At 39.9% G+C, this 72,089-nt stretch overlaps 5 protein-coding genes and 1 pseudogene across 5 annotated transcripts in view; 5 read left to right on the top strand and 1 right to left on the bottom strand.

Annotated features, from left to right (window-relative positions):
* The window catches only part of LOC133261574 (olfactory receptor 5B12-like), a 954-nt gene extending 87 nt beyond the window's left edge, over nt 1-867 (top strand). The window contains exon 1 of the mRNA XM_061440027.1: nt 1-867. This exon is cut by the window's left edge and continues 87 nt beyond it. Coding sequence (XP_061296011.1) covers nt 1-867 — 867 coding nt within the window.
* A 19,166-nt stretch (nt 868-20,033) lies between these two features.
* Nucleotides 20,034-20,987, top strand: LOC133261523 (olfactory receptor 5B12-like). The gene has a single exon (XM_061439991.1). The coding sequence runs from the start codon at nt 20,034-20,036 to the stop codon at nt 20,985-20,987; it is 954 nt and encodes a 317-aa protein (XP_061295975.1).
* Nucleotides 20,988-35,188: 14,201 nt separating this feature from the next.
* LOC133261521 (olfactory receptor 5B12-like) lies at nt 35,189-36,147 on the top strand. Its single transcript, XM_061439990.1, has one exon. It carries the CDS (start codon nt 35,212-35,214, stop codon nt 36,145-36,147), a length of 936 nt encoding a protein of 311 aa, XP_061295974.1. The 5' UTR covers nt 35,189-35,211.
* An 8,780-nt stretch (nt 36,148-44,927) lies between these two features.
* LOC133227117 (olfactory receptor 5B12) lies at nt 44,928-46,154 on the top strand. Its single transcript, XM_061381551.1, has one exon. The coding sequence runs from the start codon at nt 44,931-44,933 to the stop codon at nt 45,873-45,875; it is 945 nt and encodes a 314-aa protein (XP_061237535.1). The 5' UTR covers nt 44,928-44,930; the 3' UTR covers nt 45,876-46,154.
* Nucleotides 46,155-61,196: 15,042 nt separating this feature from the next.
* LOC133261520 (olfactory receptor 5B2-like) lies at nt 61,197-62,310 on the top strand (annotated as a pseudogene).
* A 4,291-nt stretch (nt 62,311-66,601) lies between these two features.
* LOC133261519 (olfactory receptor 5B3-like) lies at nt 66,602-67,546 on the bottom strand. Its single transcript, XM_061439989.1, has one exon. The coding sequence runs from the start codon at nt 67,544-67,546 to the stop codon at nt 66,602-66,604; it is 945 nt and encodes a 314-aa protein (XP_061295973.1).
* Between the last annotated feature and the right edge of the window lie 4,543 nt (nt 67,547-72,089).

Genomic DNA, 72,089 nt, shown 5'->3' with positions numbered 1-72,089 from the left:
CTAGTGTTCACGCTCATCTACCTCCTCACTCTGGTTGGGAACCTGGGCGTGATCATGCTGATCCTGCTGAACTCTCATCTCCACACTCCCATGTACTTCTTTCTTAGCAACCTCGCTCTGGTGGACTTTGGTTACTCCACAGCCGTCACTCCCAAAGTGATGGCTGGATTCCTCACGGGAGACAAGGTCATTTCCTACAATGCTTGTGTTGCTCAGCTTTTCTTCTTTGGTGGCTTTCTCTCTGTGGAAACTTTTCTCTTGGCCTTAATGGCCTATGACCGTCATGCAGCGGTGTGTAAACCACTCCATTACACCAACATCATGACACCAAGGGTGTGTGCCTGGATTGTCATAGAGTCTTATGTCTTTGGTTTCCTAGAAGTCTCTGTGCACACTTGGAACATATTCAGTCTGTCTTTCTGCAGATCCAATGTGATTGATCACTTTTTCTGTGATGCTACTCCTCTCCTGGCTCTCTCATGCTCAGAAAGCAACAGAAGTGAGATGGTTTTATTTCTTTTGGTTGGCTTCAATGTCCTCTTTTCTAACCTGGTCATCCTGGTCTCCTATCTGTTTATCTTTGTCACCATTCTGAGGGTGCACTCATCTGAAGGACATCAGAAGGCCTTTTCCACCTGTGCGTCCCACCTCACTTCTGTCTCCATCTTCTATGGGACAGGCGCCTTCATGTACCTACAGCCCGGCTCCCGCCATTCCATGAGCACAGACAAGATGGCGTCTGTGTTCTATGCCATAGTCATCCCCATGCTGAATCCGCTGATCTATAGTCTGCGGAACAAAGAGATCAAGAGGGCACTAAAAAAGGCTGTGGGGAAAGCAAAGTCTTCTCTAAGATACATATTTTAATTATATAGAAACAAATAAGATGGTTTGTTATAGTTCAATCAAGCTAGGGAAAGTATTGACTTGGTAGACCAATGATTTTGTAAATTTTTGATGTACTTCCTCAAACCCATTGTATGTATGATTTAATGTACATTTGATGTACTTCCTCAAATCCATTGTATGTAATCCAGTGTATGATGCAAATGGCTTATATATATGATATCTCAGGGAAAATATTTAGTAAGTATCCACCTTGAACTCAGTTATCTTATATAAAATTTCTCCTTAATTGCATTTCATTATTTCACATGATCAGCCCACTCTCATTTCATTCAATGTATATTGAGTAAATGCCCCCAAAAACATCATTCATTTATGTAATCGTGTAAGTTACACATTCATGAATGGGCAAAAAATGAGTTTAGTATAAATGAAATTAAGCTATTATTATATATTTATAATGCACAAGCATGAGTGGCTATGACGGCGCACAAGTGCGGCCAAGAGGAGCTACCCCATGTCCGAGGTCAGGGGCAGAGGCCGAGAGTGCCAGGCTGCGATGGCACAGGAGCAGCCAAGAGGAGTTATCCCATGTCTGAGATCAGGTGCGGCAGCCGGGAGGAACAACCCCACTCCAAGATGCAGTGGCTGCATGGGCACAGGAGGACCTAGAGGAGCTACTCCACATTCAAGGTCAGGAGGGGTTGCAGTGAGGAGATAACCCTCATCCAAGGTAAGGAGCAGTGGCTGCGTTTTGCTGGAGCAGCCCTGAAGAGATACCCCACGTCCAAGGTAACAGAAACCCAAGTAAGATGGTAGGTGTTGCAAGAGGGCAGACACACTGAAACCATACTCACAGAAAACTAGTCAATCTAATCACACTAGGCCCACGGCCTTGTCTAACTCAATGAAACTAAGCTATGCCCATGGGGCCATGGTGGAGAGGTCTGACAGAATGTGGTCCACTGGAGAAGGGAATGCCAAACCACTTCAGTATTCTTGCCTTGAGAACCCCATGAACAGTATGAAAAGACAAAATGATAGGATACTGAAAGAGGAACTCCCCTGGTCAGTAGGTGCCCAATATGCTACTGGAGATCAGTGGAGAAATAACTCCAGAGCCAAAGCAAAAACAATACCCAGTTGTGGATGTGACTGGTGATAGAAGCAAAGTCCGATGCCGTAAAGAGCAATATTGCATAGGAACCTGGAATGCTAGGTCCATGAATCAAGGCAAATTGGAAGTAGTCAAACAGGAGATGGCAAGAGTGAACGTTGGCATTCTAGGAATGAGTGAACTAAAATGGACTGCAATGGGCAAGTTTAACTCAGATGACCATTATATCTACTACTGAGGGCAGGAATCCCTTAGAAGAAATGGAGTAGCCATCATGGTCAACAAAAGAGTCCAAAATGCAGTACTTGGATGCAATCTCAAAAATGACAGAATGATTTCTTTTCATTTCCAAGGCAAACCATTCAATATCACAGTAATCCAAGTCTATGCCCCAATCAGTAACGCTGAAGAAGCTGAAGTTGAACTGTTCTATGAAGACCTACAAGACCTTTTGGAACTAACACCCAAAAAAGATGTCCTTTTATTATAGGGGACTGGAATGCAAAAGTAGGAAGTCAAGAAACACCTGGAGTAACAGGCAAATTTGGCCTTGGAATACGGAATGAAGCAGGGCAAAGACTAATGGAGTTTTGCCAAGAAAATGCACTGGTCATAACAAACACCCTCTTCCAACAACACAAGAGAAGACTCTATACACGGATATCACCAGATGGTCAACACCAAAATCAGATTGATTATATTCTTTGCAGCCAAAGATGGAGAAGCTCTATACAGTCAGCAAAAACAAGACCAAGAGCTGACTGTGTCTCAGATCATGAACTCCTTATTGCCAAATTTAGACTTAAATTGAAGAGAGTAGAGAAAACCACTAGACCATTCAGGTATGACCTAAATCATATCCCTTATGATTATACAGTGGAAGTGAGAAATAGATTTAAGGGACTAGATCTCATAGATAGAGTGCCTGACAAACTATGGACTGAGGTTCGTGACATTGTACAGGAGACAGGGATCAAGACCATCCCCATTGAAAAGAAATTTAGCAAAAAAGCTAAATGATTGTCTGGGAAGGCCTTACAAATAGCTGTGAAAAGAAGAGAAGCAAAAAGCAAAGGATAAAAGGAAACATATAAGCATCTGAATGCAGAGTTTCAAAGAATAGCAAGAAGAGATAAGAAAGCATCCTCAGTGATCTATGCAAAGAAATAGAGGAAAACAACAGAAAGAGAAATACTAGAGATGTCTTCAGGAAAACTAGAGATACCAAGGGAACATTTCATGCAAAGATGGGCTCGATAAATGACAGAAATGGTATGGACCTAACAGAAGCAGAGGATATTAAGAAGAGGTGGCAAGAATACACAGAAGAGTTGTACAAAAAAGATCTTCACGACCCAGATAATCACGATGGTGTGATCACTGACCTAGAGCCAGACATCCTGGAATGTGAAGTCAGGTGGGCCTTAGAAAGCATCACTACGAACAAAGCTAGTGGAGGTGATGGAATTCCAGTTGAACTATTTAAAATCCTGAAAGATGATGCTGTGAAAGTGCTGCACTCAATATGCCAGCAAATGTGGAAAACTCAGCAGTGGCCACAGGACTGGAAAAGGTCAGTTTTCATTCCAATCCCAAAGAAAGGCAATGCCAAGGAATACTCAAACTACTGCACAATGGCACTCATCTCACACACTAATAAAGTAACGCTCAAAATTCTCCAAGCCAGGCCTCAGTAATACGTGAACCATGAACTTCCAGATGTTCAAGCTGGTTTTAGAAAAGGCAGAGGAACCAGATATCAAATTGCCAACATCCTCTGGATCATCAAAAAATCAAGAGAGTTCCAGAAAAACATCTATTTCTGCTTCATTGACTATGCCAAGGCCGTTGACTGTGTTAATCACAATAAACTGTGGAAAATTCTGAAAGAGATGGGCACACCAGACCACCTGACCTGCCTCTTGAGAAACCTATATGCAGGTCAGGAAGCAACAGGTAGAACTGGGCATGAAACAACAGACTGGTTCCAAATAGGAAAAGGAGTACGTCAAGGCTGTATATTGTCACCCTGCTTATTTAACTAATATGCAGAGTACATCATGAGAAATGCTGAACTGGAAGAAGCACAAGCTGGAATCAAGATTGCCGGGAGAAATATCAATAACCTCAGATATGCAGATGACACCACCCTTATGGCAGAAAGTGAAGAGGAACTCAAAAGCCTCTTGATGAAAGTGAAAGAGGAGAGTAAAAATGTTGGCTTAAAGCTCAACATTCAGAAAACGAAGATCATGTCATCTGGTCCCATCACTTCATGGGAAATAGATGGAGAAACAGTGGAAACAGTGTCCGACTTTATTTTTCTGGGCTCCAAAATCACTGCAGATGGTGCCTGCAGCCATGAAATTAAAAGACGCTTACTCCTTGGAAGAAAAGTTATGACCAACCTTATCTAGGTCATATGCTATTGGCATATTGAAAAGCAGAGACATTACTTTGCCAACAAAGGTCCGTCTGGTCATATGCTATCTGCATATTGAAAAGCAGAGACATTACTTTGCCAACAAAGGTCCGTCTAGTCAAGGCTATGGTTTTTCCTGTGGTAATGTCTGGATGTGAGAGTTGGACTGTGAAGAAAGCTGAGGGCTGAAGAATTGATGCTTTTGAACTGTGGTGTTGGAGAAGACTCTTGAGAGTCCCTTGGACTGCAAGGAGATCCAACCAGTCCATTCTGAAGGAGATGAGCCCTGGGATTTCTTTGGAAGGAATGATGCTAAAGCTGAAACTCCAGCACTTTGGCCACCTCATGTGAAGAGTTGACTCACTGGAAAAGACCCTGATGCTGGGAGGAATTGGGGGCAGGAGGAAAGGGGATAACAGAGGATGAGATGGCTGGATGGCATCACCGACTTGATGGACATGAGTCTGAGTGAACTCCAGGAATTGGTGATGGACAGGGAGGCCTGGCGTGCTGCAATTCATGGGGTCTCAAAGAGTCGGACATGGCTGAGCAACTGAACTGAACTGAACTGAACTGAATTTAATAAATTGGTGATTTTGGTGTGTGATAAAACATTCTGAAATATAAGCTTAGAACCAAATATCCTGGCTATAGTTTTATTGCTTAATGTTTTGTTTTCATTTTTTTCCTGTTTCATTGATTAAAAAAATATCATTATATGGTCATCTTTATTAGCTCAATTTCATATTCATTGACTCACTGTCCAGAATTTACATCTTCTTCTGACGAGGGCTTCTCTTGTGGCTCAGATGGAAAGAATCTGCCTGTAGCTTAGGAGACCTGGGTTCAATACCTAGGTCAGGAAGATCCGCTGGAGAAGGAAATGGCTACCCACTCCAATATTCTTTCCTGAAGAATCCCATGAACAGAGGAGACTGTTGAAGTACAGTGACTGAGTCACAAAGAGTTGGAAACTACTGAGTGACTAACACTTTCACTGTCATGACAATTTTAATTAAAAATTAGACCAAGAAAAATTAGACCTAAAAATTTGTCTTAGAGTGTAAGAAAAAATAGACTTCACTGTAGCTCAAAGGGTAAAGAATATGCCTGCCTGCGAGGCAGGAGGCCAGGGTTTGACCCCTGCATTGGGAAACTCCTCTGGAGAAGGGAAAGGCAATCCACTCCAGTACTCTTGCCTGGAGAATTCCATGGACAGAGAAGCTTGGCGGGCTACAGTCCATGGGGTCGCAAAGAGTCAGACATGACTGAGCGACTAACACAGTCCACAGTCCACAGTCCATAAGACAAGAGAAATAATAATAAAGGCATATTTTAGTTTATTGAAATAAAAATAACATTTCATTTTAAAATAAGACAACTCTGTCATCAGGTATTCAGTCTAGGACACATTTTATTTCCCTTCCTTCACGCATACAGTCAGGCTGCCTACTTAGAGACTGGCATTTAAGCTCAAAGTAGAAGTTGACCTGATTGGTCCTTGTCAGTCTCTGTGAATAACCTAGCCTATGTCTCAATTTTCAGATGTTAGAAGACTACAAGTCATTCCATGTTATGATAACAATTATGAAGACATCTTTTGAGCAATCTGAAGATTTAACACCATGATCAGGTAAGATTTATTTCAATTATTTCACATGAATTGTTCACCATCCAGAAATCAATCAATGTGGTAGAGCACATTAACAAAATGAAAGATAAAAGTCTCATGATAATCTCATGGATGCAAATGTCATGGGTATTTTGAAAGTAATTGCATTATACATAGATTTAGTTGGGTAGTATAGCAATGTCAAGAAAAAGCATTTGACAAAATTCACTGTCCATTCAAGATATAAAAATATCATTAAAGTGGGTATAAAGGGAACATATCTCTACATGTAAAGGCCATTTTATGACAAACTGACACCAACATAATACTCAACAGCAAAAATCTGAAGGCCTTCCAAGTTAAATTATTAACATGCTGTCTTACAGGCCTCCTATTAGTCCAGTTTCTCTAGCCATCTGAGGGGATCATCTTCCTGGTGTTGGACCCCCAGACTGGGGCACCTAACATGCAGCTCCAACCACTTACTCCCCAGGGAGGATGTTTGCCCTGTAATCCCCTCTTCTGTGGCCCTTTCCAGGGGCACAGGTCCTAACCTGTTTGTTTCACTTGCTACAAAAGTTTTCTTCCTACACACGAAGAAATGTCCTTGCAGATGTGATAGGAGTGTACGGTTGTTATCTGACATGCATTTTTATCACACTCTCTCGTTTCACTTACAGAAATCTGTAGAGTCACTTGTGGAAGATGTCAGTATTACTAAGTGTAAGAATGAGAAGGCGTGGTCTCTCTTTACCACTTAGAAATGAATTACTTGGAAAACCACTCGACCCTTATATGACTGTTAGAAATCTGAGAAATATAGTTTCATCCAAAGGTATAAAATATGCATAAAAGGGAAGCAAGATTAGTATTGGGTTAGAATAAAGCTGGAATACTTGCCATTTGCTAGATTTTACTCCAACTGGGCTAAGATTTCCAAATTCAAGGGACACAATAGACACAGAAAGCTATTTACTTCCAAAGGGAAAGAAAAAATATCCCATAGCATTTATGGAAGTGATGTCTGAGGTTTTGCAGTTCGATGCCCCAGCCTGTGTTTTCCTTCCTGCTCTGATGTCCACATCAGCTGCTTCCAAGTTAATAGTATCTTTTTATTTTTGAAAACAGATGGGTATACTGTAGAAGAAATACCAACTCATACACCCTTGACTTTGCTTAGCTAGTTTCCTAAGTACTTGGTCCCCACAGGTAAGATTTTCATTAAAATATTTGGTACATGAGGCATGGGCCTGTGGATGGATCACAGGAGAATTTGTTCCTGAAATCTTCATGTCAGACTAACCCCCATCAAGACATTTGTCATCAGACCCTAAAGCCCCTGTGTGTGTGTTACTCGTTCAGTGTTCAACTCTTCAAAACGCCGTGGACTGTAGACCACCAGAATCCTGTGTCCAGTATTCTCTCCAGGCAAGAATACTGGAGTGGGTTTCCATTTCCTTCTCCAGGGATCTTCCCAACAACAGGGATTGAATCCAGGTCTCCTGCATTGCAGGCAGATGTTTTACTTTCTGAGCTATTAGGGAAGCCCCTTAAGTCCCAACCTGACTTTATTGAAACTCACTAGAGTGAGAATAACCTGGTGCTCCGGGCACCTTATTCACTTGATTTTATTTTATTACAAGGGGGTCTCAGTGCTGGAGGCCTTTTCCTTCACAGTGACATTGCTGCAATACGTTAGTCAGAATGACTTGGATAGCACTCTCTGACAACAAGAGGAACCTTTTATGTAGACTGAGTGATTTACTAAGCATTTCATATCCTCCATCTTACTTCATCACCAAACCACTCTCTGAAACATCAGGGGTGGGAATCACTAATTCCATTTAAAAAATACAGAAAGTGAGGCTAAGGGTAGCGTAAGATTTCACTTTTGTTCCCATCTGAAACGAGAAATCTAGAAGTGAGGGCTTTTGAGGCTTAACGTGTAGGGCCAAGGAATCCACTTATGGTCCAACAGGTATATTCAAATTAACGAGATGAGATAATTCAAAAGGTACAAACTTGTAGTTATAAAGTAAATAAATCATGGGAGCTACAGTGTATAGCATATTGACTATAGTTCATATGCCTTTATTGCATATTTGAAAGTTATTAAGTGAGAAGATCTTAAAATTCCTCATCACAGGGGAGAAAATTGTAATAACTATGTATTGGAATGGATGCTACCTAGACTTACTGTGATGATCATATTGCAATGCATACAAGTATCAAGTCATTATGTTGTACATCTGAAACTGATATAATATGTCAATTTCCCTCTACTTAAAAGAGGTAATTTAAGAGCATACAAAGGGGAAACCCTAACCTGCTTTTCCTATTAAGTTTTCATCTAACCTCATCTTGTAATTTGGTTGGGGATTATAGTGCTGTGAAGGAGAAGGCAATGGCACCCCACTCCAGTACTCTTGCCTGGAAAATCCCATGGATGGAGGAGCCTGGTAGGCTGCAGTCCATGGGGTCGCTAAGAGTCAGACATGACTGAGCGACTTCACTTTCACTTTTCACTTTCATGCGTTGGAGAAGGACATGGCAACCCACTCCTGTGTTCTTGCCTGGAGAATCCCAGGGCCGGAGGAACCTGGTGGGCTGCCATCTATGGGGTCGCACAGAGCCAGATACGACTGAAGCGACTTAGCAGCAGCAGTAGAGTGCTGTGACTTGAGTAGAAAAAAATTAGTAGAAAAGGAATTGGGATTTGCATCTTGGAGTAGCTTTAGAAAATATTGACCATTGCTTTGTATATTTAGGCCATCTAGTCATCTTTTTAACAGTTAGAAAACAACAAGTGTTTTATATTATCACATGTTTGATACCTAAATATATATACTCATTTCAATATATTTCAGTTTAAAAAGGAAATTGTTGTACTTTGACACTTAAATTAATAACTGATACAGTGGGTTGAAATCTCCCTCTTGTTTTCTATTCAACACCCCAATTTTTTATTTCATTTTTTCCTTTCCTTTTGACTAAAGTTATCTCAGACTAAGTAGCTAATCTTCCTTTTTTGTCCTCTATTATTTCAACCTTTGCCCTTCACTTATTAAGTTGTACCTTAATATTTTAAATTTTCTTCATTATGAAAAAAACTGTATAACATTTTTATTCTTACTGATTCTCACCCTTATGTTTTTATTGTCAAATATTTTAACTTTACATACAATTAAAACTTTAGAAGATTTTTTCAACAGTATTTAAAGCACTTGATATATTTATTTGTGTTATCACCATATTAGCTTTTCCTTCTGACCACAATGCAGTAAGATTAGATCTCAATTACAGGAGAAAAACTATTAAAAATTCCAACATATGGAGCTGAACAACACGCTGCTAAATAACCAACAAATCACAGAAGAAATCAAAAAAGAAATCCAAATATACATAGAAATGAATGAAAATGAAAATACAATAACCCAAATCCTGTGGGACACTGTAAAAGCAATGCTAAGGGGAACATTCATAGCAATACAGGAATACCTCAAGAAACAAGTCAAATAAATAACCTAACTCTACACCTAAAGCAACTAGAAAAGGAAGAAATGAAGAACCCCAGGGTTAGTAGAAGGAAAGAAATCTTAAAAATTAGGGCAGAAATAAATGCAAAATAAACAAAAGAGACCATAGCAAAAATCAACAAAGCCAAAAGCTGGTTCTTTGAAAGGATAAGTAAAATTGACAAACCATTAGCCAGACTCATCAAGAAACAAAGGGAGAAAAATCAAATCAATAAAATTAGAAATGAAAATGGAGAGATCACAACAGACAACACAGAAATACAAACGATCATAAGAGACTACTATCAACAATTATATGCCAATAAAATGGACAACATGGAAGAAATGGACAAATTCTTAGAAAAGTACAACTTTCCAAAACTGGGCCAGGAAGAAATAGAAAATCTTAACAGACCCATCACAAGCACGGAAATTGAAACTGTAATCAAAAATCTTCCAGCAAATGAAAGCCCAGGTCCAGACGGCTTCACAGCTGAATTCTACCAAAAATTTAGAGAAGAGCTGACACCTATCCTACTCAAACTCTTGCAGAAAATTGCAGAAGAAGGTAAACTTCCAAACTCATTCTATGAGGCAACCATCACCCTAATACCAAAACCTGACAAAGATGCCACAAAAAAAGAAAACTACAGGCCAATATCACTGATGAACATAGATGCAAAAATCCTAAACAAAATTCTAGCAATCAGAATCCAACAACACATTAAAAAGATCATACACCATGACCAAGTGGGCTTTATCCCAGGGATGCAAGGATTCTTCAATATCCACAAATCATTTGGGAACTTTTTTCCCTAGAAGAACCTCCTTTAATATTTCTGTCAGGATAGACCTATAGGCAATTGGATCATTCCACTCAACCTTGAATCGGTTGCTTAAAAAAATCTGCAGTCAGTCTTGCTGTAGCTCTTATGAAATAACGTTAGTTTTCTTCTCTGTCCGCTTTTCATATTTACTTTTGGACTTTCATTGAAAATATGATGGTGAATCTGAGGAACACGGGAGTATTTTGAATGATATTGCTATATATATTCTCAAACTTCTGCTATATAAAGTTTATAGGAGTTCCTTTAAAAGTAGGTCCAGAATTAAATAAAGTTGGGAAAACATTGGATTTGTCAAATCTAAACTTAACTTTAGAATCACAGATAAGTAAATACCCATGAAAGTGTTACACAGCATACTATAAATATTTGAAAAAATATTACCATGTTGAAGAAATAGATTCCCATGGGTCAATTTTTTAGACAAGAAGTCTTATTGTGATCCACTTCTACCATATACCAGTTGTTCTGTACTATGTATGAACACCTTTCTTAGCAAAATAACGTAAAGTTTAAACGTCATACTTAGGATTTCTGTAGCCTGATTTCTCACATGTACCTGCTGTCTGTTTTTGGCAAGTTATTTAACTTCTCAAAAGTGTTTCTTTTTCTTATTTTTAAAAGATGATAGTAATGATATCTCTCTGGGAGTTTTTGTGAGTATTGTATTAGATTGAGCCAGGCATATAATATATGCTCAGCAGTCATATATATTTCATGCAAATAACATACAATCTACATTATATATATGAAAGTGGAAGTCACTCAGTCTTGTCCAGCTCTGAGACCCCATGGACTATATAGTCCATGGAATTCTCCAGGCCAGAATACTGGAGTGGGTACCTGTTCCCTTCTCCAGGGATCTTCCCAACCCAAGGATGGAACACAGGTCTCCTGCATTGCAGGCAGATTCTTTACCATCTGAGCCATAAGGGAAGCCCAAGAATACTGGAGTGAGTAGCCTATCCCTTCTCCAGGGGATGTTCCCAACCCTGGGACTGAATCCAGGTCTCCTGCATTGCAGGCAAATTCTTTACCAGCTAAGCCAAAAGGGAGCTCATATTTTATATACATTATATATATTTATATACATATATATACACACACACACAAATATACTATTAATGAAGACAACATTACAGTCATTCTAAATGCTAATAGCAACTGACTTGTAATTTTCTGACCATAGTCATCACTTTTTATTTGTAGCATAATAATTTGTATGCATGTTTTATATTAAATTTTAAAGCATAAGCTTCTAGGCTTTCTGGGGGAAAAAAGGATTTAATATGTTGTGTGTTGTTAAGGGAGATTTAATAAAAGAATAACAATAAGCAATAATAATATTTTTGAGTGATTATCACTTCAGGCACTATAATGAGATTATATATAAAAGTTGCCTTCCAAGTGTATTATGATACAATGATGTGAGCAGTAGTATCATGCCTATGCTACACATGTTTAGAGTTTCCTAGTACAAAATGGGGAATCTGGTATTTATATGTCTGCCTGCACTTTATATGCTCATCTCTCTCACACTATATAGCTGTTGCCCAACCATGGACTTAGAAGATTCTAATGCATTTCTAGTAATAAGAGTAGCAGCTGTTTCTTCCAGGATGAGAACAGTAAACAACAGACACTGGTCGTCTAAGATGGTCTCAGTCCTCTGGTGTATGAGCATTCCATTCAGGCATGCCTCCGTAGTGCAGACATTACTCAAACTGTTACCGAGTCTAAGCTTGCTTTGCTAGATGCATGACAGGCCAATGAATTGGAGAATGAATTACAGGCCAATGAATCAGAGGCAGTTGGGTGACTGAGAAGATACAGACTAATGTCTCAAAATATCCATTTTATGGGGTCTGCATGCCAGGTTCTTTTATGGATCAAACAAAGTAAAAAGTCCATTAATCTTGCAAATATATCCAAGTGTGGCAAGCCTCAGGCAGAGGATGTGTTAATTTCTTCCTTCCTGACATCTCCAGATGGACACGGGTCTGAACAAAGGCTCTTTAGATCGACAGTCGGGCACAGGAGCAGGATTCTGTGAGGCGGGCCTTTATGTATGATTCTAGCAACTGAAACAACTAAAAGCAAGTCAAAGAAACAGAATCAGAGCTGATTTTTCCCTGCAACAAGAAAAATTATCACAAGGAAAATTCTAGGAATTAGTGCACTGGGGCTTTTAAAACTGATAGACTGTAAGAAATAGATTTTAGGTGTGATAGATTCTCCTTGAGAAATACATTATGGCTTGGCACACAATGATGCATATTTCCAAATTAGTGGGAATAAAATGTACTCCAGTCTGAACCTAATCATCAGTCCCAATGGTTTTTGCTTTATGCAGGACAGGATTTCAGTTATTCTTGCCAGTTGTCCACGCTGGTCTTATGGTCCACACCAATCATTCCTCCTGATGATTTTGGTCTTTGGGATGGGCATTTTTGTTTGTTTGCATTTGTTTATAAATTTTTGTTCTGAAAAGGACATAGAAAACAAACTTTCAAGGGACAAGTCTTGCTAACTGTTCAGTAGACATTGTGGGTTCTTTAGATTCTGCCAACTTCTTTGACAACCTGAAGACACCATAGCTTTTCACTTTGGGCAATCCTTCCTATGCAATGGAGAGGGAAATGGCAACCCACTCCAGAATTCTTGCCTGGAGAACTGCAGGGACAGTAGAGCCTGGCGAGTTACAATCCATGAGGTCGCAGAGTCGGCCACGACTGAGCGACTCTCACTCACACTCACTATGTTACCTCTATCCATCCTTCATGCATTGGCTGAGGTGTTGATTCTCTGAGAAAACCTTCTGCCTGTCATTGAAAGTATGTTTTTATGGGGCTTTTCTATAGTGAAGTGAAAGTCTCTCAGTCGTGTCTGACTCTTTGCAACCGCATGAACTATACAGTCCATGGACTTCTCCAGGCCAGAATACTGGAGTGGGTAGCCTTTCCCTTTTCCAGGGGATCTTCCCAGCCCAGGGATTGAACTCAGCTCTCCTGCATTACAGGTGGATTCTTTACCAGCTGAACCACAAAGGTTCCCTGTATTAGTCAGTGGTTTAAAATCCACCTCGCAATTACCTAGCAATGCAGGCAACAGATTCAGTCCCTGGTTGGGGAAGTAAGAGCCCACATGCAGAGGAGCAGCTGAGCCTGCTTGACACAACAAAACACCCCGCTTCATGCAACGAAGATCCCGCCGGCCAACTAAGATCTGACACAGTCAAATAAATGAAGGTTTTCAAAAGTAGATTTTCATTATTCATTCTCATGTGGGCACCTTGTTCTAACCATAATTGTGTATCCTTATTTGTGAGTTTCCTTGATGTTTGTCTTCTCCTATAAACCTGAGAATGTGAGACTATGAACATGGTTGTTTTGCATGGATATTTACATGCATGGTCAGGACTATGCCTAAACTCATCTGGGACCAATACACAATTGAATGAATGAATGAATCAGATCAGCCGCTCAGTGGTGTCCGACTCTTTGCAACCCCATGAATCACAGCACGCCAGGCCTCCCTGTCCATCACCAACTCCCAGAGTTCACCCAGACTCACGTCCATCGAGTCAGTGATGCCATCCAGCCATCTCATCCTCTGTCGTCCCCTTCTCCTCTTGCCCCCAATCCTTCCCAGCATCAGAGTCCTTTCCAAAGAGCCAACTCTTCACATGAGGTGACCAAAGTACTGGAGTTGCAGCTTTAGCATCATTCCATCCAAAGAAATCCCAGGGCTGATCTCCTTCAGAATGGACTGGTTGGATCTCCTTGCAGTCCAAGGGACTCTCAAGAGTCTTCTCCAACACCACAGTTCAAAAACATCAGTTCTTCGGCGCTCAGCCTTCTTCACAGTCCAACTCTCACATCCACACATGACCACAGGAAAAACCATAGCCTTGACCAGACGAACCTTTGTTGGCAAAGTAACGCCTCTGCTTTTGAATATGCTATCTAGGTTGGTCATAACTTTCCTTCCAAGGAGTAAGCGTCTTTTAATTTCATGGCTGCAGTCACCATCTGCAGTGATTTTGGAGCCCAGGAAAATAAAGTCTGCCACTGTTTCCACTGTTTCCCCATCTATTTCCCATGAAGTGGTGGGACCGGATGCCATGATCTTCGTTTTCTGAATGTTGAGCTTAAGCCAACTTTTTCACTCTCCACTTTCACTTTCATCAAGAGGCTTTTGAGTTCCTCTTCACTTTCTGCCGTAAGGGTGGTGTCATCTGCATATCTGAGGTTATTGATATTTCTCCCGGCAATCTTGATCCCAGCTTGTGTTTCTTCCAGTCCAGCATTTCTCATGAATGAATGAATAATTCTTATCAATGGTGCAAATGTTTGAGATGAAGTAAGGCATGCAATTCTATCTGAAATCCATTTGGCTTAATAACAGACTTCTGTCCCTGTTACTCCATGTTTATACCAATATGCAGCCCTAGAGGTAAGGATGTAACTTGATTTTAGCATCATCAAAGAGAATTAATACAAGTCATGTTAATACACTCATGGTCTCCCTCAGCAGCCAGAACTGGATTCCTATGCACAGATTCATCACTTTTTGTCCAGTAGTCTGAGATAAGGACCTATTGTTGCTCTCATGGGAGCTTTGTCCCCTGAGAGCTCCATGGGTATATAACACTCTCTTTCAGTTCCCAATAACCCCATTTGACTTTATATGTAATAGACCAAGTGCCGGAGTTCCTTGAACATTCATTCATTCATTCCACTAATTGTCAATGGTGTCCATTACCTTCTTTGGCCTTTACCCAGAGTGGGATCTCTCCAAACTGGGAGCCTGCAGTAATGACCAGGGCAAATACCTGCAAATACTCATGACTTTGATTGTGATGATCACCATTTTCAGGACACTACAGGGATTCTCTTCTGTTCTCATGCCAGCAGTAGTCTTTCAGCGAGGCTGTTGTTTGGGGCTGCCTTTCTAATCTCTCCATTTTATAGATGAACATATAGTGACTTAAAGCAATTAGGTGACTTATCTGAAGGGACAGATCAGCAACTCCTACCATACAGTCATGTTAGCTACTTCTGTGGCATTGCTTTTTTTTCTCATTCTCTCTTGGCTGTGAAGAACTTTTCCCTTTTGATCAAAGACTAAGAAGAATATCTCAGTTGAATGTTTCTCATCTTTTATGAATTGAATTTCTGATTTTAGACTCAATTGTGAAATCAATGAACTTGCTTATTCATTGTTCGGGGAGCCAGGTAAGCCTCCAATCAAATCTACAGTCTGTATATGTTTTCTGAGACAGAGGTAAGCAGGAAAATATATCAAGCCACCTATTTCCCTCCTGATTTATTCATAACTAAATACTGAATGTTTTTGCAGCATATTGGATGTTATTATGTGTTTGCGATTTTTAATGACAGACTGTGTTACAAATACCATGGAAATTCTTAAGAAGGATCTGTATTTATGTTGTAAAAAAATAAAAAGACCAAGAGGGTCTCGAGTCCCTGCTTTGCTATACGTGAGCTTATAGACCTTGGACAAGTTGTTAAACCTTTCTCAATTTAGCTTCCTCTCTTGGAGTATGGTAATATTAGTTAACAGTGGCTAATCCCAAGATCTTTGAGAGCATCAAATTAGATCTGAATTTGAAAATTTATTATAATTTGGACAGTACATTTCTCTTTAATGAAAAAGAGAAAGAATAGAAAGAAATAAAATGAGGGGGACCCAGGCTAGTCATCAACTATAAAAATGCACTAAAATGAGAGGCATAAAAAATCATATCAGATCAAAGAATATAAGAGAATGAAGTAATCTGAACTGTTGTTATTATTCTGAAGTTTGCTAGCATTAGACACTCAGATTAATTATTAGATATATTGGCTGGTGATTTATAGTGTAAATGAGACCATGGTACCACCCCACTGGACTGAGAGATAAAAATAATGCTCTCTGCTTGGGAATAAAGAATAGGAATATCCCAAATAATCATCATTTTATATATTATTCTTGTACTTCTATACTTTCTGATCAGGGAATATGTTTTTTACATCATTCTAGACCTTAGAATGGAGAAGGAAGTGGCAACCCACTCCAGTGTTCTTGCCTGGAGAATCCCAGGGATGGCGGAGCCTGGTGGGCTGTAGTCCATGGAGTTGCACAGAGTCGGACATGACTGAAGCGACTTAGCAGCAGATCTTAGAAAAGCACACAACCTGATACGCTGTAAGGACTTAGGTTGGAGAGAGAATGAATGTTGGATGAATTACTGAACAAATTCCAGCACTTTATGTGGCTTATTAATAGGTGTTATTGATAATTCATATAACTTTTAAATATAGAAGTAATCTTGCATACAGGGTTATCACTACCATCTTTCTAAATTCCATATATATGTGTTAGTATACTGTATTGGTGTTTTTCTTTCTGGCTTACTTCACTCTGTATAATCGGCTCCAGTTTCACCCACCTCATTACAACTGACTCAAATGTATTTTTTTTAATGGCTGATTAGCAAAAGAGACACAGATGTACAGAACAGTCTTTTGGACTCTGTGGGGGCAGGGATGATTTGGGAGAATGGCATTGAAACATGTTTAATATCATATAAGAAATGAATCGCCAGTCCAGGTTTGATGCAGGATACAGGATGCTTGGGGCTGGTGCATTGGGATGACCCAGAGGGATGGTATGGGGAGGGAGGTGGGAGGGGGTTCAGGATTGGGAGCACATGTACACCCGTGGTGGATTCATGTTGATGTATGGCAAAACCAATACAATATTGTAAAGTAATTAGCTTCTAGTTAAAATGAATAAATAAAAATAATTTTTTAAAAAGTAATCTTTCCTTTCCTTTTCTTTCTTGATAGAGGGAGGAGAGGAATTTTATTGAAAACACATGTGGGTATATTTCTTGTTACTTGACTTGTAATCAGAAAGATAGTATATTAGCTAAATTCCTAGTAGCTAATTGTGTATTTGATTCCAAAACCAACAATTTTAACTTCTCCACATTACTTGTGAATAATGCACACAACAAATTAGTTATTCATGAACAGGTCAATATTATGAATAACATATTTCATGCCCCAGCTGGGGTAGAGTGACTATATATAAAATACTAGGAGAATATTTCTTGGTGATCAAGAACTTGGGCTTTGATTCAAAATGACATGACTTCAAGTATCAATGCTGCTACTTGCTAGATTTATGGACTTCATTGTGTAACTCTTTGTGAGCAAGCTTCACTTCCCCATTTGTGAAATGGGGATAGATAATACATCACAGAGTTGGGTGATAAATCAATGTAGGTATAATACACACGTATATTTCAGGTGCCTTGAAAATAGAAAGTACTCAGTAGTTTCTGACTATCATTTAATTCATTATTGAAGTTTGTACATCTGCTTATTTAGTACTGATGATGTATATGGGAGATGAATCCAAATTAAGATGAAACAATTTATTACAAGTAACAAAGTGGTCGATGGTGTTCCATAGGTTATAACAGAAAGGTACTGTCTAGAGAGTAGGAGTCTTTGAAGACTTCATGGAGGTTTTGAAACTCATGTTATTCTCTGAAGAACAAATTTGGATTGTACTAAGTGGGATTGACAGCCAGTCATCAGCATAGCCAGAAACTCTCCTCTGGAAATTCCCTTAACCTACTGTCCAGCTGAAATCTGTGTCCTGGGACAGAGCTTCCCTAGCGACCACCTCATTGGTGACATTCTCTCTCCCCTCTCTTGTTAGTGCTGTACTGTTCCATGATCTTGACTTTACAACATTATCATACTCTTATTTTTTCCTCCAGGCTCCTTCATTTAGGTTTAATGGTCTTTTCTAGTTTTGTTAATTTAATATGATATGTCAAATTTAAACCATTAGCAAATTGCCAATATAGTTTTTTGGATGGACTGATGCTGAAGCTCTAAATCTTTGGCCACCTGATGTGAAAAACTGACTCATTGGAAAAGACCCTGATGTTGGGAAAGATTGAAGGCAGGAGGAGAAGGGGATGACAGAGGATGAGATGGTTGGATGGTATCACCGACTCAATGCACATGAGTTTGAGTAAACTCCAGGAGTTGGTGATGGACAGGGAGGTCTGGTGTGCTGCAGTCCATGGGTTCACAAAGAGTCAGACATGACTGAGTGACTGAACTGAACTGAATGTAGTTCAAATTAATAAAATCTGATGCAACTGGTCCAATTTTTTATTCAACCTTTTTTAGCTAAAAGGAATCTCAAACTCACCACATCTAATCTGAAATCATCTTTCTATTCTTTCTAAAACATCTGTTTCTTCTACACCACTCCCTCTGTTGGTATACAAAAAATGGAGTCATCATTGTTTCCCATTTCTCTAAAGTATTACATTCAACACATTGTGAAATCCAGCCAGCTATATTCTGAAATATATCTAGAACTGAATACTTTCTGATTGCCTCTTTCACTACCAGCCTACTCCAAGCCATCACCATCGGTTACATAGATTAATGAGATTAATGCAAAGAAAAATGAAATGGGTGAAATCATAGTGTACTAGACCTCAATCTCACATGCAAGTTGTCCTTATCCTCACCTACATTTTGAGTCCCCAGAGATTCTGTCACTACCTTCTAACAGTAAGAATATCTTCATTGATTGTATTCTGTTAAGTGCCAGGCAATGTTGTTACATCCATTTTATAGGTGGATAAACTGAGGCTAAGACACACTAGTTAATATGCAGTGTCATTCAGGGGAAAAAAATGAATTCTTACTTGGAATAGCTATAATGTCCTCTATGTGAGTAGACAATAAATAGTGTATGAAAAGTTGGAGGAAGGCGTGAGTGGAATATGATAGTGGAAGAAATTTGGGGCAGAAACAGAATGCATCGGGATACAGGACATTCGATTTTCTAGTTACCTGGAATTCCTCTAATCTTCTTCTCAAATCAGTGCATAGATGGTAACCTATCCATTATACTTAAAAGCCTGCAATGCCAGTTTGTATTATCTCTCCAGTTTGATAATGAGTTCAAGGAACAACTGATGGACAAATGATATCGAGTAATACCCAACGTCTGTCATCTAGTACAGGATAGAGCAGAAATGTGCATCCAGATGTCTCTATTCTGAACACACACTTTTAACTTTTATTCTCTAGATGTCTTTATTTCTTGTACAGGATTCACTACAGTATCCCAATCTGTGGAAGTTACATATTTTTTGTATCCCATTATCCTTTGAGACTACTAAAGACTAGAAAATGATATACTAAACTATGTTTTAGTAGAATATAACACTGCTCGATACAATAGCAGTAATTGAAATGAAATGAAGTAATTTACAGGATCCTATTTTATTGAGTAAATAGTCTGTCACTGTATAAAAATCTGAATTGTGATACTAACATATCTAATTTAATAACAAATCCTGTGATTTTCCATAAGTTGCCTTTTGTCTCTGAACTTTAATTTTGATAATTTATTAAGATAGAAGATAGGGTTGTATTACCTCCAAAATCATTTAAGCTAGAACAATCTATTTTTAACCAATGTTTATAAATTACAGTTTGTTGTTACACCCATGTGAAATTCAAAAAATTCTGATACAAGGTATATATTGGAAATAATGATAATTCTAACTCCATTGCTAACAAGCTCCTCTTTTCTCATTGCTATAGGCCATTCACATACTGCACAAATGACCCCCATGAAGAACAGTACAGTCGTGACTGAGTTCATTCTCGCCGGGATAACTGATGACCCACAACTGCAGATCCCATTCTTTCTAGTGTTCACGCTCATCTACCTCCTCACTCTGGTTGGGAACCTGGGGGTGATCACGCTGATCCTGCTGGACTCTCGTCTCCACACTCCCATGTACTTCTTTCTTAGCAACCTCGCTCTGGTGGACTTTGCTTACTCCACAGCCGTCACTCCCAAAGTGATGGCAGGATTCCTCACAGGAGACAAGGTCATTTCCTACAATGCTTGTGCTGCTCAGCTTTTCTTCTTTGCTGTCTTTCTCATTATGGAAAGTTTTCTTTTGGCTTCAATGGCCTATGACCGTCATGCAGCGGTGTGTCAACCACTCCATTACACCAACATCATGACACCAAGAGTGTGTTCCTGGATGGTCACAGGGTCCTATGTTCTTAGTTTTCTGGAGGCCTCTGTTCACACTTGGAACATATTCAGTCTCTCTTTCTGCAGATCCAATGTGATTGATCACTTTTTCTGTGATGCTACTCCTCTCCTGGCTCTCTCATGCTCAGAAAGCAACAGAAGTGAGATGGTTTTATTTCTTTTGGTTGGCTTCACTGTCCTCTCTTCTAACCTGGTCATCCTGGTCTCCTATCTGTTTATCTTTGTCACCATTCTGAGGATGCGCTCATCTGAAGGACATCAAAAGGCCTTTTCCACCTGTGCTTCCCACCTCACTGCTGTCTCCATCTTTTATGGGACAGCTTCTTTCATGTACTTTGAGCCCAGCTCCCGCCATTCCATGAGCACAGACAAAATGGCGTCTGTGTTCTACGCCATAGTCATCCCCATGCTGAATCCTCTGATCTACAGTCTGAGGAACAAAGAGGTCAAGAGGGCGCTAAAAAAGGCTGTGGGGAAGGCAAAGTCTTCTCTAAGATTCAAAATTTAATTAAATAGAAACACATTTCATACGTACCAATCAAGCTAGGGAAAATAGTGACTTGCTAGACCAACAGGTTTATAAATTATTGATGTACTTTCTCAAATCCTTTATTAAATGTATGATGAAAAGAAAAATAGTTTAGGTAGTATCAACCTTGAACTCAGACATCTTATATAAAATTTCTCTTTAATTGCATTTCATTATTTCACATTATCAGCCCCACTCTCATTTCATTCAATGTATATTAAGTAAATGCCCAAAGAAACATCATTTATGGAAACCTCATGTAAATCACACATTCATGAATGGACAAAAAATGAGTTCAGTATAAATGAGATTAGGCTATTAGAATATATTTGTAATATATATTATATAATTTAATAAAACAATGATTTTGGTGTCTGATAATGCATTCTTAAATAAACTTGGTGCCAAATATCCTGGCTATAGTTTTATTGCTTAACGTTTTGTTTTCTTTTTTTTTCCTGTTTCAATGATAATAAGCATAATTATATGGTCATCTTTAATTTGTTCAATTTTCATATTTGTCAGCTCATTATCCAGAATCTACATCTTCATATGACAATTTGGGGGCTTTCTTGGTGGCTCATTGGAGAAGGCAATGGCCACCCACTCCAGTACTCTTGCCTGGAAAATCCCATGGACGGAGGAGCCTGGTAGGCTGCAGTCCATGGGGTTGCAAAGAGTTGGACATGACTGAGCAACTTCACTTGGTGGCTCAGATGGAAAAGAATCTGCCTGCAATGCAAGAGACCTGGGTTCAATCCCTGGGTCAGGAAAATCCCCTGTAGATGGAAATGGCTACCCATTCCAGTATTCTTGCTGGAGGATCCCATGCACAGAGGAGGCTGGTTAGGTACAGTCTATGGAGTCGCAAAGAGTCAGATGTGACTGAGGGGCTAACACTTTCACTTTCATGAAAATTTTAATTTAAAAATTAGACCAGAGTATAAGACAAGAGAAATAATAATATATGCATATTTTAATTTATGGAAATAAAAATAACATTTGATTTAAAGAAAGATGACTCTGTCATCAGCCTAGGACACATTTTATTTCCATTCCTTCCTGTTTATAGTCAGGCTGCCAACTTAGAGACTGGCATTTAAGCTCAGAGTAGAAGTTGGCCTAGTCCTTGTCAATCTCTGTGAATAATCTAGCCTATGTCTCAATTTTTGGATGTCACAACACAACAAATCATTCTGTGTTATAACAACAATTACGAAGATATTTTTTAAAGAAATCTAAAGATTTAACATCATGATCAGATAAGATTTATTTCATTTATTTCACATGAATTGTTCACCATCCAGAAATCAATCAATGTGGTAAACCACATTATCAAAAGGAAATACAAAAACCACATGACAGTATCATGGATGCAAATGTCATGCATATTTTGAAAGTAATTGCATTAAATATGTGGATTTCTTTGGGTAGTGTAGCAATGTCAAAAAAGCATTTGACAAAATTCATTGTCCTCTCATGATATAAAATTATCATTAAAGTGGGTATAGAGGGAACATATCTCAATGTGTAAAGGCATTTTATGGCAAACTCACACCAACATAACCAGTCAGTTCAGTCGCTCAGTCATGTCCAACTCTTTGCAACCCCATGAATCACAGCACGCCAGGCCTCCCTGTCCATTACCAACTCCCAGAGTTCACTCAAACTCACGGTGGTGATGCCAAAGGAGATCAGCCCTGGGTGTTCTTTGGAAGGAATGATGCTGAAGCTGAAACTCCAGTACTTTGGCCACCTCATGTGAAGAGTTGACTCATTGGAAAAGACCCTGATGCTGGGAGGGCTTGGGGGCAGGAGAAGAAGGGGACGACAGAGGATGAGGTGGCTGGATGGCATCACCGACTCGATGGACATGAGTCTGAGTAAACTCCGGGAGTTGGTGATGGACAGGGAGGTCTGGTGTGCTGCGATTCATGGAGTCGCAAAGAGTCGGACATGACTGAGTGACTGAACTAATTGCAACTTTCATCCTTCACTTATTACATTATACCTTAATATTTATTTTTCTTTATTATATAGCAGTTTAATTCTGATTGATTCCTACTCCTTTTGCTCTTATTGTCAAATATTTTAACTTTACATACAATTAAAACTTTAGAAGATTTTTAAACAATATTTAAAACACAATATATTTATTTGTGCTATTGACATAGTTTTTCCACTATTATTTCTAACTTTCTCTTTTTTTCATTTTGGAACTTTTTCCTAGAAGAACCTCCTTTAGTATTTCTGTCAGGATAGATATACAGGCAATTAGATCATTCCACTCAACCCTGAATTGATTGCTTATGTTGAGAAATCTGCATTCAGTCTCACTGTAGCTCTTACCAAAATAAGTTAGTTTTCTTCTCTGGTTGCTTTTCATATTTACTTTTTGACTTTCATTAAATGAAAATATCATGATGAATCTGAGGAACTCAGGAGTATTTTGAATTACATTGCTACATTTATTCTCAAACATATGCTATATAAATTCCCTGGTGGCTCAGATGGTAAAGCGTCTGCCTACAATGCAGGAGACCCAGGTTCGATCCCTTGGTCAGGAAGATACTCTGGAGAAGGAAATGGCAACCCACTCTAGTACTCTTGCCTGGAAAATCCCATGCACGGAGAAGCATGGGAGGCTACAGTCCATAGGGTGGCAAAGAGCCGGACACGACTGAGCAACTTCACTTTCACTATGCTATATAAAGTTTATCGGAGTTCCTTTACAAGTAGGTCCAGAATTAAATAAAGTTGGGAAAACATTGGATTTGTCAAATCTAAACTTAACTTTAGAATCACAGATAAGTAAATACCCATGAAAGTGTTACACAGCATATTATGAATATTTGAAAAAATATTACCATGTTGAAGAAATAGATGCCCATGGATCAATTTTCAAGACAAACAGTCTCACTGTGATCCACTTCTACCATATACCCATTGTTCTGCACTGTGTATGAACACCATTCCTAGGAGAAGAGCTGCTGCTGCTGCTGCTAAGTCATTCAGTCGTGTCCGACTCCGTGCGACCCCAGAGACGGCAGCCCACCAGGCTCCCCCATCCCTGGGATTCTCCAGGCAAGAACACTGGAGTGGGTTGCCATTTCCTTCTCCAATGCGTGAAAGTGAAAAGTGAAAGTGAAGTCGCTCAGTTGTGTCTGACCCTCAGCGACCCCATGGACTGCAGCCCACCAGGCTCCTCTGTCCATGGGATTTTCCAGGCAAGAGTACTGGAGTGGGGTGCCATTGCCTTCTCCGTGGAGAAGAGCATAAAGTTTAAATGTCATACATAGGACTTCTATAGCTTGATTTCTCACATGTACCTGCTGTGTGTTCTTTGGAAGTTACTTAACTTCTAAAATGTGTCTTTTTTTCTTATTTTTAAAAGATAATAATAATGTCTATATGGGGTTTTTGTGAGTACTGTATTATTTAGCCTGACATATAATATATGCTCAGCAGTCATATATATGTTATGCAAATAACATAATCTACATTATATATAAGTTAAAGTGACAGTCACTCAGCTGTGTCTGACTTTGTGATCCCATGGACTATACAGTCCATTAATTCTCCAGGCCAAAATACTGGAGTGAGTAGTCTTTCCTTTCTCAAGGGGATCCTCCCAACCCAGGGATCGAATCCAGGTCTCCTGCATTGCAGGCGGACTTTTTTCCCAGCTGAGACACCAGGGAGCCCACATGATATATATGTGAACACACATATTGTTGTAGCCACATGTTCCGGGAAACAAACTCACTCAGGAGGACAATGCAGATAGTGGAGTGCAGTTTATTTCACCGGCGGGCCCAAGGCAGAGTATCCTCTTAGCCAAGGACCCCAACCAGTTTTTGTGAAAACCTTATATACCCTAAGTGTATAAGGTTCCCTGAAACTACTTTGAACAAAGGAAAAAGAAAGATACAATCAAAGTTAACCAGTGATTCATATGCCTTAAGCTTAGGTAGTTAACACTGGACAATTATCAATAGGCCTGTGGTCATACCCAAATAAGCATAATAAAATGTATGATTCTATTTGATTACACAGATAATTAGGGTATTCTTTTAGGTGATGGAGAGCCCTGGGGCTCTTCCTTCCGGGGGCCTGGTTTGCCAGTTGGTTTTTCATTTCCATAGATACTGGACATATAGCTCTAAGTCCACATTCCGGCCCAAGATGGAGTCCTGCTTTCAAGATGGAGCCTATTCTAATTCCTCCTTCAACATATATCAGATCAGATCAGATCAGATCAGTCGCTCAGTGGTGTCCGACTCTTTGCGACCCCATGAATCACAGCACGCCAGGCCTCCCTGTCCATCACCAACTCCCGGAGTTCACCCAGACTCACATCCATCGAGTTAGTGATGCCATCCAGCCATCTCATCCTCTGTTGTCCCCTTCTCCTCCTGCCCCCAATCCCTCCCAGCATCAGAGTCTTTTCCAATGAGTCAACTCTTCGCATCAGGTGTACATATATACATATTATACTATTAATGAGGACAACATTGCAGTCATTCTAAATGCTAATAGCAACTGACTTGTAATTTTCTGACCATAATCATCACTTTCTATTTGTAGCATAATAATTTGTATGCATGTTCTATATTCCAATTTAAAGCATAAGCTTCTGTGTTTTCTGGGAAAAAAGGATTTAATATTTGTGTGTTCTTAAGGGAGACTTAATAAAAGAATATAAGCAATAATATTATTTTTGAGTGATTATCACTTTAGGCCATATAATGAGATTATATATAAAAGTTGCCTTCCAAGGATATTGTGATACAGTGATGCGTGCAGTAGTATCATGCCTATGTTACACATGTTTAGAGTTTCATAGTAAAAAATGGGGAATCTGGTATTTATATGTCTGCCTGAACTTTATATGCTCATCTCTCTCACACTATATAGATGTTGCCCAACCATGGACTTAGAAGAAAGATTCTAATGCATTTCTAATAATAAGTGTAGCAGCTGTTTCTTCCAGGATGAGAACAGTAAACAACAGACACTGGTCGACTAAGATGGTCTCAGTACTCTGGTGTATGAGAATTCCATTCAGTCATGCCTCCGTAGTGTAGACATGAGTTACTCAAATTGTTACCAAGTCTAAGCTTGCTCTGTTAGATGCATGAATTGGAGAGAATGAATTACAGGCCAATGAATCAGAGGCAGTTGGGTGACTGAGAAGATACAGACTAATGTCCCAAAATATCCATTTTATGGGGTCTGGATGCCAGGTTCTTTTGTGGATCAGGAAACAAAGTAAAAAGTCCATTAATCTTGCAAGTATATCCAAGGGTGGCAAGCCTCAGGCAGGGGATGTGTTAATTTCTTCCTTCCTGACATCTCCAGATGGACAAGGGTCTGAACAAAGGCTCTTCAGATCAAAAGTTAGGCAGAGGGGCAGGATTCTCTGGGGCGGGCCATTGTGTATGATTTTAATGACAAAAGCAACTAAAAGCAAGTCAAAGAAACAGAATCAGAACTGATTTTTCCATGCAATACAATATCACACGGAAAATTCTAGGAATTACTGCACTGAGGCTTTTCAAACTGATAGGCTGTAAGAAATAGATTTTAGGTATGATGGATTCTCCTTGAGAAGTAGGTTACAGCTTGGCACACAATGATGCATGTTTCCAAATCAGTGGGAATAAAATGTACTCCAGTCTGAACCTGATCGTCAGTCCCAGTGGTTTTTGCTTCATGCAGGACAGGATTTGAGTTATACTAACCAGTTGTCCACGCTGGTCCTATGGTCCACACCAATCATTCCTCCTGATAATTTTGGTGTTTGGGATGGGCATTTTTGTTTGCTTGTATTTGTTTATGAATTTTGTTCTGGAAAGGACACTGGAAACAAACTTTCCAGGAACAAGTCTTGCTAACTGTGCTGCAGTCCCTCTGGCTTCTTTAGATTCTGCCAACTTCCTTGACAACTTGAAGACACTGTACCTTTTCACTTTGTTTGGGCAATCCTTCCTATGCTGTGGAGAAGGAAATGGCAACCCACTCCAGAATTCTTGCCTGGAGAACTGCATGGACAGAGGAGGCTGGTGGGCTACAGTCCATGGTTGCAAAGAGTCAGCCACGACTGAGCAACTGTCATTCACATTTACTATGTCTATTCATCCTTCATGCATTGGCTGAGGTGTTGATTCTCTGAGAAAACCTTCTGCCTGTCATTGAAAGCGTGTTTTTATGGGGCTTCCCTATAGTAGTCAGTGGTTAAAAATCTACCTTGTAAAAAAATAAATACATAAAAGGAACAAGAGGTTCCTGAGTCCCTGCTTTGCCATACATGAGCTTGCAGACCTTGGACAAATTGTTAACCCTTTCTCAGTTTTAGCTTCCTCTTTTGGAGTATGGTAGTGTTAGCTATCAGAGAAGGCGATGGCACCCCACTCCAGTACTCATGCCTGGAGAATCCCATGGACAGAGGAGCCTGGTGGGCTGCAGTCCATGGGATCAGGAAAAGTTGGACACGACTGAGCGACTTCCTTTCACTTTTCACTTTCATGCATTGAGAAGGAAATGGCAACCTACTCCAGTGTTCTTGCCTGAGAATCCCAGGGATGGGGAGCCTGGTGGGCTGCCATCTATGGGGTCACACAGAGTAATGTTAGCTATGCTGGCTAATCCCAAATTCTTTAAAAGTATCAAATTGGATCACAATTTGAAATTTTATTATAATTTGGAGAATACTTAACAACATTAATGAAAAAGAGAAGGAATAGAGAGAATAAGATAAGGGGACCCAGGCTAAGTGACCAACTATAAAAATGCACTGAAAGGAGAGGTGTAAAAATCACATCAGAATGAAGAATTTATGGGAATGAGGGAGCCTGGACTTTAGTTTTTATTCTGAATATTTGCTTGTATTAGGCACCTAGATTGATTAATTATTAGATCCACTGGCTAGTGAACTATAGCATAAGTAAATGAGACCATGGTACCATCCCACTAGCTTGAAGACAAAAGCAATGCTCTCTGCTTGGGAATAAAAAAATAGGAATATCTGAAATAAGCAACGTTTTATATGTTTCTCTTGGTCTTCTATACTTTCTGACCAGGGAATATGTTCTTTATGTCATTCTAGACCTCATGTATTGTAAGGACTTGGTAGCTGAAGAAAGATGAATGTTGGGTGAATTACTGAACAAACTCTAGCATTTTATGTGGCTTATTAATTAGTGTTACTCAAAACTTATGTAACTTTCAAACATATATAGAAGTATTCTTTCCTTTCCTTTTCTTTCTTGATAGAGGGGAAAGGAATTTGATTGTAAACATGTGGATATAGTCCTTGTCACTCAACTTGGATTCAGAAAGATAGTACATTAGCTAAATTCCCAACAGCTAATTGTATATTTGATTCCAAAAGTCCATGCTCTTTATTTCTCCACATTACTTGTGAACAACACACTCAATAAATTAGTCATTCATGAATCAGCTCAGTTCAGTGCAGTCGCTCAGTCGTGTCTGACTCTTTGCAACCCCATGGACTGCAGCACGCCAGGCTTCCCTGTCTATCATCAATTCCCAGAGCCTATGCAAACTCATGTCCATTGAGTCAGTGATGCCATCCAACCATCTCATCCTCTGTCATCCCCTTCTCCTCCTGCCCTCAATCTTCCCCAGTATCAGGGTCTTTTCCAATGAGTCAGCTCTTCCCATCAGTTTGCCAAAGTACTGGAGTTTCAGCTTCAACATCAGTCCTTCCAATGAACACACAGGACTGATCTCCTTTAGGATGGACTGCTTGGATCTCTTTGCAGTCCAAGGGACTCTCAAGAGTCTTCTCCAACACCACAGTTCAAAAGCATCAATTCTTTGGAGCTCAGCATTCTTTATTCATTCATGAATAGGCCAATATAATGATTAACATTTCTGTGCCCAGGGCTGGGGTAAGAGATTACATATAAAATATAAGGAAAATATTTCTTAGTGTTCAAAATCTCAAGCTTTGATTCAAAATGACATTATTTCAAATACCAGCTCTGCTATTAGATGGTTTAATGGACTTCGTTATGTAACTCCTTGTCAGCAAGCTTCAGTTTCCCCATATGTTAAATGGGAATAATATCTCACATGGTTGGGTGATAAATCAATGGAGGTATAGCATGCATGAGGTTCCCTGAACATAGAAAGTGCTCAGTCATTTCTAGCTACCATAGTTCATTATTTAAGTTTGTACATCTGCTTATATAGTATTGAAGTCCTATATATGAGATACAGCTTAGATTAAGACAAAACAAATTATTATAAGTAACAAAGTGACCAATGGTGCTCCATAGGTTATAACAGAATGGCAGTATTTAGCGGAGAAGGCAGTGGCACCCCACTCCAGTACTCTTGCCTGGAAAATCTCATGGATGGAGGAGCCTGGTAGGCTGCAGTCCATGGGGTCAGAAAGAGTTGGACACGACTGAGCGACTTCCCTTTCACTTCTCACTTTCATGCATTGGAGAAGGAAATGGCAACCCCCTCCAGTGTTCTTGCCTGGAGAATCCCAGGGACGGGGGAGCCTGGTAGGCTGCCGTCTATGGGGTCGCACAGAGCTGGACACGACTGAAGTGACTTAGCAGCAGCCGCAGCAGTTTTAGAAAGGAGTTTTTGAAGACTTCATGGAAGCTTTGAAACTCATGTTATTCTTTGAAGAACAAATTTGAATTGTACTAAGGGCACAGAACATCTTGTACCCTTTTAAACTATGTCCTGAATATCCAATATGTGATGGCCCAATCAAACAAAAAAATGTAAAAAGGATTGCTAAAATGTCAACACGTGATTTAAAGACATTTTATAATTCTACCTTTTCAGTAGATTAATATTAACACAGGAATGTGCTTGAAACTATTTTTTCTCCCCTGTAGGAAAGTGCAGGATTAAGACTCCCTTCTTCATTTTGTTGAGAAGAAAGATGGTAAAATAAAATAAAATAAAATAAAATGCTTTCAGTACATTCTACCCCCACCCCCAGATTTGGGGGACATCTAATATGAGTATTGATTAAGGTAAGTAGGAACCAAGAGGGTGTCTTCTCTGAATGATAATACCTCCCAGTGGCCCCCCTACCACCAGCAGCAGGAGTAAAGATGGAGTGGACAGCTGCAGGCTCCTGTCAAGACTTTCACCCTCCCCTTCCCCCCACAACCTCCTAGCCTGGTTGCCACCCTCTAAACCATCTAATCTAGAGATTAGACCTGAGGACTAATCTCCTGATTCTCTTTACTGGTGTGTCATTCACCAAGCTGAGGAATTCAAGTCAGCCCTGAACTCCTGTTAAATAATGTCCATATCTCTTCATATCCCTCTTTCTAAACCCAGCAGCCACTCCTGCCCAAATCCTGAAATCACTCTACTGTTCCTTCTGGAATTTACAGAAGGATTTACATTTATCAGCATAACCAGGATATCTGGACGCTCCCTTTACCAACTGCTGCTAAGTCACGTCAGTTGTGTCCGACTCTGTGTGACCCCATAGATGGCAGCCCAACAGGCTCCTCTGTCCCTGGGATTCTCCAGGCAAGAACACTGGAGGGGGTTGCCATTTCCTTCTCCAATGCATGAAAGTGAAAAGTGAAAGTGAAGTCGCTCAGTCATGCCTGACTCCTAGCGACCCCATGGACCGGAGCCTACCAGGCTCCTCCCTCCATGGGATTTTCCAGGCAAGAGTACTGGAGTGGGGTGCCATTGCCTTCTCTTTACCAACTAGTCCACCTGAAATCTGTGTCCTGGGGCAGGGCTTCCCTCGCAGCCATCTCTGTGGTGACAATTTTCATTCTCACTTTCCTCTTAATGCTTTATTGTTCCATGTTCTTAAATTTGTAACATTATCATACTCTGATTTTTTTCTCTAAACTCTTTCCTTTAATGGTCTGAGTTAGATGTGTGGATTTAATATGATATATGAAGGTTAAACAAGCAGCAAATAGCCAATATAATTAGAATTAATAAATTCTGATGCAACCAGTCCAATTGTTTATGCAGCCCTTCTAAGTTAGATGGCCAAGAAGAATCTCCAACTCACCATGACTAATCTGAAATCATCATTCTTGCTCTTCCTCAAACATCTGCTTCTTCTACTCCATTCCCTTCACGATTCATACGAACAAATGGAATCATTTTTCCCTCTTTCTCTAATATCCTCTCTAAACTCCAGCAAGCTCTACTTTATAGAAATATATCTAGAGTTTGGTAATGTCTCCTTGCCTTTCTCCCTACCACCTTGCTCCACACCATCATCTATTGCATAGGTTAATGAGATGAATGCAGAGAATATGAATTGGGTGAAATTATAGCATCCCACACTTCATTCTCGACATGAGAGCTTTCCTTAACCTCGGACCTTACGTATTACCATCTGAGCCAGAGCCCTGGGTCAATAAGATACATAGAATGTATAATTCCACTCCACTGGAATACATCTACCCACTCCAGTATTCTTGCTGGGGAGATCCCATAGACAGAGGAGCCTGGCAGGCTAAGGCCATGGGGTCAAAAGAGTTGGAAATGACTGAGCAACTGAACATATTAGGTCCCTTGATAGATTCCATCACTATCTTCTAACTGTAAGATTATCTGCGTTGATTGAATCCTACTACATGCCATGAAATATTGTTGTATCCACTTTAGATATGGAGAAGCTGAGGCTCAGAAACCTTAGCTAATACACAGGATGACTCAGAAGAATAAATTAATTCATACTCAGTATAGCTGTGCCCACCACTATCTGAGTAGAGGAGAAATATTGTGTGAAAATTAGAGGGAGGCATAAATGGAATATGACAGTGGAAGCGATCTGGAGCAGAAGCAAATGGAGTGAGTGAGGATATAGGATGTGTGATTTACAGTTATCTGCAATTTCTCGATATAACATCCACTCCTTTAATCAATACAGAAACAAATAACTCTGTCCTAGTCATAGTGTGTAAAAGCCTACCATGCCAGTTTGCATTGTCACTCCAGTTTGATAATGAGTTCAAGGAAAAACTGATGGACAAATGATATTGAGCAATACCCAAAGTCAGTCATCTAGTACAGGATGGAGCAGGATTGTGCATCCAGATGTCTCTAGCTTGGAATCACACTTTTAATGTTTATTCTCTGGATGTCTTTATTCTTTCTACAGGATTTTCTACAGTAGCCCTTTGTGTTGGAATTATACATTCTGTGTATCTTATTGACCTAGAGATCTGGCTCAGAGGGTAAAGAATCTGCCCAAAATACAGGAGACCCAGTTTTGATTTCTTGGTCTGGAAGATCTCCTGGAGAAGAGAATGGCTACCCACTCCAGTATTCTTGCCGGGGAGATCCCATAGACAGAGGAGCCTGGCAGGCTAAGGCCATGGGGTCAAAAGAGTTGGAAATGACTGAGAAACTGAACATGTTTCCTATTATCCTCTGAGGCTATTGAAGAATCAGTTCAGTTCAGTCACTCCATGGACTGCAGCACGCCAGGCCTCCCTGTCCATCACTAACTCCTGGACTTTCTCAAACTCAAGTCCATTGAGTCAGTGATGCCATCCAACCTCTCATCCTCTGTCGTTCCCTTCTCCTCCCGCGTTCAATCTTTCCCAGCATCAGGGTCTTTTCCAATGAGTCAGGTCTGCACATCAGGTGGCCAAAGTATTGGAGTTTCAGCTTCAGCATCAGTCCTTCCAAAGAGTATTTAAGGTTGATTTCCTTTTGGATTGACCAGTTTGATCTCCTTGCAGTCCAAGGGACACTCAAGAGTCATCTCCAGCACCACAGTTCAAAAGCATCAATTCTTCAGCACTCACCTTTCTTTATAGTCCAAATGTCACATCTATACATGACTAATGGAAAAACCATAGCTTTGACTAGATGGACCTTTGTTGGCAAAGTAATGTCTCTGCTTTTCAATATGCTGTCTAGGTTGGTCATAGCTTTTCTTCCAAGGAGCAACCATCTTTTAATTTCATGGCTGCAGTCACCATCTGCAGTGATTTTGGAGCCCCCCAAAATAAAATCTGTCAGTTTCCACTGTTTCTCCATCTATTTGCCATGAAGTGATGGGACAGATGCCATGATCTTAGTTTTCTGAATGTTGAGTTTTAAGCCACCTTTTTCACTCTCCTCTTTCACTTTCATCAGGAGGATCTTTAGTTCCTCTACACTTTGTGCCATAAGGGTGGTGTCATCTGCATATCTGAGGTTATTGATAATTTCTCCCAGAAATCTTGATTCTAGTTTGTACTTCATCCAGCCCAGCATTTCTCACGATGTACTCTGCATATAAGTTAAATAAGCAGAGTAACAATATACAGCCTTGATGTACTCCTTTACCAATTTGGAACCAGTCTGTTGTTCCTTGTTCGGTTCTAACTGTTGCTTCTTGACCTGTATACAGATTTCTCAGGAGGCAGGTAAGATGGTCTGGTATTCCCATTTCTTTAAGAATGTTCCACAGTTTGTTGTGATTCACACAGTCAAAGGCTTTGGCATAGTCAATAAAGCAGAAACGGATGTTTTTCTGGAACTCTCTTGCTGTTTCTATAATCCAATGGATGTTGGCAATTTGATCTCTGGTTCCTCGGCCTTTTCTAAAACCAGCTTGAACATCAGGAAGTTCACGGTTCACATATTGCTGAAGCCTGGCTTGGAGAATTTTGAGCATTACTTTACTAGTGTGTGAGATGAGTGCAATTGCGTGGTAGTTTGAACATTCTTTGACATTGCCTTTCTTTGAGATTGGAATGAAAACTGACCTTTTCCAGTCCTATGGCCACTGCTGAGTTTTCCAAATTTGCTGGCATATTGAGTGTAGCACTTTCACAGCATCATCTTTTAGGATTTGAAATAGCTCAGCAGGAATTTCAACACCTCCACTACTTTTGTTCGTAGTGATGCTTCTTAAGGCCCACAACCATTTTGCCTTTTTGCATTTGTTTTTCTTGGGGATGATCTTGATCACTGCCTCGTATATAATGTCATGAACCTCTGCCCATAGTTCTTCAGGCACTCAGTCTATTAGATCTAAGCCCATGAATCTGTTTGTAACTTCCACTGTATATTCGTAAGGGATTTGATTTAGGGCATACATGAATGGTCTAGTGGTTTTCCCTACTTTCTTCAATATAAGTCTGAATTTTGCAATAAGGAGCTTAGAACATGATACATTAAAACTTCTGTTGTTAGATCAAGTATATTCCCCTTGATACAATTGTAGTGAAATGAAGTAAATTGCAGTAACCTATTTTGTTACATGAATATTCTGTATCAGTTTTTAAAGTCTGACTTGTGATGCCAACATATCTCATTTAGTAAAAATCCTGTAATTTTTCATAAGTGACCTCTATTTCTGAACTTAAATGTTATCATTTACTAGGGTAGAAGATTGGGTTGTATTATCTACAAAATCTTTTAAGCTAGAATAGTCTGTTTTCCTGTTGTTGTTACTATTTAGTCTCTAACTCATAACAGATTCTTTGCAACTCCGTGGAGTGTAGCCCTCCAGGCTCCTCTGTCCATGAGATTTCCCTGGGTTGCAATTTCCTTCTTCAGGGGATCTTCTTAGCCTAGGGATTGAACCCGCATCTCCTGCATAACAGGTGGATTCTTTACTACTGAGCCACTTAGGAAACCTATCAATTTAACAATGATGTTTTGTTATTAGGCCCAGTGAAATTCACAGAATCCTGATAAAAAATATTCAGCTCAGTTCAATTCAGTTGCTCAGTCATGTCTGACTCTTTGTGACCCCATGGACTGCAGCATGCCAGGCTTCCCTGTCTATCACCAATTCCCAGAGTTTGCTCAACCTCATGCCCATCGAGTCAGTGATGCCATCCAACAATCTCATCTTCTGTTGTCCCCTTCTTCTCCTGCCTTCAATCCTTCCCAGCATCAGAGTCTTTTCCAATGAGTCAGTTCTTCCCATCAGGTGTCCAAAGTATTGGAGCTTCAGTTTCAGCATCAGTCCTTCCAATGAATATTCAGGACTGATTTCCTTTAGGATGGACTGGTTGGATCTCCTTGCAGCCCAAGGGATGATCCAGAGTCCTCTCCAACACCACAGTTCAAAAGCATCAATTCTTTGGCACTCGGCTTCTTTATGGTCCAAGTCCACATCCATACACTGGACACTATGATAGTTCTAACTCAGTTACTTAGCAGTTCCTTTCCTTTTCTCTTTTTAATTGCTATAGGACACTCACATAACGTACAAATGACCCCAAAGAACAGTACAGAGGTGACTGAGTTCATTCTCGCCGGGATAACTGATGACCCACAACTGCAGATCCCACTCTTTCTAGTGTTCACACTCATCTACCTCCTCACTCTGGTTGGGAACCTGCGGGTGATCACGCTGATCCTGCTGGACTCTCGTCTCCACACTCCCATGTACGTCTTCCTCAGCCACCTCTCCCTGATGGACTTTGGTTACTCCACAGCCGTCACTCCCAAAGTGATGGCTGGATTCCTCACGGGAGACAAGGTCATTTCCTACCATGCTTGTGCTGCTCAGTTTTTCTTCTTTGCTGTCTTTCTCATTATGGAAACTTTTATCTTGGCCTCAATGGCCTATGACCGTCATGCAGCGGTGTGTCAACCACTCCATTACACCAACATCATGACACCAAGGGTGTGTGCCTCGATGGTTGTAGGGTCCTATGTTCTTAGTTTTCTGGAGGCCTCTGTGCACACTTGGAACATATTCAGTCTCTCTTTCTGCAGATCCAGGGTGATTGATCACTTTTTCTGTGATGCTACTCCTCTCCTGGCTCTCTCATGCTCAGACAACAAGAGAAGTGAGATTGTGTTTTTCATTTTGGCAAGCTTCAATATCATCTCTTCTGTCCTGATCATCTTGATCTCTTACCTGTTTATCTTTGTCACCATTCTGAGGATGCACTCATCTGAAGGACATCAGAAGGCCTTTTCCACCTGTGCGTCCCACCTCACTTCCATCTCCATCTTCTATGGGACAGGCGCCTTCATGTACCTACAGCCCGGCTCCCACCATTCCATGAGCACAGACAAGATGGCATCTGTGTTCTACGCCATAATCATCCCCATGCTGAATCCTCTGATCTATAGTCTGCGGAACAAAGAGGTCAAGAGCGCCTTTCACAGGCTGTGTGGAAAGCAACGTCTTCTATAAAATTCATATCTTAATTATACAGATACAACAATAAGGTGGTTTCATACAGGTCAGATCAAGTTATGGGAAGTATAGGCCAACATCATGCACATTTTTGATATACTTTCTCACGTTCTTAACCAAGTCTATGACACAAATGGCGTGAAAACAGGATATCTCAGGAATAATAGCTTAGGAATATCAACCTTGAACCTAGAAGTCTTAGTGCATAGTTTCTTCTTAGTTACATTTCATTATTTCTCATGATCATCGCGTCTCACTTTATTCAATGCATATTTAAATACATGCCCACAGAAACATCATTTAAGCAAGCCGGTGCAACTCACACACCCATGAGTGACAGGAAAATGAGTTCACAGATGAATGGGATCAGTCTATTTTCATAGTGTGATTTAAAGCAGTGATTATGGTATCTGATCATTCATTCTTAAATGTAAACTTGGTGTCAAATAGTCTGGGTATAGGCTTATTGCTTAATTTTTGTTTCTGTTCTTGTTTCAGTGATAATCAACATCATTATATGGTTATCTTTAATTAGCTCAATTCTTGTCTTTATCAACTCATTATGCAGAAGTTGCATTGTCATATGACAATTTTAAAATATCAGACCAGAGTAAGAGAAATAAGAATAATGGCATATTTTAATTCACTGAAAAAAATAGCCTTTAATTTTAAAGTAAGGCTTCAATCCATCTTCAGATGGTCAATCTTGTACTCCTTAAATGCTCCCTCTTTCATGTAGGCATTCAGGCCACCAAATTATAGATTGGCATTTGGGCTCAAATTAGAGGTTGACCTGATTGGTCCTTACCAATCTCCAAGAATAACCTATCCTGGCTTTTAAATTTTGGCATATTAGGACACTATGAATCATTCAGGGTTATGATAACACTTATAAAGATACCTTTCAAGGCAATTTGAAGACTTAACATCATGCATGACAAGTTTGATTTATTCCATGGTCACATGGGTGGCTCATCATACAGAAATCCATGTGGGACAGCACATTAACAAGAGAAAAGTTTAAAAATCACACAGTAGCCTATATGGGAAAAGAATCTTAAAAAAGAGTAGATATTTGTATAATTGATTCACTTTGCTGTATACCTGAAATGCACACAACATTGTAAATCAACTACAGTCCAATAAAATTTTTTAAATGAAAAACATTTTTAAATTTCATCACATTATAATCTCAATAAATGCAAGCCAAGAATTTGACAAAATCCACTGTCCATTCATGATAAAAAAAAAAAAATCTCATCAAAGTGGGTATAGAGGGAACAAATCTCAACATGATAAAGCCATTTTATAACAAAACCACAGCCAACATAACACACAGTGGGAAAATCTGAAAGCTTTCCAGTTTGATTTGACAAGAATGACCCCTCACCACTTCCATTTAATATAGTTTTGGGAGTCCTAGCCACAGAAGTCAGACAAGAAACAAAATTACAAGCCATGCAAACTGGAGGAAAGAGTAAAACTGTCACTTTTGTAGATAATATGTAATATTTTATATTGTGTAAAAATCCTTCTTCCAAAAAAAAGCCCAAAAAACTACTAGAACTATTAAGTGAATTCAGCAAGATTGCAGAATACAAGATTAATATACAGAAATCTGCTGGATATATGTACACTAGTAATGAAATATCAGAAAGAGAAAGTAAATAGTCCTATTTAAAGTCACATCGAAAAACCTAAAGTATCTAGAAATAAATTCTATCAAGGACTTGAAAGATCTGTACTCTGAAAACTATTAAACACCAATGAAGGAAACTGAAAATGATGTAAAGAAATGGAAAGAATGTAGCCCATGCTCTTGAGTTGGAAGAATTAATGCTATTAAAATTGCCATGGTATCCAAAGAGCTATGCATACTTAATGCAATCACTATCAAAATGCCCATGACCTTTTTACAGAACTAGTACAAATAACCATAAAATTTATATGGATCCACAAAACACCCATAAGTGGCAAAGCAATTTTTGAGAAAAAGAACAAAGCTGGAGGTATCTCACTCCCAGACTTCAGATTGTACTGTAAAGGCACAGTAATCAAAGTATCAGATATTGGCACAAAAATAGACACACAAATCAATGGAATAGAATAGAGAACTCAAAACAAACCCACACAGTTAACGGTCAGTTAACCAATTACAAAAAGGGTAAGAGAAATATCAATCACCTCAGATATGAAGATGGCACCACCCTTATGGCAGAAAGTGAAGAGGAACTAAAAAGCCTCTTAATGAAAGTGAAAGAGGAGAGTGAAAAAGTTGGTTTAAAGCTCAACATTCAGAAAACTAAGATCATGGCATCTGATCCCATCACTTCATGGCAAAATAGGTGGGAAAACAGTGGAAACAGTGTCAGACTTTACTTTTTGGGTCTCCAAAATCACCACAGATGGTGATTGCAGCTATGAAATTAAAAGACGCTTACTCCTTGGAAGGAAAGTTATGACCAACCTAGATAGCGTATTCAAAAGCAGAGACATTACTTTGCCAACAAAGGTCTGTCTAGTCAAGGCTATGGTTTTTCCAGTGGTCATGTATGGATGTGAGAGTTGGACTGTGAAGAAAGCTGAGCGCTGAAGAATTGATTTTGAACTGTGGTGTTGGAGAAGACTCTTGAGAGTCCCTTGGAATGCAAGGAGATCCAACCAGTCCATTCTAAAGGAGATCAGCCCTGGGTGTTCTTTGGAAAGAATGATGCTAAAGCTGAAATTCCAGTACTTTGGCCACCCATGTGAAGAGTTGACTCATTGGAAAAGACCCTGATGCTGGGAGGGATTGGGAGCAGGAGGAGAAGGGGACGACAAAGGATGAGATGGCTGGATAGCATCACCGACTCGATGGATGTGAGTCTGGGTGAACTCCGGGAGTTGGTGATGGACAGGGAGGCCTGGCGTGCTGCGATTCATGGGGTCGCAAAGAGTCGGACACAAGTGAGCGACTGAACTGAACTGAAGAATATACATTGAGAAAAGGACAATCTTTTCAAGCAGTGGTGGTAGAAAAACTGGACAACACATATAAAACAATGAAATTAAAACATTCTCTCATACCGCATACTAAAATAAACTCAAAGAAAGTTAAACATAAGACCTGAAATTATAAATTTCTAGAAGAGACCATAAGTGAAGAAGTCTTTAACATAAGTTGTAGCAATATTTTCTTAGATCAGTCTTCCAAGGGAAAATAAAAGCAAAAACAAACAAATGGGGTCTAATTAAACTTACAAGCTTTGCAATGAAATAATAACCCACAGACTGGGAGAACATTTTTGCAAGCAGTGTGACCAACAAGGGATTAATTCTCAAAATATAGAAAAAGCTTATGTAACTCAACAACAACAACAGCAACAAACCCATAAACAAGCAAATTTGAAAAATGGTCAGAAGACCTAAACAGACATTTCTCCAAAGAAGACATACAGGTGGTCAGCAGGCACATGAAAAGATGGTCAGCATCATTAACTAATAGAAAAATGCAAATTAAAGCTACAATGAGATATCATCTCACACCCATCAAAATGGCTATCATCAAAAAGTCTACAAATAAAGAATGTAGAGGATGTGGAGAAAAGGGAACCCTCCTACACCATTGCTGAAAATGTAAATTGTTGCAGTGATTATGCAAAACAGAAGTTACTTAGAAAACTGAAAATAGACCTAGCATATGATTCAGCAGTTACATTCCTGGGCATTTATCCAATAAAGACAAAAGCCCTAGTTAAAAAAGATACCTCCGCTCCAATGTTCCTGGTAGCACTATTTACAATAACCAAGACCTGGAAGCCATCTAAGTGCATATTGACATATGAATGGATAAAGAAGATACATATCTACATGAAATATTAATCAGCAACAAAAGAATGAAATAATCCTATTTGCAGTGACAAAGATGGATCTAGAGATTGTCATACTAAGTGAAGTAAGTCAGAGAAAGACAAATACTATAGGAGATCACTTATATGTGGAATCTAAAAAATAGTAAAAATGAACTTATTTACAAAATAGAAACAGACTCACAGACATAGAAAACAAGCTTATGATTACCGAAGAGGAAGAGGCGGAGGGATAAATGAGAGTATGAGATTGACAGATACACACTACCATTTATAAAATAGATAAATAGCAAGGATTTATTGTATAGTGTAGGCAACAGTATTCAGTACCTTGTAATAAACTATAATGGAAAAGAACTACAAAAAAAGAATATAAAGTGTATGAATATATATGTGTATATATCCAACCACCAAATCATTGGATTATATATACTTGAAACTAACACAATTTTGTCAATCAAACATACTCAGTTAAAAAGAACGTTTTTCTTTTGATCCATAAAAAAGAAATTGTGTACTTTTTAATTTATCAATAAAGCTCTAGGCCACAACTTCTTTGTTGATACAAATTAGAATTTTTGTTAAAACATTGCTTTGATTCCCAAATATCACTTAAAAATTGTAAATATAAAACAGATTGTATCAAAAAGCTCACTTTTATTATGTTTAAATAAGAATATATTGGTGTTTTTAATTAATATTTATTCAAAATATTGAGAGTCTAGCAATTCAAAATAAATAGCTTTCAAGTTAAAAAATGTTTTCCACAACAAGGGAAACCACTGAAAATAAGAAAAGACAATGCATGGAACTGGAGGAAATGCGTGCCAGTGCTGTGGCCAAGGGCCTCTGGTTCCTGCCTTTTCTAAATCCAGCTTGTAAATCTGGAAGTTCTTGGTTCATGCGCTGTTGAAGCTCTCTGCAGGTCATGGGGTTGCACAGAGTCAGACGGGACTTAGAAACTGAAGAACAGCAACAACAGTTGAGTGCAGCACGTTCACAGCGTCATCTTCTAGGATTTGAAACAGCTCAGCTAGAATTGTATCTCCTCCACTAGCTTTGTTCATAGTAATGCTTCCTAAGGCCACTCTAGGATGCCTTTCTCTAGGTGAGTGATCACACCATCATGATTACACAGGTCATTAATACCATTTTAAATAGTCCCTCTGTGTATTCTTTCCACTTCTTAATCTCTTCTGCTTCTGTTGGGTCCTTACTGTTTCTATCTTCTGTCTTGCCCATCCTTGGCTGAAATAGTCCCTTGCTATCTCCAATTTTCTTGAAGAGATCTCTAGTCTTTCCTATTCTATTGTTTTCCTCCATTGTTTTGCATTGTTCACTTAGGAAGGCTTTTTTATCTCTCCTCGCAGTTTCCTGGAACTCTGCATTCAGATGACTCTCTTTCCCTTTCTCTCTTGCCTTTCACTTCCCTCCTCAGCTACTTGTAAAGCCTTCTCAGACACCACTTTGCCTTCTTGAATTTTTCTTTGGGATGGTTTTGATGATCACCTCTGTCCGTAGTTTTTCAGGCCCTCTATCTACCGGATATAAACCCTTGAATCTGTTTGTCACCTTCCCTGTATAATCATAAAGGATTTGATTTAAGTCTTACCTGAATGGCCTTGTGGTTTTTAGTACTTTCTTCAATTTAAGTCTGAATGTTCAAGTGAGGAGCTCATGATCTGTTACAACCAATGCCAGGTCTTGTTTTTGCTGACTGTGTAGAGCTTCTCCATCTTCTGCTGCAAAGGACATAATCAATCTGATTTTGGTATTGACCATCTGGTTATCTCCATGTGTAGAGTAGTCTCTTGTGTTGTTGGAAAAGGTGTTTGCTATGACCAGTGCATTCTTTTGACAAAACTCATTAGCCTTTACCCTGCTTCATTTTGTACTCCAAGACCAAACTTGCCTGTTACTCCAGGTATCTCTTCACTTCCTACTTTCGCTTTTCAATCCCTCATGATGAAAAGGATATATATATATATGTGTGTGTGTGTGTGTGTGTGTGTGTGTGTGTGTTTTTAATAGTTCTAGAAGTTCTTGTAAGTATTCATAGAACTGTTCATCTTCAGCTTCTTTAGCATAGTGGTTGGGGCATAGACTTGGATTATTGTGATACTCAATGGTTTGCCTTGGAAACAAACTGAGATAATTCTGTCATTTTTGAGGTTTCACCAAAGTACTTCATTTCAGACTGGCTTTTTTGTTTGTTTGTTTGTTTTTACTATGAGGGCTGCTCCATTTCTTAAGGCATTCTTACCTGCAGTAGTAGATATAATGGTCATCTGAATTAATACTTTGGCCACCTGATGTGAAGAACCAACACACTGGAAAAGACCCTGATGCTGGGAAAGAGAGGGCAAGAGGAGAAGGGGCCAACAGAGGAAGAGATGGTTGGATGGCATCACTGACTCAATGGACAGAGTTTGAGTAAACTCAGGGAGACAGGGAAGGGCAGGGAAGCCTGGGATGCTGCAGTCCATGGGATCGCAAAGAGTTGGACATGACTGAGCGACTGAACAACAAAGTGAAGAGCTAATTCCTAGAGTCCACTTCACTTTTTTAATTACAAAGTATTACCCCATCCCCCAGTATTTATGTCAAATTGCAGCCCCAGAGATCATGCCATGGATGATTTTGTGCATCAGCAAAAACAATTCCTGCAAATTGTATAAATCCACTCATGGTCTCCCTCAGCAAGCAGAGCTGGATCCCCACAGACACTTCAATCACGTGTTCCCTGGTTAGGTGAGATAATAAGGTTTGTAGCCGTCACAGGGGGTTTGTCCCCTGAGAGTTCCACGACTACATAACTCCCTTCTGGTTTCCACATGACTCCAACTGTCATCAGAGCAGAGTGCAATTGAAAAGTCAGAGTTATTTTGACCATTTATTTTTCTTTTCATCTGTTAATAATCGTCTAGTAGCAACAATGACCTTCCCCCAAACTGTGATATTGCTAAGAACATTCAACAATGTCCAGGGAAAACAACCCAAAATAACTGTCATGATGACTGTGACTGTGATGGTCACCTTTACCAAGTATGAGGTACTTTTGGACTTTATTTTCTTATCATAGCAAGAGTCTTAAGTGAGGGTGTAACTTTCTATTATTTTCATCTTATAGATGAAGATATCGAAGTTCAAAGAGTTCTTATCCAAGAAGAGTGACCAGCAGATCAAAGAGTAGAATTTCAGGAAACTGATTCCAATAGCATTTTTTCCCTTCAGTTTCTTCCTATCTCTGGAGAATTTTATGCATTCTGGCCAAACACTGAAGAACAACATCACAATAGGGTGTTTACTTTTTTTTTTCATTGATTGAATCTCTGATTTAAGATCCACTCACATATGAAGGTGCTAGACTTGCATGTTGAATTGTTCCAGGAATAAGATAAACCTTTAAATCTACTAGATGAAATCTAGTGTCTGCATAAATTTGCATGGATGGAGGTAATCAGAAAAATCTCTTTAGAGAAAGGAACAGGTCTCTCATTTATTCAGTTTGATGGGCTTGATGTTTTGAAGATTTCTTCTGTTTCATGTAATTGGGAATTGTACATCTAAACAATATATAGATCCTATTAGAACATGGATGCTTATTGTGTGGCTAAGAGGAATACACAAAAATATCTTGAGTGTCTGCTAAGTATAAACTTGTTGAACTTTGAACAAATTAAGCTTCTTTAATCTGCTCTGTCTTTCAAGTAATGTAATAATATTAGTCATTTGGACTAATCCCACAGCTGTAGCAGTTTATATCTCTTAACCCATACCCCTCTCTCCTTTGCTTCCCCTTTGGTAAGCACTTTTGTTTTTTCAGTCTATGAGTCTGTTGTTGCTGTTTTTTAGTTGTATACGTTCATTTGTGTTATTTTTTTAGAGTCCACATACAAGTGATGTCATTTGTACTCATATACACAAATTCACGTTCACAAATACAGCATGGGATTTGTCTTTCTCTGTATTCTTTCACTAAGCGTATTATCTGGGTCCATCTGTGTTGCTGCAAATGGCAGAATGTCACTCCTCTTTATGGCTGAGTAATATTCCATCATACTGATGGATATGTACCGTATCTTCTTTAGCTATTCATTTGTTGATGGGCACTCGGGTTGCTTCCATGTCTTGACTATTGTAAATAGTGCTTCTGAATACTGGCGTGCATGTGTCTTTTCTAATTATTTTGTTCTTCAGCTATATGCTCAGAAGTGGGATTGTTGTATCATATGGCAATTGTGTTTTTAGTTTTTTGAGGAACCTCTCTACTGTTGTCCATAATGGCTGCCACCATATATTCCCACCAACAGAGTATGAAGATTCACTTTCTCCCAAATCCTATCCAGCATTTGTTATTTGTAGAATTTTTGATGATAGCTGTTTTGACAGGTGTGAGGTGATAACTCATTGTGGCTTTAGGACATGTCTTATTTAACTGTCTTTCGTTACCATATTCAGATGTTCTGATGCAACAAAAAAGACAATGTCAGTTGAAGTAAAGTTAATTCAGTTTCACATTAATTTTATTAAACTATTGTAGTTTAATACAAAAATAATTTGTGATTATTTTGTAAACTTTGACTTGGCTGTCTGAGCTGCTCTGGTTAGCAACTAATCTGATAAAATTGCTTAAATCCTTTCTTTTATTTTTATCTGAATTCACTTTTCTATGAACTTAGGAGATTGGATGTGTTATCTCCAAGTCTTTTTACCTGGACTATTCTATGGCTTATTAATAATTCAAAATTGCATTTGGTCGTCATGGCCATGCTTTAAATCTAAAAACTCCTGGGAACAAGTTATTGCAATACTGAAATAAGGCACGAGTAAACACGCTGACTGGTTTCAGTAGAGTCTTTCCTCTATTTATCATCCTGATTATATTTTCCCATTGCTACAGAGCAGCCACACAATTCCCAGTTGATCTCCATGGAAAACACTACAGAGGTGACTGAGTTCCTCCTTGTGGGGTTATCCGATGACCCGCAAGTGCAGATCCTGCTCTTCATCACTTTCTCTCTCATCTACCTCCTCACCCTGGTTGGGAACCTGGGGATGACCGAGCTGATCCTGCTGGACTCTCGTCTCCACACGCCCATGTACTTCTTTCTCAGCCAACTCTCGCTGGTGGACTTTGGTTACTCCTCAGCTGTCACTCCCAAAGTGATGGCTGGATTCCTCACAGGAGACAAAACCATTTCCTACGAGGCTTGTGTCACCCAGTTCTTCTTCTTCGTAGCCTTTATCACCGTAGAAAGTTTCCTCTTGGCCGCAATGGCTTATGACCGCTATGCCGCCGTGTGCAAACCCCTGCACTACACCACGGCCGTGACGACCAAAGCGTGCGCACGTCTGCTCATAGGCTGCTACTGCTGTGGCTTCCTGAATGCCTCCGTCCACACTGGGAACGTTTTCAGGCTCTCCTTCTGTAGGGCCAACGTGGTCAGTCACTTCTTTTGTGACGCTCCTCCTCTGCTGGCTCTCTCATGCTCAGACAACTACGTCAGTGAGATGGTTATTTTCTTTGTGGTGGGTTTCAACGCTCTTTTTTCTGTCCTTGTCATCTTCATCTCCTACCTGTTTATATTTATCACCATCCTGAGGATGCGCTCTTCTGAAGGACGCCAGAAGGCCTTTTCCACCTGTGCTTCCCACCTCACTGCTGTCTCCATCTTCTACGGGACAGGCATCTTCATGTACTTACAGCCCAGCTCCAGCCGCTCCATGAGCGCAGACAAAATGGCGTCCGTGTTCTATGCCATGGTCATCCCCATGCTGAATCCACTGGTCTACAGCCTGAGGAACAAGGAGGTCAAGAGTGCCTTTAAGACGGCTGTGGGGAAGGCAAAGTCTTCTATAGGATTTGTATTTTAATTACATTAAACCTATAATAAGGCAACTTTGCTGCTGCTGCTGCTGCTAAGTTGCTTCAGTCGTGTCCGACTCTGTGCGACCCCATAGACGGAAGCCCACCAGGCTCCCCCGTCCCTGGGATTCTCCAGGCAAGAACACTGGAGTGGGTTGCCATTTCCTTCTTCAATGCATGAAAATGAAAAGTGAAAGGGAAGTCGCTCAGTCGTGTCTGACTCTTAGCGAGCCCACGGACTGCAGCCCACCAGGCTCCGCCGTCCATGGGATTTTCCAGGCAAGAGTACTGGAGTGGGGTGCCATTGCCTTCTCCCACTGCCATTGCCATTGCCTCCCAAAGTGGAGGCAACTTTATCCACCTCCAACTATCTAGGGAAAATATTTTCCTGTCTGCCCCACACATTTCTAAATTCTTACGGCAATTTCTCCAGCTGTTGATTAACTTCACAAATTAAAATCTCCAAAAATATGATAAAAAGGAAGAATAGGTTACCAGGAACATGGAATTTTTATTTTAAATATTCTACCTAGTAAGCCTACTCATCCAACTCTCACATGAACATATACATTTACATGTATGTATTAGCATATGCACACATGTACATCACTCATGAGAAACTCATGAAACCCACACATCTACAGAAGAGAAATTAGTTAAGACATAAAGTAATGCTCAAAATTCTCCAAGCCAGGCTTCAGCAATATGTGAACCGTGAACTTCCAGATGTTCAAGCTGGTTTTACAAAAGGCAGAGGAACCAGAGATCAAATTGCCAACATCCGCTGGATCATCGAAAAAGCAAGAGAGTTCCAGAAAAACATCTATTTCTGCTTTATTGACTATGCCAAAGCCTTTGACTGTGTGGATCACAATAAACTGTGGAAAATTCTGAAAGAGATGGGAATACCAGACCACCTGACCTGCCTCTTGAGAAACCTATATGCAGGTCAGGAAGCAACAGTTAGAAGTGGACATGAAACAACAGACTGGTTCCAAATAGGAAAAGGAGTACGTCAAGGCTGTATATTGTCACCCTGCTTATTTGACTTATATGCAGAGTACATCATGAGAAATGCTGGACTGGAAGAAGCACAAGCTGGAATCAAGATTCCCAGGAGAAATATCAATAACCTGAGATATGCAGATGACACCACGCTTATGGCAGACAGTGAAGAGGAACTAAAAAGCCTCTTGATGAAAGTGAAAGAGGAGAATGAAAAAGTTGGCTTAAAGCTCAACATTCAGAAAACAAAGATCATGGCATCCAGTCCCATCACTTCATGGGAAATAGATGGGGAAACAGTGGAAACTGTGTCAGATTTTATTTTTGGGGGCTCCAAATTCACTGCAGATGGTGATTGCAGCCATGAAATTAAAAGATGCTTACTCCTTGGAAGAAAAGTTATGGCCAACCTAGATAGTATATTCAGAAGAAGAGACATTACTTTGCCAACAAAGGTCCATCTAGTCAAGGCTATGGTTATTCCAGTAATCATGTATGGATGTGAGAGTTGAACTGCGAAGAAAGCTGAGAACCGAAGAATTGATGTTTTTGAACTGTGGTGTTGGAGAAGACTCTTGAGAGTTCCCTGGACTGCAAGGAGATCCAACCAGTCCATCCTAAAGGAGATCAGTCCTGGGTGTTCTTTGGAAGGAATGATGCTAAAGCTGAAACTCCAGTACTTTGGCCACCTCATGCGAAGAGTTGACTCATTGGAAAAGACTCTGATGCTGGGATGGATTGGGGGCAGGAGGAGAAGGGGACGACAGAGGATGAGATGGCTGGATGGCATCACCCACTCTATGGACGTGAGTTTGAGTGAACTCTGGGAGTTGGTGATGGATAGGGAGGCCTGGCGTGCTGCGATTCATGGGGTCGCAAAGAGTCGGACACGACTGAGCAAATGAACTGAACTGAACTGAGATGGGTCTATTATTATAATAGAATTTAAAACAATTATTTTGGTGTCTGGGAACACATTCTTAGTATAAATATTTGACTTAATGTAAATAAGATATATATGTTTGGCTTTTTGAAAATTGTATTTCAGTTGATCTTTTTTACATTGAAAAAGCAATAGGTTACTATTTTTTTTTAAATAACATTTATGAAAGTGCTTCCAAAGCATTTTGAGTATAAATTATTGAGTTTGTTTATTCCTATTTTTAATAAAACTGCATGTCTTTATACAGGCATTTATTTTCCTAAATAAATTTTCATATGTCATACCTAAAAATAATTTTATATGACATTTTAAATAGAGAAAATGTGCAGAAATATAGGAAAAAGAAAAGGATCATAAAAGCAAGTTTAATTTACTTAAATAAAAGTATAATATTTAATTTTAAAATTTTGAGCACCAAGAATTACAGTAGTATTAATAACTTCTCTGCATATAAATGCTATGAATTGTTACTGTCCAAAGGCATTAATATTTTGAGTCTCAAAATGTTAACAATTTTGATTTATATATATGTCCATTGTTTGTGTCAGATTTGGCATGTTTTTGCTATTATTTCTTCAAAGATTTCCTGTCCCTTTCTCTCTGTCCTTTTGGGAATTGCATTATGAGTATGTTGGTTCTTTTGGAGTATCCCACTGTTCTCTGAGACTATTTTTTATTCTTTTTTATCTCTGTTCCTAGGACTGTATATTCTCAACTGACATATCCTAAGGTTCACTGTTTTTTTTTTTTTTCTTCTGCCAGCTTAAATCTGCTATTCATACACTTTAGTGAATTTTATACTTTATATATTTGATTTATTTATTTATGTCCTGGGATAAAACTGCTAGAGGTGTACTGTACCCAGGGTAAGTCAGGATCACTGAGAAGGGCCCCACCTCTGAGATCAAGGAGATTTCTGTGTAAGATGAAAGCCATATCAAAACAGTGAAAGGACTGTGCTTTTTGCAAGTGGGCTAAGCAAGTTTGAGCAGTAAGGAAACACGATCTACTGCTAGGAGCGGGGCAAGATCGTGGAGGTCCTGTCTAAGGCTCAAGTGCAAAGGAAAGGTTTAAAACTGAGATGGTAACAGATATTGAGAAACATCTTGTAAACCAGCCTCCATCCTAAAACATGGCCAGGCTGTATGAAGTCTCTTCATGTGTGATTCATTGACAGTAACTATAGAAACAAGATCCAAATTCAGTTTGACTCGTCTGTAACTAGATTGACTCAGCTGTCTACACTAATATTTTAGCCAAACAACAACAAGAACAAAAAGTAGACCTATCTTCAGGCATAAAGTCTACCACCAGCTTTATTGCTTCATCCACGATGCGTGGCTTCCAAAACAAAATTGCAAGAAATACAAAGAGGCAATACATTCCTGAGTGACAAAGCAACTGACCAAATCAAATGCTGATGTGACAGAGATACTGAAACTATCTGAGAGGCCATACGAAATATTGGGTTGGCCAAAAAGTTCATTTGAGTTTTTCTGCAGCATCATAAAGAAACCCTGACAAATATGTTGGCCAACCAATAAATATGATTAATATGTTAAAGATTCTGGTGGAAAAATTGGAAAAACATAGCCATCAGGCTGATGATTTTGATAAAGGAACGAAAACTTATAAGAAATGATCAAATGGAAGTGCTAAGGTCCAGAGCATCCACAACTGCATGGTCCACATAAAAAGTCTGGCTGGACTTCTATCACTATACTGAAGTGGTTAGAGAGGGCACCTTGTCTATTTCCTGATCTTAGAGAAAAACTTTCAATTCTTCACTGCAGAGTATGATACAGCTGTGGGTTTGTCATGTATAGTGTTTTTTAGTACATTCCTTTCATACCTAATTCATGGAGAGCTTTTATCATGAAAAGCTGTTGAATTTTGTCAAATGCTTTTTCCACATCTGCTGAGATAATCATAGGAATCTTGTCTTTCATTCTATTAATGTGATATATTACATTGATTTATTCTTTTATGTACAACTATCCTTTTCATCATTGTGTGTGATCAAATCTAATAATATATAAAATGCTTAAAAAGTCATGACCAAGTGGGATTTCAAGTTAATTGCAAGTGGGACTTCAAAATAATATCCTATATTAAGATGTTGTGGAATTTTTTATTTGTATGTTTTTTGTTCTCTTTTAATTAATTTCTATTGAGGTTACATTGGTTTATAACATTATGTAAGGTTCACATTTACTGTACATATTTCTAATTCTGTAGACACTACAGCAGCCTCACCACCAAAAATTCAGTTTCCATTTATTCATTATATTGATTACCTTTACCAGTTTTGTCCTCCCGACTGCCTCTTCCTCTCTAGTACAACTACTCTGTTCTCTGTATCTGTGTGTGTGTTTCTGTTTGGTTTGCTGTGTTCATTAATTGTCTGCTTCTTTTTTAAATGTATACTGGAGGTGATGGAATTCCAGTTGAGCTATTTCAAATCCTGAAAGATGATGCTGTGAAAGTGCTACACTCAATATGCCAGCAAATTTGGAAAACTCAGCAGTGGCCACAGGACTGGAAAAGGTCAGTTTTCATTCCAATCCCAAAGAAAGGCAATGCCAAAGAATGCTCAAACTACCGCACAATTGCACTCATCTCACATGCTTGTAAAGTAATACTAAAAATTCTCCAAGCCAGGCTTCAGCAATATGTGAACCGTGAACTTCCTGTGTTCAAGCTGGTTTTAGAAAAGGCAGAGGAACCAGAGATCAAATTGCCAACATCCCCTGGATCATGGAAAAATCAAGAGAGTTCCAGAAAAACATCTATTTCTGCTTTATTGACTATGCCAAAGCCTTTGACTGTGTGGATCACAATAAACTGTGGAAAATTCTGAAAGAGATGGGAATACCAGACTACCTGACCTGCCTCTTGAGACACCTGTATGCAGGTCAGGAAGCAGCAGTTAGAACTGGACATGGAACAACAGACTGGTTCCAAATAGGAAAAGGAGTTCGTCAAGGCTGTATATTGTCACCCTGCTTATTAAATTTAATGCAGAGTACATCATAAGAAACACTGGACTGGAAGAAGCACAAGTGGAATCAAGATTGCTGGGAGAAATATCAATAACCAGAGATATGCAGATGATACCACCCTTATGGCAGAAAGTAAAGAGGAACTCAAAAGCCTCTTGATGAAAGTGAAAGCTCAACATTCAGAAAATGAAGATCATGGCATCTGGTCCCATTACTTCATGGAAAATAGATGGGGAAACAGTGGAAACAGTGTCAGACTTTATTTTTCTGGGCTCCAAAATCACTACAGATAGTGACTGCAGCCATGAAATTAAAAGACGCTTACTCCTTGGAAGGAAAGTTATGACCAACCTAGATAGCATATTCAAAAGCAGAGACATTACTTTGCCAACGAAGGTCTGTCTAATCAAGGCTATGGTTTTTCCTGTGATCATGTATGGATGTGAGAGTTGGACTGTGAAGAAGGCTGAGCACCGAAGAATTGATGCTTTTGAACTGTGGTGTTGGAGAAGACTCATGAGAGTCCCTTGGACTGCAAGGAGATCCAACCAGTCCATTCTGAAGGAGATGAGCCCTGGGATTTCTTTGGAAGGAATGATGCTAAAGCTGAAACTCCAGTACTTTGGCCACCTGATGCGAAGAGTTGACTCATTGGAAAAGACTCTGATGCTGGGAGGGATTGGGGGCAAGAGGAGAAGGGGACGACAGAGGATGAGATGGCTGGATGGCATCACTGACTCATTGGACATGAGTCTGAGTGAACTCCGGGAGTTGGTGATGGACAGGGAGGCCTGGCGTGCTGCGATTCATGGGGTCGCAAAGAGTTGGACACGACTGAGCAACTGAACTGAACGGAACTGATAGTTGATTTACAATGTGTTAGTTTCAGGTGTACAGCAAAGTCAATCATTTATACATATGTGCACTTTGTTTCAGATTCTTTTCCAATATAAGCCATGACAGAGTACTGAGCAGAGTTTCCTGTGCTATACAGTAGGTACTTATTAGTTATCTAGTTATCTAAATATAGTAGTATGTATATGTCAGTTCCAATCTTCCAATTTATCCCTCTTCCTCCTTAACCCTGGTAACCATAATTTATTTTTTTCATTGTAACTATTTCTGTTTTGTAGATAAGTTCGTTTATATGACCCCTCTTAGATTCCACGTAAAAGCAATATCATATGATATTTGTCTTTGTTTGACTTCGTTAGTCTGACAACCTCTAGATCTCTCCATGTTACATGTTTGTTTGTTCTATATTCCACATATGAATGAAATCATATGGTAGCACTAGACTAAACCATACAGTCATCTCAATAGATGCAGAAAAAGCCTTAGACAAAACTCATCGTTTATTGACAATGAAAACTCTCCAAAAGGTATGAGTAGTGGGAAACTTCATAAACATGATAAAAAAAACAGCTATGAAGCATAGCTGGCTTCACACTTTATGATGAAAGACTGAATGCTTTTTCCCCAAGATTAGAAATAGGCAAGGATATCTCCTCTTACCACTTCTATCCATCATGATAGACATTAATACAGCAAAGCAAGAAAAAAAGAACACATTGGTTGGAAAGGAATAAATAAAATTCCCACAATTCAGAGAATATATGACTTTCTGCTTATAAAATCACAAAGAAAATAACAAAACTATAGAACTAATGAGTTTAGTAAGTTATCAAGAAGATAGGTCAATATTCAAAAATCCATCATAATTCTATATAATGTCAATAAATGATTGGAAATTGTATTTTATTTATTTTTTTGTTTGTTTTTTCCTGTATTTTATTTTTAATTTACTTATTTTAATTGGAGGCTGATTACTTTACAATATTGTAGTGGTTTTGGCCATACATTGACACGAATCAGCCATGGGTGTGCATGTATTCCCCTTCCTGAACCCCCCTCCCACCTCCCTCCCCATCCCATCCCTCAGGGTTATCCCAGTGCACCGGCCCCGAGCACCCTGTCTCATGCATCGAACCTGGACTGGCAATCTGTTTCACATATGATATACAAATTGTAATTTTAAAGCAGTACCATTTGCAACAGTACCAATGACATAAAGTCCTTAGGTATAAACCTTGCAAGATATGTGTAAGATGTGTTGAAAACTATAAAATTTTGAGGCTTCCCTGGTGGCTCAGTGGTAAAGAACCTGCCTGCCTATGCAGGAGATGCAGGTTCGATCCCTCAGTCAGGAAGATCCCCTGGAAAAGGAAATGGCAACCCACTCCAGAATTCTTGCCTGGAGAATCCCATGGACAGAGGAAACTGGTGGGCTACAGTCCCTAGGGTTGCAAAAGAGTTAGACATGACTTAGTGATTAAACAACAACAAAAATATAAATCAGATATGATAAATGGAGAAATTCAGTACATTCATGGATTGGAAGACTAAATAATTTTAAGATATCTGTGTTCCCAAATCGAAGAAAGAATTTTTGTAAAATTTGGGAAGCACATTGGAATATTTATATGGAAAACCAAATAAATTAGAATAACCAAGATAATTTCAAAGAGCAGCAAAGTCGAAGCACTCACAGTCCTCCTTTCCAGATCCACCCTTAAACTACAATAGTCGAGTAGTGCAATATTGGACAAAGGATAGCTGCATTCGAGTAAACGTTACTGGAGCTCGACAGAGATTTGAGAAATACAGCAATATTGATACAGTTAGTGGCCATTTGACAATTTTTGCAAAGGCAATTTTAAATAGAAAGTATAGTATGTATTTTCCACTGATATAGTTGGAATATTTGTTAAAAACTCTAAAAGGTATGTTACAAACCAGGGGAAAGTGTTTACAAATCACATATGAGTCCTTATCAGTAAAGGACTTGCATTTTGGAATACATAAAGTATTCTCACATTGCTATCATAATAAAACAAGCACAGTAAAATGAGCAAAAGATTTTAACAGACACTTCACAAAAAAGGATAATAGGGATGGCAAATAAGCACACAAAAAGATGTTCAACATAATCAGTCATCAGAGAAATGCAAACTAAAAAAAAGAGAGAGAGATACACTAGAAACCTACTGGAGTAACTAATTTAAAAACCTTGTAAATATCAAATACTGCCAAAGATATGGAGCAATCAGAACTCTCATACATTGCTGGCAGGAAAGCAGAATAGTATACCGTCTTGGAAGACAGGTTGACTATATCATATAACCCAGAAATCTCATTCCGAAGAATCCATCCAAGTGAAATATAAGCATATGCTCACATAAAAGGCTGTATGTGAATGTTTATCGACACTTTATTTGTAATAGCTAAAAACTGGAAACAACCCAATTTTTTTTCAGCTGTGGAATGGATAAACACTCTGTGCTGAGTACACAGATTACCTCTCAGCAATCAACAGGAACCGACTGCAGAAGAACTACACAAATCCATAAATTGCAAATTCATTATGCTAAGAGAAAGAAGCCACCCTCAAAAGCCAGCCTATGGTTTGATTCATTTTTTAATGACGTTCTTACAAAGTCAGAACTGTCAGGGCTGCAAACAGGTTCGTGGTTGCTAGGCGGTAGAAGGGTCAAGCATCAAGAAGCATGGGAGATTAGGTGAGTTGACAGAACTGTTCTGTATCATGATGGGGTGGTGGCTGGCATGGGAGATTAGGTGAGTTGATAGAACTGTTCTGTATCATGATGGGGTGGTGGCTGGCATGGGAGATTAGATGAGTTGACAGAACTGTTCTGTATCATGATGGGGTGGTGGCTGGCATGGGAAATTAGGTGAGTTGACAGAACTGTTCTGTATCATGATGGGGTGGTGGCTGGCATGGGAGATTAGGTGAGTTGATAGAACTGTACTGTATCATCATGGGGTGGTGGCTGTATGGCCACACCCTTTTGCACAAGCTGTTAGAGCTATACATTAAAAAGTGTGGCTATAACTTTATGTAAATTATGCATCCTCAGCCAGACAATGATTTTTCTAAGGCCAAGTAGTGCAAATGAATCGGTGCACTTACTCAACAGGCGCTCACACTCCCCACAGACCGTTTAATTGCTTTTCTACTAAACAAGCGAGATGAAGAGCTGTGGATGTTCTCATAAGGGGCCTATTCCCCTGACTGTTCTGTGTCCCTATGACTTCTCTAGGTTCCCGTTCAGTAGCCTTCGGAATCTCCAAAGTTACTACTTTAAACATCACAATAGAGGGCCAGTCTGTGCACATAGCCCCGTTGTTCCTTTTCTTATTCACCTGAATGGTAATAGTTTCTAGCACACATGTCAGTTTTCCTCCAAACAGGATTTGCTTAGAACCTGCAGCCACAGTCAAAGAAAACACTCCAAAATCAGGATTATACTTATTGAGGCTAAAATGATAACCCCTTTGCCCAAGTGTTTTGTACGTCATTTTTCATTTGCTACTCACAGACAGATTTCTGTGAGATGTGTGGGACAGGTAAGTTTATTATTTTGTTTCATAAATAAGAAAACAGAACTTGAAAGAGGTAAATGACTCTTCCAAGGTATCATAAATAATACATTCAAGATATAGGGCTTGAACCCAGGTTTCCTAGTTCCATGTAAATGATTTTTCTTCCACTTATTCACTCTTCAGAGACCTTAAAATCTTTTTGCCAGTACCCGAGAGAGCTTTTCTGATAGACTTATACATTCCACCCTGGCTGAGTTTCTGCTGGTTGCCTTTCCCGTTTTGTCAAGGAGCAGGGTAAGCTTCTATGTTTTCCTATATAGTTTTAGTGAGAAGTGAAATCCATGCAAAAACAGTAAGGAGGCTGGGTCTACTATGTGATATTGTCACAGAATATTGGATGTTTTCAGTATTTTCCTCAAACTGTGAGGAGGAACTGGTTATGAAATATCAAAATCTACATCAGTGGGGAGTTTGTGATACTCAGGAAACGCCACACAGGCAGTGTTCCTTAGAGGATAAGAGCAAACAGACAGCAACAAAAACAGAACAGAGCACGTGAAACAGACTGTGCTCTGATGTGGTAGCTTCATTCTGTTTACTAACTCTAGGCTTGTTATAGAAGTTAAATAGAACGGGGTGAAATGACACTTCTTTGGACCAGCAGAGGATCTCCATGAATTATGAAGCCTTTATTTCAGCCTCCTTTCCCCCTTAATGTCACTCACATTATTACCAGCACACCGTGTTGTTGTTAGATGCTCAGTCGTGTCCAACTCTTTCGTGACCCCGTGGACAGGGGTCCATGGAACCCCCACAGGGTTCCTCTCTTCACGGGGTTTCTCAGGCAAGAATATTGGAATGCATTGCCATTTCTGTCTCCAGGAGATCTTCCCAACCCAGGGAGTGAATTCGTGTCTCCTGCATTGGAGGCAGATTCTTTACCACTGAGCCACCTGGGAAGCCCCTAGCACATCCCGAAAAGTCAAAAGAGTGGTGGCTAAGGGCATAAGCTTTAAAATCTCTCTCACCTGGGTGTGACTCTTGAATTTATTTCTTATTAGGTGTGGAATTTTTTGAAGTAATGTAGCCTCTCAAATCCTCAGTTTCCATAACACCAAAATGTGGATAATAATAATCCATACCTTATAACACTGTAGGATAATGTAACTTATAAGTTATTCCTGTCAACTCATAAATTACCTTAATAAATATCATAAGCATTGTGTAAATATTATGCTACCTAATTTAAGTCATGAGGATAAAATGAAATATATACACAGTTGCATATATAAAAAGCTCTTACTAGAGATTATAGAACAAAGAATATGCTAAAAAGTTATTTATATTAGTTTAGGGTGAACAAATACAATTGTCTTTATGCTCTGGGCATGAAAATTGTGAAGGGGAAGATGGTAAAGAAGAGTGGTTACTAATAAAGGGAAGCTGTGACATAAGCTTCAGGTCCAAATGAAAAAATTTAGAACGTGAAGATCACCTCAAAAGCAGATCTGAAAGCTAATCAAATACAATTTCAACCCTAGATTTTTGTGATGCAGATTATAGGTGATGGCCATGGGAGTAAGTTGAAGCAGAAGAAGACTCTTTCAACCCAAGGTAAAATATGGATCTTAAAGAATAACTTGAGCAAATGGCCACTACAGCCAATGACAGGCAGGGAAGACACAGTGAGGCCGGATGGAGGGGTCAGAAGATCTGAGTGGATACCGTGTGTGTGCGTGCTCAATAGCTCAGTCGTGTCCAGCTTTTTGAGATTTCATGCACTGTAGCCCACCAGGCTCCTCTGTCCATGGAATTTTCCAGGCAGGAAAGAGGAGCCTGGTGGGCTACAGTCCATTTCCTACTCCAGGGAATCTTCCCGACCCAGGGATTGAACCCATGTCTCTTGAGCCTCCTGCATTCGCAAGTAGATTCTTAACCACTGTGTCACCTGTATGAGGAAAGACTAGTTAAGAAGAGAGGCTATCACACTTCAAAAATAATCCACAACCTGAAGACTTGACTATTGCATCCTACTTTTTCCAAACCAAGGTAGAAACCATGCTTTCATCCTGATATATTATTAGAGCTAGCACTCATCAGGCTTATGCTTATTGCTTCTCAGGCATTATTTTATTAACTTTAACTATGGCCCCATTCACAGTACATCTTTGTTTTTAATCATGAGAAATGTGAGGCTCAGAAAACTTAAGTTAGTACAGTGTCTCCCGATAGTAAATGGTAGGGTACGTTCAGAATGCTATTCAGCTCGTCCCAGATCTTGAGTTCTTACACTCAGGGCACTATTTTCCTTCTGTGCTGTTGTTTCTGGTTGGATATATTTGCTGTTGCAGTCACTGTGCTGCATGTGCATATGTCTCTGTTACTCCACTGTAAGTCCCAAATCCAGAGACAGTACAGTAGTCCTTTCAGTATTCCTAGTAACTAATATTGAGTGTGGCCCAGTGGACTCGGTGAAAGACGTAAGTTGAATTAGTTCACTTCAGTTCAAATTTCAGTTAATATCATGAGAACTAGGAACTAGTCTATCCAAGCATAAAGCTTGGCTCTGCCAGTTACTACTCATGTAAATCAAATTAAGCAATCTTTTGGAGCCTAAGTTATCCCATAAAATCAGTGATGGTAATGACTAATGACTATGAACCTCATAGCATTGTTGAGAGGATGAAATGAATATATGTACATACAGTCAATCTTCAGATTCACAGATTTCCTATTTACAGATTTTCTTATAGTTAAAATTTATTTTAATCCTAAAATAAATATTTGCAGAGCTTTTGTGATCATTTAGGGACATGTGCAGAGTGGTAAAAAATCTGAGTTGCTTGACATTCACATTTCCAGCAGAGGTTGAACAAGGCAATTGTTCTACCTTCTTATTTCCATTTCCATATCGTTCTCTTTTTTGATATTTAATTAAAGGGTAATTGCTTTACAATGTTGCATTGGTTTCTTCTGTACGACAGCACGAATTAGTCATAGTGTAGTGAAGTCGCTCAGTTGTATGCGACTCTTTGTGACCCCATGGACTGTAGCCTACCAGGCTCCTCCGTCCATGGGATTTTCCAGGCAAGAGTAGTGGAGTGGGTTGCCATTTCCTTCTCCAAGGGATCTTCCCGACCCAGGGATCGAACCCAGGTCTCCTGCATTGTAGGCAGATGCTTTTACCGTCTGAGCCACCAGGGAAGTCTATCAGCCATAAGTATATACATATGTCCCCTCCTTCTTGAGCCTCCCTCCCTCCCACCGCCAACCTCACCCCACCCCTTTAGGTGGGGTTGAACTCCTTGTGTTATACAGCACCTCCCCTGGCTGTCTCTCTTACACACGGCAATGTCTCTGCTTCAGTGCTCCTCTCTCAGCTCATCTCACCCTCTCCTTTCCCCGGTGTCCACAAGTCTGTTCTCCGTGTCTGTGACTCCATTCCTGCCCAGTAACGGTACAGCTCATCTGTACCATTTTTCTAGATTTCATGTACATGTGCTGTTGCTTTTCAGTCACTAAGTTGTGTCTGACTCTGCAACCCCATGGACCGCAACATGCCCGGCCCCCCGGCCCTCACCATTTCCCGGAGTTTGCCCAAGTCCATTGTCATTGAATCGGTGGTGCTATCCAACCATCTGATCCTTTGCTGCCTTCTTTTCCTTTTCCCTTCAATTTTTCCAAGCCTCAGGGTCTTTTCCAATGAACTGGCTCTTCGCATCAGGTGGCCAAAGTACTGGAGCTTCAGCTTCAGCATCAGTTCTTCCAGTGAGTATTCAGAGTTGATTTCCTTTAGGGCTGCTAGTTTGATTTCCTTGCAGTCCAAGAGACTCTCAAGAATACAAATATAAATATATATAAAATAGTCCATTTTATATATGTACTACAATTTCTTTTTTTTTGTTTGTTTGCCACTTTATTTTTGTTATTGAAGTTGTGTTAGTTTCTGGTATACAGCAGAGTGATTCAGTTATACATTCTTTTTCATATTATTTTCCATTGTGGTTTATTACAGGACTGAATATAGCTCCCTGTGCTACACAGGAGGACCATGTTGTTTATTCATTCTGTGTATAATAGCTTGCATCTGCTAGTCCCGAGCTCCCAATCCAGCCCTTCCCCGCCCCTGTCCCCCTAGGCAACTGCAAGTCTGTGTCAGTGCGTCTGTCTCTGTTCCATGGATAGATTCGTTTCTGTCATATTTAGATTCCACATGTAGATGATACCATACGATATGTCTTTCTCTGTTTTACTTCACATCATATGATGGTCTCTAGTTCCATCCATTTAGTTGCAAATGGCATTATTTCATTCTTTTTGTGGCTGAGTACTGTTCTCTTTTGTGTGTGTGTGTGTGTGTGTGTATCTCGTGTGTGTGTGTGTGTGCTTGTGTCTCACATCTTTGTCCACTCAGCTGTCAGTAGACATGTAGGCTGTTTCCGTGTCTGGGCTATTGTCAATGGTACTGCTATGAATGTAGTGAAAGGCACTCAGTCATGTCCGACCCTTTGTGACCCCATGGGCTGCAACCTGCCAGGCTCCTCGGTCCATGGACCTCTCCAGGTCGGAACACTGGAGTGGGTAGCCAGTTCTCTTCCCCTTCTCCAGGGGATCTCCCCAAGCCAGGGACCGAACCCAGATCTCCTGCATTGCAGACAGACTCTTCACCATCTGAGCTGCCAGGGAAGCCCATGAACACGGGGTGCATGTGTCTTTTTGAACTATACTTTTGCCCTGATATATGCCAGGAGTGGGATTTCTGGATCACATGGCAACTCTATTTTTAGCTTTTTAAGGCACCACCATGCTTTTCTCCATAGTGGCTGCACCAATGTACGTTCCCAGCAACAGTGTAAGAAGGTTCTGTTTTTTCAACATCTTCTCTAGCATTTGTTATTTGTAGACTTTTTAATGATAGCCACTCTGACCAGTGTGAGGTGGTACCTCGTGATTTTGATTTTGTTTGCCACTTTGAATAATCCTCAAACAGGCAAGTAGCAACAAAGTATCTCCCAGAGAATTTCCTGGTGGCCCAGGGGTTGGGACTATAATTTCTTTACCCATCCATCTCTTGATGGACACCTAGGTGCTTCCACGCCACGGATACTGTACAAGTGCTTTCATGCAGGCTTTGCAGTGTCAGTTTTCACATTTTTATGCTTCCTGTTGTGTGATTTTTTAATTAAGAAAATTAAATTTTCCTGAGTGTACTGCTAAAAGAAGACTGTGATGTGTCTTAAGGAGAAAATAAGTATATGACATATAATGCTGTTGGCTGTGAGATCAATGTTAATGAATCCACATATATATTAAATAAGATCTCTTTAAAGAGAAACATACATAAAAAATATTTTGGATTGAATGACTGATGAAAATGTGGCCAGAGTCTTGCAGGAAACTATTTTTGCTGGGAGCAAAGAAGCATTCATGAATTCGCTGCTCACTGTTATTTTATAGAACCTAACTGCTACAGACAATGGGGACCAGCTGTGACATATATATATATGTATATATGTATATTCCTGAAAGTGAGCACTGTAGAAGGGTAAGCTGTTTCTATTCTCAGTAGATATGATTTGGAAGATGGAGTCATTCCAGATATGTGATGACCTTCAGTTCAGTTCAGTTCAGTCACTCAGTTGTGTCTGACTCTTTGCGACCCCGTGGACTACAGCATGCCAGGCCTCCCTGTCCATCACCAACTCCCGGAGTTTACTCAAACTCATGTCCATCGAGTCAGTGATGCCATCCAGCCATCTCATCCTCTGTCGTCCCCTTCTCCTCCCGCCTTCAATCTTTCCCAGCCTCAGGGTCTTTTCAAAGGAGTCAGTTCTTTGCATCTGGTAGCCAAAGTATGAATAGTATGATGACCTTAGACAAGGTCGTCATAACCCTTTCTTTACCTCAGTTTCTCATATACAAAATTAGTAAATGGGGTGACTGATCCATGAAACCCTTCAATTTTTACTTTTTTTTTCGCTAATTTTCTTATGTGTATGCTTTAGAGCTGTGGAACAAATTATGCTGTAATTGAAATAGTTCACAGCGCATTTATGCATCCAGTCCCACTGTGCCCTGTCCTTTCCATTCCTCTGCTCCTCTACTTCTCATTGTTGCAGGGCATCCTGCGATTCCTAAAAGACACCATGGACAACAAAACAGAAGTGACTGCGTTCATCCTTCTAGGACTTGCTGATGCCCAGGACTACAGGTCCCACTCCTCATGATGTTTACCCTCACTTACCTTATCACTCTAGCTGGAAATCTGGGGATGATCATGCTGATTCTGCTGGACCCTCACCTTCATACTCCTATGTACTTTTTCCTGAGTAACCTCTCTCTGGTGGACTTTGGTTACTCCTCAACAGTCACACCCAATATGACAGCAGGATTCCTTACAGGAAATAAGGTCATTTCTTACAATGCATGTGCCGCTCAGCTGTTCTTTTTTATGGTCTTTGGCACTGGGGAAAGTTACCTCTTGGCATCGATGCTTATGACCGATATGCAGCAGTGTGCAAACCTCTGCATTATGCCACCACCATGACAAAAAATAGGTGTGCTTGCCTTGTCATAGGCTCTTACGCATGTGGTGTTCCGAATGCCTCTGTAAACGTTGGAGATAACTTCAGTCTGTCTTTCTACAGGTCCAGTGTGGTCCATCGCTTCTTCTGTGATATTCCAGAAGTCGTTTTTCTTTCTTGCTCTGATAAGCACATCAGTGAGTTGATTCTTGTTTATATTAATACCTTCCATGTGGGTTTTACTCTCATGATTATCTTTATTTCCTACCTGCTCATATTTATCACCATTCTGATGATGCACTCAGCTGAGGGACATCAGAAGGCTTTGTCTACCTGTGCTTCTCACCTCACTGCTATCTCCATTTTTTATGGGACAGTCATATTCATGTACTTACAGCCCTCCTCCAGTCATGCCATGGATACAGATAAAATGGCCTCTGTGTTATATGCTATGGTCATACCTATGCTAAACCCTGTGGTCTATAACCTGAGGAACAGGGAGGTCGAAAGTGCATTCAAGAAGGTTGTTGAGAAATCAAAATTGTCTCTAGGATTAGCTCTTTAATGATGTAGGATCCAGAAAAGTTAGCGTCATCTCTAAGGTATCCTTTCATCATCTCTAAGGTATCCTTTGCTCAGTGACTCACATGTTAAGGCCCACACTGCGCTTATCTTCCTGAGGAGATATGCCCCCATCGTATGATGTTAGATTCCTAGTGGAAACCTATTATTATCATGTTGATGCAAATGGACATGCAAAAACAGGAACATACACAAGCCTAGGGTTAGAACTGTGTTTCTTTGTCCCATGTATGCACATACAGACTGGAGCAGGAAATTTGTTAAATAAATAAATCACATATGGCTAGTTTTTGAAAAAGAAAAGACTTAAATGATCGATTGGGGTACCATATGATCCAATAATTCCACTCCTGAGAATATATCAGGACAAAACTATAATTCAAAAACATACATGCACCCTTATGTTCATGTCAGCACTATTTGCAATAGCTAAGATATGGAAATAACCTCGATTTCCACTGACAGATGAGTGGATAAAGAATATGTGGTACATTTATACGATGGAATACTACTCAGCTATAAAAACAAGAATGGTATTTGTACCAACAGGGAGGGACCTAGAGATTATCATATCAGATAAAGTAAGTCAGAATGACAAACACCTGTGATATCACTTACGTGTGGAATCTAAAATATGATACAAATGAACTTATCTACAAAACAAAGTGTCTTGCAAGACACAAAGAACAGACTGGTGGTTGCCAAGGGGAAGGGAGACAAAGGAGAGCTGGATCGGGAGTTTGGGATGAACAGATGAAAACTATCACATATGAAATGGATAAACAGCAAGGCCCTACTGTATAACATGCTATTTCCCTTTTCCCCATCTATTTGCCATGGAGTGATGGGACCAGATGCCATGATCTTAGTGTTTTGAATGCTGAGTTTCAAGCCAGCTTTTTCACTCTCCTCTTTCACTTTCATCGAGAGGCTCTTTAGTCCCTCTGCACTTTCTGCCATAAGGGTGGTGTCATCTGCACATCTGAGGTTACTGATATTTCTCTCGACAATCTTGATTCCAACCTGTGCTCCATCCAGCCCAGCGTTTCGCATGATGTCCTCTGCATAGAAGTTACATAAGCAGGGTGACAGTATACAGCCTTGACGGACTCCTTTCCCAATTTGGAATGAGTCCATTGCTCCATGTCCGCTTCTAACTGTCGCTTCTTGACCTGCATACAGATTTCTCAGGAGACAGGTAAGGTGGTCTGGTATTCCCATCTGTTTTAGAATGTTCCACAGTTTGTTGTGATCCACACAGTCAAAATGGAAATGAGTTTGGGTAAACTCCCGGAGTTGGTGGTGGACAGGGAGGCCTGGTGTGCTGTGGTTCCTGGGGTCGCAAAGAGTCGGACACGACTGACCAACTGAACTAAACTGAGCACAGTCAAAGGCTTTTGCGTAGTCAGTGAAGTAGAAGTAGATGTTTTTCTGGAGTTCTCTTGCTTTTTCTATGATCCAACGAATGTTGGCAATTTGATCTTTGGCTCCTCTGCCTTTTCTAAATCCATCTTGTACTTATGTATATATTCAAACTAAAACATAAATTCCATATGAGAAATAGCTTCATCTGTTTTGTTCATAACTCCTTGGTAAAAGTGAGTGAAAGCATTAGTTGCTCAGTCATGTCCAACTCTTTGTAGCCCTCCAGACTCCTCTGTCCATGGAATTTTCCAGGCAAGAATACTGGAGTTGATAGCCATTCCCTTCATGGGATCTTCCTGACCCAGGAATCAAATCTCGGTCTCTTGCATTGCAGGCAGATTCTTTCTCATCTGAGTCACCAGGGAAGCCCCTAGTCCTTGGTACCTAAATCAATTTCTGGATCATAGGAGAGTTAAATAAATATTTTTAAATGAACAAATGTGTGAATGAATGGATGGATGAAGCTTTTATTTCAGCTTCACCCATCAGGATGAGTATATTAAATATCTGAATCAGGATATTTATAATTCATTCATAAAATAAATCTTCTATGTAAAATTAGCATTTTAAGAGGCATGACTGGTGTTTTGTTTGACTGAAATATTTTCTACATTGTCACTCAGTGCTTTTGATTCCCACTGACAGACACAATGATTATCTGAAAACTTTGTCATCATTCCTTAGAAATGATATCTCATTGTTGCTAAGTCACTTCAGTCGTGTCCAACTCTGTGTGACCCCATAGATGGCAGCCCACCAGGCTCCCCTGTCCCTGGGATTCTCCAGGCAAGAACACTGGAGTGGGTTGCCATTTCCTTCTCCAGATATCTCATTGACAACACATCAAACAGATTCTATCTAGTGAGTCATAAAAGACAAAGAGCTGACTTATTTGGAAAGACCCTGATGCTGGGAGAGATTGAGGGCAGGAGGAGAAGGCGACGACAGAGGATGAGATGGTTGGATGGCATCACCGACTCAATGGACATGAGTTTGAGTAAACTCTGAAAGTTGGTGATGGACAGGGAGGCCTGGCGTGCTGCAGTCCATGGGGTCACAAAGAGTCAGAGACGACTGAGTGACTGAACTGAACTGAACTGAACTGAAAAGACAAAACGTATCAAACTATTTTAATGCTTAATATCTGAGTTGGTTATGGTAATGCAGTTCATTCCAGTGACTCTAAGCCTCCATAGATAATGTAAACATAATCGTACTTATCAATAGTAAACATAACCTATATTAAGTATCCGAGTAGAATAATATTTATGTGTTTTACTTTGATCCTTGGGGAGCTCAATTCTGTAATAAAGATGCGCATAGGAACTTGCACTGATATTCCTTTCTCTGAGTCTACATACTTGGAGGCTTCCGTACTCCCAGTATTTGCAAGACTGAGTTTGGATGTACTGAGATGGACAGCAGTGTGGACGGATGTTGTAATCCTAATATAGTCTCTTCTGGCTCTAAGTTTGTGATGATAGTGATGTGTCTTCTACTGGGGCCATTTAAAAGCTACTTTTTAAACTTTTAATATTTTATTTTTAATCGTAGGGTGAGTATAATATTGTGATGTTTCTTCGTACAGCACTGTGAAATGGCGTGGGTGTACACGTGCCCCCTCCCTCTTGTACTTCTCTCCCACTCCTCCCCCTCCCAGCCCTCTAGGCTGTAACAGACCAGCAGCAGCGTCCCACTGGCTGTCTGTTTCACACGTGACATTGTGTGTGCCAGTGCTGTCCTCTCAAACCGCCCCACCCTCTCCTCCCCCCACTGTGCCCCAAAGTCCGCTCTCTGTGTCTGTGTCTCCTCCGCTGCTCTGCACGCAGGATCATCGGTACCAACTTTCTAGATTCCTTACGTATGTGTTAATATACAGTGCTTGTCTTTCCGACTCACTTCACTCCATATAATAGGCTCTAGGTTCATCCATCTCATTAGAACTGACTCAAATGTGCTCCTTTTTATAGCTTAGCAACATTCCAGTGTGTATATGTGCCACAACTTCCTTATCCATTTATCTGTCAATGGACATCTAGGTTGCTTCCATGTGCTAGTTACTGTAAATAATAAATGCTTTTAGGATATGTTTTAGATTTACAGAATAGGAGCAAAGATCACGTGAGCCACAAAACAGAAAGAACTTGGATTACTGTTCTACTGAGCTTCTGTAGAACAACTAACTGAACAATAGATGAGCAAGAAAAATCTCTGCGGTTAAGCCACTGTAATTTTGGACTTTGCTTGTATAACAGCAAAAATAGTAGTATTTATACCAACTAACATAAAGAGATTCCCCAAAGACAATCTGGATGCTGCTTGAAAGAAGTGGAAGGACACTGTGGCAAGAAAGACCATGAAGTGTCTACAGCACAATTTAATTTCACTAATATCTGTCAATTCTCAATCAGCTTCTAAAACACAACCAGGAGAAAAAAAAACCCACAAGTTCTTGGGGAAAAAAGACCATTCTAACCACATTTTCTTATCTAAGGAAATTTACCAAAGTCTTCTGAGCTTCTTGCGTTTATTCATGGTTTTGTGTGTCCAGTGTTTTACTGATATGCTTGTGTTGTTATGTGGTAGAGAAAATAAGAGCATATGAATGAATCAAATATAATTCATAAAGTTTATTACAAGCAGGGCACCAAATACTCAAAGACCCCTGTGGACATCCTCATTCAGATATTACTTAGTTGGACATTTTATCTTTTCTTGATGATGGACTTTTGAAGGAGACATGGTAACAGTATCTCAGTAATTTAAGAGTGGTGTGGGCCCTAAAATGTGATAATTTCATGGTTAAAACAGGAGAGGAATGAAACTAGGTTATTTGGAATATTACAGCTTTAAAAGGTGAAGCCCAGATACAAGTTTGCTTTTTCCACTGCCTTCTTGAAAGCACTTTTAACCTCCTTGTTTCTTAAACTATAGACCAGGGGGTTCAGCATGGGGATGACCATCGTATAGAACACAGATGCGATTTTGTGTGTGTCCATGGAATGACTGGAGCTGGGCTGGGAGTACATAAAGATGGCGGTCCCATAGAAGATGGAGACTGTGGTGAGGTGAGAAGCACAGGTGGATAAAGCCTTCTGATATCCCTCAGCTGAGTGCATCTTCAGGATGGTGACAAATATGAACAGGTAGGAAATCAAGATAACCAAGAGGGCAAAAAAGATATTGAAGCTTGCCACAAAGACGAGAACTAGCTCACTAACATGTCTATCAGAGCAAGAGAGAGCCACGACTGCTGGAACATCACAGAAAAAGTGATGGAGTAGATTGGACCTACAGAAAGAGAGACTGAATGTGTCCCTGCTGTGAACAGAGGCACTCAGGAAGCTGTAGATGTGGGGGCCTGCAGCCAGCCCAGCACGCACACGGGTTGTCATGGAGGTCGTGTAGAGCAGGGGTTTGCACACGGCTGCGTAGTGATCATAAGCCATTGAGGGCAAGAGGAAATTTTCCACGGTGGCCAGGGCTACGAAAAAGAACATCTGAGCAGCACACGCATTGTAGAAGGTGACCTGGTCTCCCATAAGCAGCTCAGCCATGACCTTGGGAGTGACAGCTATAGAATAACAAAAGTCCACTAAAGACAGATTACTAAGGAAAAAGTACATGGGAATGTGAAGACGAGAGTCCATGAGAATCAAAACAACCATCCCCAGGTTTCCAACCACGCTGAAGAGGTAGATGAGAGTAAACACGATGAATAAGGGGACCTGCAGTCCGGGGGCACTGGCGAGTCCCAGCAGGATGAACTCAGTCACTCCTGTTTTGTTCTCCATGGGTGTGGTTTGGGAGTCACAAGACGCCCTGGAGCAATGAGAAATAAAGGAACAGAGAAATTGAATGGAGAGAAATTGAAACAGATAGGTAACTGGATGATTGGTAGATAGGTAGATGTGCATTATTGCATTATAGCAGTAATTATAGCCTCAATATTATTCATATAAAATATGGCTTTGGCAACAAGTTTTGCTGCATATTAATAAATTATAGAGTTATACATTGTTGAAAGTGAAGGATCTTTATGGTTCATCTCCTACTGTCTAAATGTTATAAACTTGTAAACTGAAATATGAAAACATAAAGTCTTGATCCAGATGGCATGTCTAGAGTGAATACATGTCATTTCAGTTCCCTGAGCCTCCTAAATGCTTACATTTCTATGCTGCTGTTGTGCCTGGAGCTGCCCTGTACACTTCACCTGGGTATCAATTTGCTTTTCTCAATAAGCTCGTAAGACTGACTAGTTGTTACCCTCTTTTAACTTTTGAAGTATAGGGGTTGAGTATTGTATTTAAATTCACAAAATGATTACCGTCGAAGTCAAGTTTTGTACCCATGAAAAGTTGTTCTTTGGCCCCCTGGTCTGAGACTTTGGGATTAACAGATGCAAAGTATGGTATACAGGATAGATAAACAATCAGGTCTACTGTAAAACACGGAGAACTGTATTCCATAGCTTGTGGTAAACCATGGTGGGAAAGAACATGAAAAAGAATGTGTATGTATAACTGAGTAACTTTACTGTACTACAGAAGTGAAACACAGCAGTGTAAATCAACTGTACTTCAATAAAATTTTTTAAAAGAAATAAATTAAACTCTCCTCCAATAAGTAAATAAATAAAATTGAGTTTTACTCAATTTACGATTACTTATTGTCTCCATTGGCCCAAACTCAGTGTTTGGGCTTCCCCATTAGGTGGCTGAGACACGTGTGTGCAATAGATACAGCAGGATAACTAGAGCACTTGCCCTCAGAGGCCGTCCTGAGGGGAAGACAGAGAATTGGGTATGAAGCTTGGGTTCTGGGAAGAGATGCATGTAAGTCATACCATTTGCTACCCAGGAGTCTTTGGTTGTAACCTAACTATTTGATCCTGGTTTTCTCCATGTACAGAAGAATAATACCTCAAGGTAGTATTATGAGAATTAGATGAAATAATGTATCAAAAAAAAAAAAAAAACAAGTCAAATGCTGAGTGCCTAGCATCTCCTGATAATCCTTAGTTGTGACATTATCATTAGGATGGAATGAGAGGCTACATGTTTGAGAAAGGCAGGTGAAATCAGGGATTCAGGTGTGGATGAGTTTTGAAGTCTTGCAGCCTCTCTCTTCCTTTATCTCACACTCTGTCCACCAAAACTTTTGTGTCTTCCAATGTCTCCCAGTCTACCGGGTCTCTGCTACCATCGATGGCTGTTCCAGCCACTCCACATGAACCATTCGTTTGTCTATTTTCTTTCTTAAAGTCTTTATTTTAGCATGAGTTGAGTCTCTTTCTTTAAGCTTGTTCTTTCTCTCGTTACCCGCATCTCACCTCATTGGCTCGCTACAGAGAGCATGTATGTGCTGTGTTGTGTGCATGTGCACTCAGTCATGTCCAGCTCTTTGCAACCCCATGGACTCCCCACCACGCTCCTCTGTCCTTGGGATTTTTCACACATGAATACTGGAGTGGGTTGCCATTTCCTTCTCCAGGGGATCTTCCCCACCCAGGGATCATACCCACTTGTCTTACATCTCCTGCATTGACAGGTGGGTTCTTTAGCAGCTGAGCCACTGGGGAAGCCCCCATTAAGAGCATATGCATCTATGTTTATGCATATGTATACACATATAGTTACTCGTGTGTTTATATGTATATACACATGTATATAAATAATACACACACTCATTCCTCTGAGTGAGTGAGTGAGTGAGTGAGTGGAAATTGCTCAGTTGTGTCCAACTGTTTGCAACCACATGGACTATAGCTTGCCAAGCTCTTCTGTCCATGGAATTCTCCAGGCAAGAGTACTGGAGTGGGTAGCCTTTCCCTTCCCCAGGGAATCTCCCCAACCCAGGGAAATTCTTTACTGTCTGAGCCACCAGGGAAGCCCACCTTTCCTTTTAATCCTCAGTGATGCTGTAAGGTGGACCATGTTATAATACCCATTTTACCAGTAAGAACACTGAGGACTTGAGCAGCTATGTAAAGCTGCACAATTACATAGTTAGTATGAAAAAGTTTCAGGATTCAAGATTCAAACCCGGCCGTGACCAAATCAGAAGCCTGTGCTTTCCGCCACCTCACTAGCTGCATTTGCAAATGTGAGAGTAATCACAAGGATGAGATTATGGGGGAAGATTACAATAGAGTACAGATCTCACTAACTTGATCAGAACACTTCTGTGGTTTGAAGAAGCATTATTTCACTCTCTTGTGGTTTTCTTTCTTGCCTCCAATGAAAGGACATAGGATAGTAACTAACATGAGATTAGGACTTAGTAACAGGGCCGTTTATAATTAATTTTTTTTTTGCTATTGTTTTATAGGAGAACAACATGACTTTATTCCGTACATATCTCTAAACTCCCGTTAATGGAAATTTTGACATTCAAACTTCAGCCTCAACTCACCGTTTTAGAAAAAAAATGTTGAAGCCATCTCTTTCTGTGCTCAGATAATTCATAGTAGATATAGCTGCCCCATAGATCTTACATGAATTATACTTCTCACTAAAAATGTATATGAAGCATAGAAGCTTACCTTGCTGCTGGAAAAGAAGAGAGTCAATCCGAAGAGTGATAATGCAATCAGATATTTAGTCATGGAATAAAGCGCATATCCCTTGTAGCTCAGTTGGTAAAGAATCTGCCTGTGATGCAGGACACCCTGGGTTCAGTTCCTGGGTCCAGAAGATCCCCTGGAGAAGGAAATAGCAACCCACTCCAGTACTCTTGCCTGGAAAAATCCCATGGACAGAAGAGCCTGGCGGGCTACAGTTCATAGCTTTGCAAGAGTTGGACACGACTTAGTGACTAAACCACCACTGTTGAGACATTCTTTATCAGATACTGGTCCAAAGATTCCAAGACCTCGAAGACAAGTAAAGATGGAGGAAGGCACCCAACATGGAGTTAGAAACCTGCATAAAAGTCCCGAATTCACCACTAATTCTGACTATGCTCTTGGAGAAGTCACTTTTCTTCTCCTTGTTTGAAAAACAATTAATAATATTACCTCTTTTCATATATTTTGTACAGACTTGTGCTTGCAACTAGCAGATGAGGGAAGCTCCATGAAACACCTTGCTGAGAGGTTATCACTTTAAAGCTGATCAATATAATTTTACTCTGAGACGTTTTCTCTGGCCACTATAGCAAATCCTCAGGTTTGAGGTCAGACAGGGATGCCTGTGTTTGCTAAACGATGGCCAAGGGGCTCAGCACAGTCAGTGATGTCATGTAGATTTATGTTGGGATTTCAGAAGCTGGCTCATGGGAGTCAGAAGGGAGCCATAGAAACACAGAATTCTCTGCGGCTTTCCCCCATGAGAGCATCTGTAGCTCTCATCCCATGTTTTTAGGGAAGACAGAATTAAATAGCTTGTGGGATTCTGCTGGATATATTGAGAGTGTACACGTGTTTTCACATTCACTGCTTGTTCTTCATTTTTTTTCCCACTTTTTCCTCAAAGTATAATGTACAAACCATCAACATCCACAGCTTTTAGTGTATTATTCTAAGAGTTTGGTTAAGCTTTATCTGGTCAGGTACCACTGCCACAATTACAATACAGAAGAGTTCTATCACCTTAACAAAACCCTGAGCTTTTTAATGCCAAGGGCAGACTATCAATGTCTTAAGCTCAAGCAGTCAAGTAGAAAGTGAATTCAACTGCTACCATTTTGTTTTTTTCAGGCCCACAATGGATTGGATGGTCATCACTCACATCGGAGAGGGTCATCTGCTTCACTCATGTCGCTGATTGAAACGCTGATCTCGTCTATAAACACCCGCACAGTCACACGCAAAAACAGTGGTTAATAACATATCGGGCATTCCCTGACCTACTCAAGTTGATACATATAATTAGCCATCACAGAGGGACTAGTTATTTTCGTTTTGCTGTCTTTTGCTGTCTTGTAGCTATCCCCCCCTCTTTTATTCTCTTGATACCTTGCTTTGTGCGTCGCTGACTTTTTGTAGTGATAGACTGATTCCTTTCTCATTTTCTGTGGTGCGTCTTCTGCTGGTACTGTCTTTGGGATTACCTTGGGGCTTACACAAAACATCTCTTAGTTACAACTGTCTTTTTGACTGGTAACAATTTAACTTCCACCACTTACAAAACTCTGCTCCTATATACCTCTCTTTCTCTTTTCGTTACTCATATCACAAATTGTATCTTTTCGTATTTGGTATCTGGTAATACAAAATTACAGTTATAGTTATTTTTATCTGTTTACCTTTTATATTCTATGCTAGAATTCAAAGTGATTTACATACTTCAATTACCATATTGCAAAATTCTATATATTTGCCTTTATTGGTGA

Source organism: Bos javanicus, chromosome 15 (genome assembly GCF_032452875.1).
Source record: "Bos javanicus breed banteng chromosome 15, ARS-OSU_banteng_1.0, whole genome shotgun sequence".
NCBI lineage: Eukaryota > Metazoa > Chordata > Mammalia > Artiodactyla > Bovidae > Bos > Bos javanicus.
Note: the sequence above shows the minus strand (reverse complement) of the source record. Positions and strands in the feature narration are given on the sequence as shown.

Excerpts from the sequence above, each read along its gene's own strand:
- LOC133261523 (XM_061439991.1), top strand. The coding sequence starts at position 20,034 with ATGACCCCCATGAAGAACAGTACAGTCGTGACTGAGTTCATTCTCGCC.
- LOC133261521 (XM_061439990.1), top strand. The coding sequence starts at position 35,212 with ATGACCCCAAAGAACAGTACAGAGGTGACTGAGTTCATTCTCGCCGGG.
- LOC133227117 (XM_061381551.1), top strand. The coding sequence starts at position 44,931 with ATGGAAAACACTACAGAGGTGACTGAGTTCCTCCTTGTGGGGTTATCC.
- LOC133261519 (XM_061439989.1), bottom strand. The coding sequence starts at position 67,546 with ATGGAGAACAAAACAGGAGTGACTGAGTTCATCCTGCTGGGACTCGCC.